We start from the raw sequence: 72089 nt of genomic DNA on the forward strand, positions 1-72089 counted from the left end.
CAAAATAGTGTGTGTTTTGGATTTATCGTCTCATTGGAATCAGTAGTTGAAACAATGATTCCATCCTTTTCTATTTCTTTTAACTTCATAGATTCTAGTTTTTAGTGGTTGAAAACCCCAGTGCAAACCTCATTCCACCAATCTCTTGCAATGTTATGTATTTTTGAATGCATAGATGTGTTTCTAATGATTGAAAGTTCTATAAGTTTTAGTTGTGTGAGGATCTTATAAATGCTAACGCAATCCAAACTAGTTTTAAAATGAGTAGAAGAAGTGTAAAGAGCATAATTTTTTTTAACAATTACAAGTAAATGGTATATTTGCATGTAGAGTTGATGGATGAAAACTATAAATATTTTAATATCATAAGAATATTTACAGGTTGACTTTGTATCCATTCAAATATGTTACAATTTTATATCATGGTATAGAGTTTTTTGTTGTAATTTTTTATAAATTACGACTCTGCCCATTCAAACAAGAAGCATTGGTATTAATGTGCATGATATCTAGTATTGCCCAAGTCATGGTGTCAGGTATTATCATTTCCATGATTTACAATCAAGAATAAAAAGTAAAAACCCTTGATTTCCATTACTAAGCTGGGGATGAAAACCCCTAATTCAAGCATATCTAAAAGCACTTTCAAAGTAGACATGCCTGATGAGATCATTGCAGTTTGAGGAAGATAAAATTGTAGAATTAAAGATAATGTTTTTTATTTTTCAAAATGAATAGATCTAAACTACTATTTTTTGTAAAAAACACTCAACAAGTATTTCTCAATCATTATGTATCCCATAACATATGATGACACAAACTAAGAGAAATCTTGTTAAATAATTATTCCTGCCTTGGAAAATTTCTACATTATTTGAAGGCATATCCTACTACGATTAAGAAGGTATCTTTATAGGAGAAAACATGAACTCTTGAATAGCTTCGATGATAAAGTTATAAATTTAAGAAAATATTATAAGCAAAGTAGCGTTATATTAGCATATATTGGCCAAGGAATTGAAAGTATAGCTTGAACTTACTTAGGGTCGCTTTAACATTTAATTTAGTTTGATTGAAGCTTAGCATATTGTTATAATTTGAGCTTCATAACTTCTAAAGAGAGTATAAGGTGAACAAACTGATGTTTTGGTGTGAAGAGAGGCCCCTGGACACATGCTGAAGATTGTCATTTGAAAAACTTGATACAAACTAGCAAAGAAAGACATTGGAATTCTATAGCTGATAAAGCAGGTAGGACATACTTTTAAAGATAGAGCTTAAGTAGCTACTGTTTTATGTTTTTCATTTTTGCAGGAAGAAAAAATGTCAGAACCTATTGAATTTGATAAGTTGGTTTATTAGATACCACAGTGCATATAGAAATTGCTCATAATTTAAAAAATTAAGTTCAAGCATACAAGACTTAGTGGTTTAATTTTGTTATATAATGAGTTCTTAAGGATAATTATAGTTTCATATAGCTAGCTTTTAAATAATTGTTGACTTCATTTAGGTTTGCAATGGAGTGGAAAGAGTTGCAGGTTGAGGTGGATCAACCACCTCCGTCCCAGTGTCAGAACAGGTCATATATCTACTGATGAAGAAGAACTCATTATCAAACTTCATAAGTTGTTGGTGAATCGGTATGAGGTTTCAATTCATTTACTTGGTTGCCATTGTCTATTCTTGTTGTATTGCTTTATATCATCAGCCAAGCTGAAGGATCACTGTGTATGATTTCTAGACTTACTGAGTGTTTAATCATGGGTGCATAGATGCAGGTGGTCATTGATTGCAGGTAGAATGCCTAAGCGAATAGATAATAAAATAAAGAACTATTGGAATACACATTTGAGCAAGAAACTCAGTGGGAAAGATCCCAAATTCACCAAACTAGGAAATAGGCATCATGTTGGTGCAGCTACACATCTAGAGCTCTCGTCTGATTAGAAGGAACAAGCGTGCAGTGAACCAAAAAAAAAAAAGCACAACCATGGATAACATTATATCCACAAATGAGCTCATGGGTTCAGTAGAGTCCAAAGACTAGTTTGCATGCATTCTCAAAGATTAGACTAGTTTTTCTTATGGAGAAATTGAGAGCTTTCTTGTTGAAATAGATCATGACATATAATGGAATATTTCTCCCAACTGGAAAAGGGAGAATTACATACAACATAATGGATATGAGGAATTTCTAGAACAAGATGCTTCAATTAGTATGGTCAAAGTAACTGATCTGGTGAGTAAGCTACATGCAGCATACAGAAACTATTTGCATGTATCAGGTAGAGTGCTTCATTTCAACCTATTGATTATAATATATTGATTATAAAAAAGACCAATAGAAGCATTGGTTGTTTACAACTGTCGCACTAGATGACTCTTTGCTAGTAAAAATTAATGCAGATTTCTGATTTTTTATACCAAGGTAGCTAGAATGTAGCTGCTACGAGACCCACTGTGACTTTATACTGCTGAAATCATCTAGTTTCTATTGAATTCATCTGTGAAGTAATCTTTCCTATTGCTGGTATCAAAATGAATTGATGGTCATGCTAAGAGTTGGAACCTCAAGGGTTTGCATCCTCAGAATGCACATTGTGGTAAGACTGCTAGATGTGAGGATGTTTTTAAATAAATCTATACCACTACCTTCTATTATCTTGCTAATCACTGGCTCCTTGTGGCAGGTAATGTTTTTAAAGAAATTTGTACTACTACCTTCTATTATGGTTATTAAGATACTCTTATCGTAGGTTATATTGGTAGTAAAACATCTACAACAATCCATATTGGACTCATTTCATTGTGCATACAAGAAAGAGGGAATTTGTAGAAGGTAAGCTTACATATTCTTACATTTTATACTTTGTGAAAAGATCATGAATATTAAAATAGATTTTTTTTGAAATTATAAATTGTCTTGGTAATATAATGATGAAACTTTGTCTCTGGTAAACTATAGAATTGCTATCAATTTTATTCAAGCTAGATTTAAATGACAGAATATTCATGAAATAAAACATACCCATCACTAAGAGTGTGTATGATCCATGCATAGTTCATTTTAAGCGATCCCTATTATTCATAGTATTCTCTATAAGTTATTTCTCTATTTATGAGTTATGCTTATATGGGAAACATCATTTGATTAGTTAAATTATATTCTTACATCTATTTTTTGTCTTTTAGGATATAGGAGAAGGATGAATAATACAAAATGTTTGTTGTTCAATTGGATACTTTCCATCTTTCAAACTACAGGAGGAAGAATATAAGATGTCTCTTTCTTAGTTGAAAGAACTTGATGGAAAATTGCATCTACAAGTTCTCATTCTAGATATTGCATGCTAAAAATAGTATAGCTTTGACATGTTCAAAATGAAACATTTCTATTTAGTTTTTTCCATAGATATATGTAGTCAAACCAAGGAGTTGATCATGTGCTGCAGTGGAAATGCATAATATGAAGGAAATAATGGTCATACCATTTCTATTATATGTTTTCTTGTTTGTGGAGAAACTCCCACATCATTCTATAAGATACAAACATTGGAGATAATTAAATCAATATAACATTTTCTACAAAGTTTGCTTGTTAATACCATTTCATGGTTATGCCATTTCCATTGTACATTGTATGGGTTGTGGAGGAATTGAGCCATCATTTTATAAGATACAAACTTTGAAAATAAGTAAAATTAATATAATAGTTATGAGAAAATTTGGAATGGTGAGAAACAAAATATTGTTAACAATTATAGAAAATATTGTATTATTTTTATTTAAAAACATTGATAGTTGAAAACCACATTTAAATTATTTTTAAAAAATTATTAATTGTTTTTACTATATTTTTTCATATTGTCTTTATAGAGACAATAGTTGAGTTTTAAACATATATCACCTTTTGAGAGACAATAATTAGATTTAAGAAATATTGTCTCTAAGGAGACAAGAAAAATTGTCTTATAGAGACAAAAATATTCATTTTTCATATTGTCTTTACAAGGGAATTTTCTAAGACAATCTATTGAGACACTAGTACTAAGAATTTTTTTTAGATAATATGCAAGTTTTTTCTTCTCTTGAACTAAGACAATTCATACAAAAATTGTCTTGAAATTTGTCTCAATTGCTCCCTTTATGTAATAGTGAACCCCTAGAAAGTGACTTAGATTAAATGTAATTTAATAGTCCACCATTCTGAAACCTACAATAGTCAACCCTAAAGCAGGAAAATGAAACTTTCTAAAGCCTAATATCCTCAAACTCCCAGATCTTGAAAATTGGATCTGGGATTAGGAACAAGGTCAACCCTACCCTACGCTAGGGATGAGGTTGTCCTTGACCTAGGGCAAGGTCAAGTTTTCCCTTGACCTAAAAGGTCATCAATTATATAGAAAGTGAAAGTTCTCAATTTCACACAGGAAGTTGTCAAATATATGCTAGAAATAGAGAGAGAAGCAAAAGAGGGAAAATAGGTAGATCCATGTAAGACCTACTCAAGGCACTTGAGATGACCCCAAGCCACTTACTCAGAGGGATAAATGCTCTGGACGTACTTCCATTTTAAGATGATACAGTTCTATTTTTATATATGATTCCATTCTTATATGCTTCTTGATATATATTTTGTTTCGATATATTATTTCAATTTACTCATAATTATGCTACCTTTGGGGGGTTATGTTGATTCATGTGAAATAATTCTTTACATACATGAGTAATCATATGATCGTAAGGTTATCATAACTATTTGTGATCTCTTTCTATCATTTGCCTCATTTTCCTTAATTATTCCTAAATTATGAAGGGCATAATATAGAAAGAACATATTTTTGATGTCTATAATCCAATCCTTGTTTCACATTACATCTCATCACATTTCATCATATTGCATTACATCACATCACATCACATCACATATATTATTTTTTTTAGATATATTATTTCATTTTACTCACAATTATGCTACATTTGGGGGGTTAAGTTGATTCATGTGAAATAATTCTTAACATATATGAGTAATCTTATGATCGCAGGGTTATCATATCCATTTGTAATATCTCTCTATCATGTTCTGTAGTTCCCTTAATTTTTATTAAAGTATCAAGGGCAAAATATAACAAGAACATATTTTAGATGCATATAATCCAATCCTTGTTTCACATTACATCACATTAGATGACATCACATCACATCACATCACATCACATCACATACATCACGTCACATTACATCATGTCCCTTATGATTACATGGTGGATCCCTTTTCAAGAAACTCCTTTATTATGCTTGATCCTCCATCAGGCAATACAATCTATCTATTTACCTAGTCCATAATAAGTCAAACCTTTCTAGGCTAGTCTAATCATGTTTCCCTTGTCTCTTTTTAGAGTGTTTCTTCTTTATATCTTTTTTTCCCATATTTAATATTGACCTAATTGACTTGGGGACTAGTAGGATCTAATTACAATGGTTTTATCTACTTAACCATTAGCATAAAGTAATATCACTATCTCACTAAAGTGGGTGATGGATTTACAATTCTAAATTATACTCATGTTTAATTGATGCTCAAATAGGTCTTGTTTTAGTGTTATCAAGCTTCATTGTTAATTATTATTGGTCTATCCTTGATTCTTCTTTCCATTTTATAATATTCTTTGATATTATGACCCCTAACCCAAATTTAAAAGTATTTTGTGTGGAATGGGCTGTCATAGTCAGCCTATCCTACAATATTTGTGTTGAAATTTGAATTGGGATTTAGTCTCAATGGTTAAGTTAAAAAAAAATTTATTGTCACCTAATTTTTAGCATTGAGTTTTTAATTACTTCTGAGATGTATTTAATAAACCTACCTTTCTCCATTTGTGTAGTAAAGAATTCATGATAGCCTACAAATATGATCTCAAGCATCCTAAGATAGATTTCAAAAATCTAAGGCATATTTTCAAGGTAATATTATCCATTATAAAAATATTTTCTCTATAATTAAACAACAACAATAGATGCCATTAATCATGTAAGAAGGCCCTTTTAAATATAGATAAATATTAAATCAAATAAATTCCCTTCTAGTGGAAGATGCATTAATCATACCAAGATTAAAGAGTTGAGGAATATTTTTAGATCTAGACATTTGTGAATGGCATCCTTGAATATTCTCTAAAAGTCAAGATCCAACAACCATATTTCAGCTACTCTAAGCATCTTGATAGAAACCATGATAGAAAATCCTTTTGTGAAGGTATAAGAATTTAAATTTTTAGATCTAACCAGTATTATATATTATGACATTTTAAAGTTATAAATATTTCATTTCAATTTCAAGGTTGATTCCTAAACTAGGGTTTGAATATTTGAATAAGGAAAACGCCTCTCTATAAAGTTTTTTTCTCTCTATTTGGTATGCAAGAATAAACATGGTTCTAACTATGGGATGTGATCTAGAAATTATAGGACCTTAGATATAGTCTTCAATAACAATTATTAGAATGTGGAAGGACAAGCTAACTTAGTCATCCTATTCCTAGGAGAAAGTTGACCAAGTCACCATAGTCTCTCCAAATAATTATGACAATAAAGTTTCATGTTGTGAATAATTTATAGACTCTTGTTATAGAACTAGTTTTTCTACCTTTTTTAAGCTACTGCACTAGTACAAAAACAACAATATGTGACTAAAAAAACTACTAAAATTTTGTATATATGTGACTAAAATTAGTCACATGACTAATAGTACTTAATATCGAGTCATTTATAATGCTACTAAATTTACTATTAAATGATTTTAGTCACCTATTTGATCACTGATTTTGATCATCAATGTATTTAGTGGTATATTTAATAGTATATTTAATCACATGTTTAGTCGTATATTTGATAGTTGATATAGTCACATATTTGGTGGTATATTTAGTAGCATATTCAATAGCATATTTAGTCACATATTTGCTAGTGTATTTGGTCATAATAGAGCATGATGGATTCAAACCACCATCCTCCTCCTTGTAAACTAGGTGCTCTTCCATTGAGCTAGCACCCTTTAAAGAATACAAAATGAATTATTATTTGTTTCATTTCATTCTCAATATAGCACCTAAAAAGGTTAAGGACCTATATTTCTTGAAATGGGGGCAACAAGGCAGCATCCAATCAAGATGATAGTTTAAAGGCTCATTTTAATTCAAAAAAAATTTCTTGATTTGTCAAACATAAATCAACAAGAGGAAAAGGGAACTAGGGTAATGGATTTTAAATTTAAAAATCTATTCTTTAACTTTTATTTATTACTAATTCCTATTTCAAAGTTGCTACATCACACAAGCCTAGGCTTGTAGTTTGACTTATTTTTGTCATTGTAAGTTGTTGGGACAAGATTAGATCATTCAAGAATTATGGCTAGTTTGTTTGTCTTTGACAAGGATGTTATTTATAAGAAAATATCCCCAATATATATTAAAATTTAAGGATCATTTACAAAATTAAATTGTAATTCAAGTTTAAAGTATCAATATGCATCTTTTTGCTTCTATCAATATCTCAAATTAGGTTAAACATGTTTATAGTACACCAAGGAAGTTGTCTAAGTAAAGGTATTCTAATGGATTTAAGGGTTCCTAAAAATATAGTTGCACAAGAGGGAAAAGTTGATAAAATTTTCCTCTAAGGGAGAAAACTTATGTACTGGAAAATGACTTTCCCTAGGAGCCACTAAGATAATGTAAAAACTGCACTAGAAATTTTTTGTGATGTTAGAGGGTGTGAAAATTTCAACGTGATGTATTAAATTAAGTTATTCATTTAGCAAAATAATTGTGACCTTTTTTTTCAAATAGAAGTCATTGTAAAAATATTTTTAGTGTGGGTGTATATCTAATAAACCTTGTTGTTTGTGGTAAACTAGCCAAAGGATTAAACAAGCATCCCCTTAAACATGCAATTCCTAGACTCACACTCAATAGTTAAAATCAGTTCAAGTAACCTAAGAATCTTTAGGCAATAACCATCCAAAATGTTGGATAAACATAAATAGCTACTCTTTCACATTTTCATACATCAACATATAAAATATGTCTTTCAATTATTAATCAAGGAAACTAAAACAATTTACTTATGTAGCTCTGGAAGCTAGAACATACAAAGATCTTGATAATTATATATATCACGTGTTCCATTGGATGTCGCTACAAGGGACTAAAGTGCAATAAGTGTGTTGATATCAAAAGAGATGCAACTCTATATATCTTAACCAAATTAAAGAAATTATATAGCCAAAAAGAGCTGGAAAGGTAAATTTTTATTCTTTCATGAAACAACCCTAGAAACTAAGTTGCAAAAAATTTAGTGATGCCCTACTATATACAATTTAAGTGGCAAAAATGTCAAACAAGGAAAAATCATAACTATATGTGCATAGATTCTCATATGTGGTGCTTCTTATGGTTAGAATCTAGTGTGTTGCAAGACTTTTCATGGGCAAATTGTCATGTTCCAAAAATTGCATTACCAATAAAAAAGAATATTGGTGCTTCTACTAATGCAAAGTCCCCAATTACAAATCATAATTACAAATGTAAATCAAGGAGTAAGGAGGAACCCAAAACGGTAGATTGATATACAACAACTTGAATTACCAAGAACACAAAGAATGAATATATAATTAATTACCTTTAGATAAATTGAAGCATCTATTGAGCTCGAGGATACAAATGAGATCAGAGTGGGGATGGTCTTGATTTGACAGTTATTAGATAAATACCATTGGAAGAAAATCACAATACTAACCAAGTGTTTGGATCCTCTTCTTGGAGGGGAAACATATCTCTTTCTTGAGAAAGTAGGTATTTTATTCAATAGAAAACTAGAAATCCAATTCAAATGGACTATATCAGACAATAATAGTACGTAGATAGGCTATATTTATTTCTTGTAGGTAAATCATGAAGATTTTAATGAAGGAATCATTCAAGTACAAGTGAAAGAGACGGCCATCTTGAATTACTATGCATAGGCCTATGATGAGACAATCTTGTAGTCATAACATAGATTAAAGAGATGTTTTAATATTTCAATTCATCTTGAGGTCATACACAAGTGATCTTAAAGTGCTTAGAACATAAAAGTATATTGATTTGTAAATGTTGTAAACTAATACACAATAAGCAAAATCCATTGAAAGATTTAAGCTTAAAATCCAATACAATTTTACTATTTAGACTATTTACCATTGCGAGCTTACCAACAAGAATGAAAATTAAAAATCCTAGTACCTATCAAAATATTTTGTTCCCATTGCATCAAACTCATCTATAAAGATGACACAAGGAGATTTGTCTTTTGCAATCTGAAATGCATCTCAAACAAGCTTGCACCATGTCCAATAAACACCAAAATTGCAAATGTGTAGGCAAGAATTAACATTAGCTACTCTTTCAAAGAAAATGTAGATTGAGGAGTTTTATGTAACTAAAATCCGATGATGAACAAGAAAGAACTTTTTTAAGTAATTCAAATCAATTCATTTGATGAGCTTTAAAATTTTATAAAAATATAAAACATCATTACTTTTGGTTACAATGAGAATCATTACTATAAATCATAGCTCATTGTGAAAAATAAAGCCAAATGCATTCTACTTGACTTCAAGAAACTATGTCATAAAAAGTGCAAACTTTATCTCATTCTATCATGTTTACTTTAAATTCAAACCTTAAAAATGTCCAGTTTATTAGATGTACTTGAGAAATTTTACGGAAAATGCCAACAAACAAAGCTATGTAAAGAAGTGCAACCTATGGAGAAGAGTCACAACCATCAATACAAAACCTAAAGAACATAGAATCTTAGCCAACAAATAGAAGTATCTAAGGCTGTATTAGAAAAAAATGCCATATTCCAACAAACCAAGAATTTAAAAAATTATGCTAAATTAAAATTGTTTGATCTTAGTAAAGTCTTCTTGTAGCGTAGTCTCTGCTCTTTAGTGTATATCCCGGCAATGCTCAGATATTACATACACATATATTGTGATAGATACTTGCATAAAAGCTTTTTGCTTCAATATAAATACATAATTAAGGTGTTTTACTTTATATATTCAGATTGGATATTTTCATTCATTATCTTCAGCTATGGGCTTTTAATGCCTCTAATATCTCCCTCAATATGTTAAAGTCGTTGATTCCATCAGCAACACATTGGAACTAGATTCATTGGATTTGACTCTCAGTAAGGTTTAAACTTGATTGTCAATCCAATTCGCTCCGTGTCACAATTGGTTGTTATGCTAAATGACACTCGATTGTAGGCAAGATTATAATAGAATAACTTAAATTTATTTCGATAAGTATGTTAAAACATAAATAAAGAGAACAATCATAAAGAGAACAGTCATCATTACGACCTGTATATAGCCTCGTTTGGATTTGTATTTCCATGGTTTGAATGCTCGAGTTCATGATTGAATTTTCCCCATGTCTTTGTATGGTATTTGGTCTTTCTGAAGCACATCCCCCACAAGGAGTTGAATGGATTTCAAGGAAACTGTGACATTAACATTTCATAGTAGTAAAACATTAGATAGCATCACAGATACCTCCTAATTTTTCAATTCAAGGATGATAAGAATTAGAGTTATGGTCCTTCAAGGATGAAAGTTGAATTGGTTTTACTTTATCTAGCAAGCTTGAATAATCTGATAAATCTCAATTTATGGTAAAGAATAAAATGATGAAAGGAGAGAAGTATACATAATGGTAGTAAATGATATCATGTTTTCCATAACATTAAATAAATATTGATGGAAAAATTTTAATTGTTATACATAAAATCAATCTATCATATTAATCCTTGTGACAAAATAAATGTATAAATGATTTAGTTAAAACAAAGAAAATTTGTAAACTAGACTAACCATAGTCAAGAATTAAGTTTGTAATTCAAATAGGTTAAATACAGTCATATGGTTCAAATATCAAACATCCACAATATTGAGTAAAGAGGATTTAAAAAAATTATGAACCCATAGTAAGCATCTAAGGATAGAACCAAAGTTTCTTTTTTAACACATATCACCAAATCAGTCCATGTTATATCTGCAGTAAATGAAGGTAAAATCGTTAAGATAAATGAAATACCCCATGTTTAACATAAGCTATATTCTGATTTCTTGACAACAAAGTTATGCAATTCCTCATAGTGGAATGGAGTGCATGGTACAATAGCCATATTCTCCATATGTCCATGAGAGATAAGATGAAGGTGCTTATGTTCTATAGAAACCAAAATTTGATCTTGCCTTGATGGGGAGAATGACACATCTGAAGCTATACAGGATGAGAGTGGCATTAATTTATCAGGAAGGCATCTTATAGAACCCAGTGCCGCTTCCATTGGGTTTTTTCTTTCAAAGGGACCTCTATGGTTTGATCAATTTAGGTTTTAGTGATTCTTATTAGATTTACCAAGAAATTAATAATGTTGGATCTTTTGAACCAAGTTTATATACAAGGCTAGGAGATGATAATATAGATATTAGTATTCAATGAAATTCAATAAAAATATAGTTATTTACATGGTAAACTAAAATGTTGAGCTTTTGATATATGAAAATATAGACCGAAAGAAAAATAGATGCTATATATAGATATTATGAACCTACATATAATAATGTGGATATTATGAACTTGCATTGAATAACCAATTTCTAGAAAAGTTTTGCATTATATGGATATTATGAACCTACATGTAATAATACATTGGATTCTTTTCCCAAGGGTAGTCATAGAAATTGTGATCTGTGCACAAGATTATTTTACAAGATCACATAAAAAAATTCTTACATACCTGTCATGCCTAGCTATGATGCATCTACATTTGAGGTCACAACAAATTGTTTCCATACATTTGGTATTCTCATCTCTAGTGAAGAAAATTCCAAAGAATGTATCAATTATATCAACAATTCCATAAAATGTCTGACCATGATTTCCATAGTTGTAGATATATGGAACATGATAGTTCAATTTTGAGGAGTCATATGCTTGATTGTCATATGTACAAGAACCCAAGAAACGATGTTATGAGTAGCATTAGCTCTGTCATATCAAATAGTTCTTTTCATGATTCATGCATCAAATGGCATGCAATGGATGCCTCAAGACATAGTCCCTCTATCCATAGAAATCTAGGTAAAAGGCCCAAGTTGGATGAATAAAGTTGGAGGAACATTGTAGATGATAGTTTAGAGTTGGAAAGTCTTTTCATTGTATTGGAAAATTATAATGATATATTATGGCCGTCTACTGACAATACTTCTAGTTCTCCAAAGGACACAAGTACTATGTCAACATAACATGAACATGAAGATTGGAGTTCAGGGGACTCTTTGTTAAAGGGTACATAAAGGTGATGCATTGGAACTTTTATTCAATATTTTTCACAACAAAAAGCAAAGACTTTTCCACTCACCATTTTAAGTCATTTAAGTGTCTACAATATTATAAAATTATTAGTTTCTTGCAGGAAGATACTGAAATTCCCCTATTTGCATAGTCTTGAACTAATTAATAAAATCTTTATCCCAAACATTTGTTGCAATATTACAAAATTATCAATTTCTTGTAAGAAGATACATAAATTCCCCTGTTTGTGTAGACTTGAACTCATTAATGGAATCTTTAGCACAAACATTTGCTAAAAGGAGGCTGCTTCCTCTCATGGTCCTAACAATTATGCACCATACGAGTATATTATGCAACATGGAGAAATGTGTTCGCATTGCAAAAGATCTAGTTGTTGCCAATCAACAAAGGTACAAGAATGTAGATCACCATGCCTAAGGAAGTATTGGTATGCAATTAAAGAAGTTGTTGAATGGAGGCTACCTTTATTCATGGAACTGATAGTTATGTAGCATAAGAGTATATTATACAACATGGAAAAATTGACACTAGTATTAACAGTTACTATTGGCAGATATAAACTATATTGATTCTTGCCATTTCTTGTAGAACAATATAATAATCCTAAGAGGGGGGGAGTGGGGGAAGGAGAGCTGAATTAACATTATGCTGAAATCTCTTACCAATTTAATTTGTAGCTAAATCTATTAATAAACATTTTGTCAATGTATCACATTGTTAGCAACTTAACAACAATAATAAAGTAAAAATAATTCAAACAAAAAGTGCACAGGATCAACAATATATGAACTTTTATGCCTATTATTATTTTAAGGTGACCCAAACATCATAATAAAATATAGGAGGAATTTTTAAAGAGATAATGTTCCAATAGTTCTTTCTCTACCATTTTGTACGAAATTCCTTATTTTTTCGTAGGGAAAAGGATGTACATCTTCTAGAAGAAGATTGCCAATTGTGTCAAATATTGCATTAACATAAATAAAATTATGTGCTTTGACTATTGTATATATGACTTATATTTTTGCATTCATATAATATAGATCTTCAAATTTTCAAAGAAGAAAAGTGAAGTCATTTTCAGATTTCCTACAAGAGAATTCTATTGGAAGTGTCGGTGATTAAACTATTCATGACCAAGGGATATATACCTCTTTCCAAATAGAGTCAATGTTCATAATGTGGAAATCAACAAAGGGCATGTTAAATGAAACCCAAAATACACTTAACTCTATAAGCTTTGCTCTTGACTCATTGACCTATTTCAAAATCTGTACCATTAAAATATGTAGCAAACAAAGATGTTAAGATATGAACAGGTAATTACCAAGACAAAAGAGAAAGTAAAAGAAATACAAATACATTAAAACCTTTAGGAATATACCAACTAAAATTCATAATTATGTACTAACTAATCATAGACTAAAAGTCTCTGACATGTCCCTAGAGAAGAAGCTATTGATACTACTCACTATCAAATGCAATAAATAGACTTATCATATTAGTGAAGAATGTGTTTAAATCACCATTGTCTAGTGAATATGATGCTTTTGGTTATAACCCTTCTTTTGCTAATTCTAAAATAGGAGAAGGTGGTTGTGGTGGTGGAACAAAGACAACCCTCAATTTTGTTTGAAAAATATCTTTTCCCAGTTCCTTGTTGAATTGTATAGCAAAGAATTTAACATGCACTAAGCTGAAGCAAAATGCAAAATTTAACTCTCATTCCTTTTCATTATTAGAAGAAAAAATTGTATCATCATGATACCAGAAAGAATTGATCTTGATTAGTAGGATGATCATCATCCAATAACTATTATAGCTTCAATATATAAATAGATAGGACTTAAAAAGTAGAATTGTTGAGATTTGATATATATTATAATGACACTAGAGGAAGTTTATATACCATCTATACGAAATGGAAAAAAGCCACATAATATTTAAATTGATATAGAAGTTAAAGAAAAATAAAACAAAGGTTTTCAACAAAATGAGGAAGTTTTCCTAGAAGACTTGGGAAAGACAAATGTGTTCACTAAAGACCTCATAGGAAAAAATAGAACAAAACTGAGAATATACTTACTATCTACGCAAGATGATCTTTTGATATTAAGGTTGACAAGGAAACCATAAAGGCTCTGATGCTTTGACTTCCATATTCTGACAAATGTAGGAGATAATGGGGAGATAATGGACATTGATAAAAGATGACAATATACGAAGAGTCAAAAAGTGTCTTGGAAAATAACATAAGAATGACTCAATCACTTCATTTCAGTACATAATGGAGAACCCTCCCCAAAATGATAAAAATAGAACTGTTCAAAGGTAATCAAAGTCCCAATTTAAATGCCTTAATAACAAGAGGGTTTAGAAGCTGAATGAAAGCTCTAAGACAGATCAAACACTCAAGTACAATTTGATGAAAAACATGGCTTGCATACTAGGTTTATGAGGTAAGATAAAATATTTTAGAGAGTCACTAATATTTAACCCAGGCATATTTAAGAATGAGACAGAGGATAGAGGACCATGCAAGTATGAAGTTGCTAATGTAGAAGACTAGCCCCAAATGGAAACCATGTGAACACTGAAAGAATAGACATAGAGGAAAATTTGCATCAGGGTAGTTTCCATTAACTAACATTTAAGAAACAATAATTTTATTGTCTAGAGGAGATATTTGAAGAGATCCTCTTATAGATACAGGCTATTAATGACATTATTTACTTGAACAAAACTAGAAATATTTGGATGCTCATCCAAAAAAAATACTTAACGATCAATTCCACTATAATAAAACAAAGAGTTATGTGGAACAAAAAAGATAAGGTTAGTAACTTGTCTGCACAGGCGAACAATTTTTAATTGACATTTCCAAAATTTAGGAAGGGAATTTCCAAAAGATAATTAGTTAACAAACATGATTTGGTTAAAAATTTCACAGTAAGACAGTTATTGGCAATTCTTCTGGTTTTGATGAAAATGGTTCTGGCTTAGAACTGTAGAATTTCAGAGTTAATGGTTAGAACTCCAGAATTTGTAACTCCACTGCCGAATACCAATGTCTGCAGCATCATTGTGGAATTATAACACTTGCCCAAAATTTATTGAGCTATTTAGTTTGGTGCTTGAGCTGCTTGCTCGTCTGCTTGATCTAGCTGGTTTGTCTACTTCACCTTTTTTATGCCAAGTCACATTGCTATGTCACTGTTGAAAATTCAAACATGAGGACTGCTATGAAATGCAATTGTGACGGCTTTAGGAGTTAGAGGACTGCTATGAAATGCAATTGTGACGGCTTTAGGAGTTTTCAGACATTTTTATTATAATGTTGATATTATGTACTAAATTTGATGGTTGATGTTTTACTAAAGATGATTCCTTAACTTTTTCTTTGTGTGATTCCTTAATTGTCTCTTTGATCTTTTATTTTTTTGATCTTAAAACTTTTTATCTTAAAATTTTCTAAACACCAATTTGAAAGAAAGCGTGGAATGAAAAAATTAGACCATTATATATATATATATATATATATATATATATAATTGTCTCTTTGATCTTTTATTTTTGATCTGGTTTTATCCTAAAACCTAGCATGCTACTCTAAACTTGGAAGTTGACTAATATGTCAAGATATATGCAAAATAATTTCTCAATTCCATCAATTTGTTTATAGAACAACAAATCGTGACAACAGGATTGGAAATGATACTGGCATAAACTCATTGGGAAGCTAATAGTTGTTAAAATATTTTAAAACTCAAGTTTGGTGTTTGCACATAAGCAACGTGATTAGTTGCACTAAAAATGGATTTAAAGCCAGACTGTGACATCCAATCTTGAAAAGTTAAAGGGAAGCTCTCAATCAGTTCAATAATTGAAATGAATGAACACATGGATAAAGACAAACCCGTCAATCTCGCTTAGACTTTTGCCAAATATTATAAATGCGACTTGCCTTTCAGCCCCCACTAATATCATTTTTATAAATTCAGAAGGGAACAATTTCCTCTCCAATCTGGCCTCCAGATGTAGGCTACAAGGAATGAAGAACTAATAATCAGTCAGCGTGGGGTCAGTGTTCGGTGGAGATAGGTAACTGCTCACAATTAGTAAACACCATTCCTGATGGCCTTAACTGGTGTGCCTGATTATTTGGATTGGTACTGGTGTGCCTGATTATAAGGATTGTAACAATTCTGGTCTGGGCTGGACAACTAGTCTCTTGTTCAGCACGGGAGCTTCTGAGACGTGGTACGTATTTTACGAATCCTGCAGTTCATTATTGTTGAAGGAGACTTAATTTTTATGAAACTTAAATTCCTGAATCATGCCGCTGCGATCTGCAGAAATTCGCAAGCAACCTGAATTGAGCTGTTCCAAGGGGTTGACGTGGTATTTACTGTTTAGTAAACTGTAGCTGGTAGAAAATGATTGTAAATTCGTCTTTTCATCTCTAGTCTGTAGAAATTTTAACGAAATTTGATCTGAATTGATGCTAAAAAATTTGACATGATATTTTTGACAACAGTTTTGCTCGTTGCACTTCCACACATTTACCTTTATATATCATGCAAGCCCTATTCATATAGAAATTTTCCTTTAATTGGTGAGGCGAGTATTAGAAATTTAGTCCTTAAGCATTTGGTTGAAATATATAGAAACTTGCAAGAACCCCAACCTTAATTGTCACAAAGGTACCATGTGTCATATTTACAATCACAACTTTTGCAGTTAGGATACAACCGCAATGCCCCAACCATTTGTCTCTAGAGATATTTAGATCCTATGTATATACGAACCCAACAAAGTCTGATAATTTGTGTACTGATTGTTAGAAAGTGACAGACCTGAAAAAGTTATTGAGACATATAAAAGGTTAAGTATATTAATCTGAATTGTTGCCAAGGGATATATCTTACCAGACGTTTGCAGGTTGCATCAAGCTACCCTGCCACCCATTTACCTTTACCAATCATGTAAATCTCGTGCATATATGAGCCCACTAGGATGCTAGGTGGTGAACTTGTAAGTAGACGTTTGCAGGTTGCATAAAACTACCATGCCAACCACTTACGTTTCGAAATCATGCAAGTCCCATGCATGTATGGACCCACTAGGATGATAGTGAAGATTGACGCCGAGATTCATTCCAGAATCACGGTTTAAACCACTTGAGTTCTATCGCCCTTGTTCTAGTTTAGAAGTACTTTAAAATAAGAAGTAATCATCTATAATTTCTGATCTTATATTAATGCATGATTATTAGTTTACTTTCCTGGGATAATATTACTTTCCTGAGATAATAGTGTTCAGCAGTTTGAACTACTATAGTTTATTGCTTTGTAATAAATCATGTTGTTCTTGCATATGTTATGTTATGTTGTGCATGAGTCAGTTTGGATTGGTTTTATTTTAGTTTTCTTAGGAATTAGATCTGAAGTCTATGGTTAAATAAACTTTCATTTTGTATTTTTTTTTATCAGCTGTGGATAAATATCTGTGTTTTCTCTGATAAAAATAGAGCCTTTCTTGTTCTGAGTATTATTATTATTTTTTATTGTGTTGCTGTTGTTCTTTAAATCATACATTTGGTATTAGAGCTCAAGGTGTTTGGAAGGTAGTAGCATGGCAAACAATTTGCAAATCCCAGAGTTTGATGGAGTTGATTACTAATATTGGTCAATGAAGATGAAGACTTTTTTGAATGGGAAAGATTATTGGGAGATCATTAAATCCGGATATGAAGAGCCTACAAACTAGAATACTCTCCAACCTAATGAGAGGAGATTGAGGAAAGAAGCTATAGAGAGGAATGCAATGGTATTCTTTCACATTCAGATGACTCTTGAGAAGAGTTTGTTTCCCTAAATTGCTAATGCATAGATAACAAAAGAGGCCTGGAAGACTCTAAAAGATGCTTACGATGGCAATGATCAGATCAAGGTTGTGAAGCTACAAACCTTGAAAAGAAAGTACAAGAACTTGAAGATGAAGGAGACAGAGAATGTCAGAGATTTTTTTGTAAGAGTGAAAGATGTGACTCATAAAATGGCCACTTTGGGTGAACCTATGACTCAAGGGCATGTAATACAGAAGGTATTAAGATCTCTAACCCCAAGATGGAATATTGTAGCAATTGTCATGGAAGAAAGAAATTTTTTTGCTACCATGGAGTATGATGAATTAGTTGGATCTCTCATATCACATGAGGATAGAAAAAGGGACACATCTACTAGTGTTAATGAGAAGACTTTTGCTTCCCAATTGCAAATTTTAGAGAATGATGCTGCTAGCAGAAATAGTAACAACAACAAGGGCTTAGGAAGGGATCAAAATCAGACTTTTTCAAGAGGACCCAGAGGAAGAGGAGGCACTCAAGGAGAAAGAGGTAGAGGTAGGTTTGATAAAAGGAACATCCAATGCTATCATTGCAATAGGTATGGACATTTTGAGAGAGAGTGTAGATTGAAATTAGGTAATAATAATGCAAATTATGCTCAACAAGATGAGAATCCTTCCTTAGGTAATTTATTTTTGTGTTATGGGAAAGGTGAGAGTAATGTCAATGATGTTTGGTATTTGGATTCTGGATGCTCTAACCATATGTGTGGTAACAAGGAAATTTTTTAAAACTTGATGATGTTTACAGATCCAATATTAATCTTGGTAATAACAATACAATGGATGTTGCAGCCAAAGGAGCCATGGATGTTTAGACAAAGGAAAGTATGAAAAGTGTTCAAGATATTTATTATACTCCCAAATTGAAGCATAATTTATTGAGTTTTGGGTAGCTACATGTGAAAAGAACTATAGAGTGGTATTTTAGAACATGAAATGTACTATCTATGATAAGAATTAGAGAAATAAAGTGATTACAGTTATTTCTATGACAAAGAATAGGATGTTTCATTTGAAGTTCAGTGAAAATGACAATTAGCTTGTCAATATGGCCAATGAGGACAAAAGTTGGTTGTGGCATCTCAAGTATGACCATTTGAATTTCAATAGTTTGAAGAATCTAACATCAAATGAATTGGTTCTTGGATTTCCTAAGGTTGAAGAGCATAAACAAATTTGTGAAGGGTGTGCAAAACAGAAGCATGCAAGAGAATAATTTCCAAAAGGAAATGCATGGAGGGCCCAACACCCACTTTAGCTTATTCATTCATAAATTTGTGGTCCAATGCAAACACAAAGCTTGGGTAAGTCATCATATGTCATTACTTTTATTGATGATTAATCACACATGTGTTGGGTGTATTTTTTGAAGACCAAGGATGATGCCTTTGATACATTCAAGAGGTTTAAAGTTCATGTAGAAAATGAGAAAGGGAACACATTCAAATGTTTGAGAATAGGTCATGGAGGAAAGTTTTTCTCAAAAGATTTTTAGAATTTTTATAAGATGAATGGGATCAAAAGAAAAATCACAACTTCACACACACCCCAACATAATGGAGTGGTTGAAAGGAAGACTCGTACTATAGTAGAAATGGCCAAGGGCATGTTACAAACCAAGGGTTTGAACAATTCTTATTAGGTTGATTCAGTTGCTACAACCATATATATTCTCAATAGGAGTCCTAAAAGGTCCCTACACAAGATGACTCCATATAAAGCATGGTATGAGAAAAGGTCTAATGTAAATCCTTTTAAACTTTTTGGATGTTTATCTTATGTTTGTACCCCTCATCAAAATAGGCAAAAGATAGATGCTAAAATTAAGTCATGCATTTTTGTGAGTTATAGTGAGAAAAGGAAGGCTTACATATTATTCAATCCTATTATTAATAAGATTGTTGTTTCAAGAGATGTGCTTTTTGATGAAGGGGGAGTTCATGGTAATAAAAAAAGGCATATTGAAAAGCCAAAATTAGTTTTGGATGATGATGATATTGTTGATAATGATAATGAGCAGCTAGCTAATGGCTCTATTTCAAGATCACCTAGCCCACCAAGAAACCCCTCACCAATCTCAAGACCAAGTCCATCCTCAAGTCCTCCAATAAAGTTAAGAAGATTGAGTAATATCTATGAGAGATGTCAAAATCAAGCACATGAAGAAGATCCAATAGGTGAGATAGTAAATTTTGCATCACTTGCTAAAGCTGATTTTGAGCCATCATGTTTTGAAGATGCATGTGTTAATGAGGTTTAGATGCAAGCAATGAATGAAGAGATGGATTTCATTCATAGGAATGAGACATGGGGGCTTGTAGATCTTCCACATAAGAAGAAGAAGATTGACACAAAATTGGTCTATAAGACCAAATATAATAGTGATGGGAGTGTTGAAGGACACAAGGCAAGATTGGTTTCTAAAGGTATGACATTGATTATGAAGAAAGTTTTGCACCAGTAGTAAGACAAGAAACTATTAGGATGCTAATCTCTCCTGTAGCTCAAAAAAAATGGAGTATTCATCACATGGATGTGAAAAGTTCCTTTTTGAATGGTACTTAAAAGAAGAGGTATATTTGGAATAGCCACAAGGTCTTGAGATTCAAGAATAAGAAGATCATGCGTACAAGTTGGAGAAGGCTTTGCATGGCCTTAATAAAGCACCACATGCATGGTATGCAAGAATTGATGAATATTTTTAGTAGAATGGCTTTCAAAGAAGTAAGAGTGAAACTACACTTTACTGTGAGTTTGTATGTTGATAATTTGCTATATATGGGTAGTAGTTCAAAGATGAAAGATGAATTCAAAGTTGCTATGATGAATAAGTTTGAGATGAAAGATTTAGATCTCATGAAGTATTTTCTTGGAATGGAGGTTTATCAAGGCAAAGATGAAATTTTTCTTTGTCAAGAAAAGTATGCAAAAGATATGTCGAAGAAATTTGATATGGCTGATTGTAAACCTCTTTCCACTCCAATTGCTCATAGAGTTGCATTATATAGAGACGATGGTAGTGAAATTATTGATGAGACATTATATAAGAGCATTGTGGGGAGTTTGATGTTTTTAACTCACACAAGGCCTAATATTGCTTATTTAGTTTCATTGATTTCAATGTATATGACAAATCCATTAGAGGAACATATGAAGATAGCCAAGAGAATTTTGAGGTATGTGAAAAGCATAGTAGATTTTGGCATTCACTATTCTTCTAATTAATTTGAGTTTGTTGGTGTTAGTGATTCAAATTGGGGAGGTAGTTTGGAAGACCGAAAATCTACATTTGGTAATTGTTTTTCTTTTCGTTCTAGTTTAATCACATGGAGTTCAAAGAATCAAAGTATGGTTTCTCTCTCTTCTACAAAAGTGGAATATGTTGCAGTCACTTTAGCTGGTACACAAGCTTTATGGCTTAGAAAGCCTCTTGAAGAAATTGGAGAGATACATGTTTAGCTTACTGTGATCTTTTATGACAATATAAGTGCTATTAAATTGGCCAAGAATCTAGTTCATCATAGACCAAACACTTTGATTTGAAACATCATTTCATCAGAGCTTTGGTAATAAATAAAGTAGTTGAGTTGAAGTACATCAACACAAAGGAGAAAATCACAAACATCTTCACAAAGGTAGTTGCAAAGGATCATTTTTTCACACTTAAAGATCAGATTATGAGCCCTCTCAACATCAAGGGGAAGTATGAAGATTTATGCTGAGATTCACTCTAAAATCACCATTTAAACCACTTTAGTTCCATTTCCCTTGTTCTAGTTTAGAAGCACTTTAAAATAATAAGTCATCACGCATAATTTCTAGTCTTATATTAATGCATGATTATTAGTTTTAACTAATAATTCATGCATAGTTTACTTTCCTGGGATAATAGTGTTTAGTAGTTTGAACTATTGTAGTTTATTGCTTTGTAACAAATCATGTTGTCCTTGCATATGTTATGTTGTGCATGAGTCAATTTGGATTGGTTTTCTTTTAGTTTTCTTAGGAATTAGATCTGAAGTCTATGGTTAAATAAACTTCCATTTTGTAATATTTTTTTTATCAGCTATGAATAAAAGTCTATGTTTTCTCTTATAAAAATAGAGCCTCCCCCATTGTGAGTATTATTATTATTTTTTATTGTGTTGCTACTATTATTTAAATCCGTGAACTTGTAAGCTGATGTTCTATTTCATTTTGTTGTGCATAATTTAAAAATGTAGAATGCACAGCCTACTACCTTTGATGATAATTATATGGTATACATTGATGCTAGGCATTATTATTTTTTTGTAAAGAGGTGTAGTTTATAGTCCAACTAGGGGGAACTCCCTTAAACACAAATTTGAGGCTTTCTACTGCCTTTGTTGAAAAAATGAGTGATGCAATGCTTAAAAGTATTCTACTTTATGAATATGCAAGGAAAATAGTTTAATACCCAAAGTAATAATATACCATAGAGATGTGGATGCATACAAATTGACACCTTGATCACCTGGATACCAATGGCTTGACTATTTTGGTTTAAGGTGAATTTGAAACAATATATTTGAAGACTATATCTTGTTTAGGTATTTGGTTGAGGTTTGTTTCTTTTACAATGCCAAACTAATTGGTCGCAGAAAAAAAAAAAAAAAAAAAAAAAAAAAAAAAAAAAAACCAAAGCTTATTTGGGCGGTAAATGTTTCTATTGTTAGCAAGAAAATTGTTAGGAAATCTACTTTTGCTAAATGACTCATAATCTTGTGGATATCAAATAAGAGGATGCAACATTTTCTTCATGGTTTGAATCCAATAATTCATTCATGGTAAAGTGGTTCAAAAACATATTAATACAATTGATACCTGGCAGGTTACTTTTCAAGCTTGTTAAAAAATTTGTATGTACACATCTTGTCATATGATGCAATGATTATGGTGCATGATGCACGTTACACCTTATTTGAGTCAAATATATTTCATCCAAGATTCCAAGGGATATGACCGAAATCTAGTTAAAAGCTACTATAGGTCAAATAATATCTATATTATCATAAGTTTATCAATGTCATAGTTATTACCATGGTGAAGGAACCAAATAGATTTTAAGCCAAAGAAAGACACTTTTTATTGTAATCCACCACCTTCTTTAATCACTTAGGAGGGTTTATTTTCCTCCTATATGAAATCATTAACTACTATAAATTCTTAGGAAATTATCTGGGTGGCCTAATGTTTCAGCAAGCTAATTCTTAGGAAAAATACTTGTGCTACATAACTCATGATATTGTGGAAGTAAAAAAAGAGGAGGTTGTATTTTCATTATGTTTGAATCCCATTATTTATTCATTCTCTAAAGTGGTTGGAAAGCCTGTTTATACAATTGGAACTTGGAAAAAGACCTCTTAGGATGTTAAAAGATCTACGAGTACACGGCTTATCATTTGATGCATAGATTATGGGGCATTTTGTACCTTGTGACATAATTCAGTTAAATATATTTTTATTTCATCCAAGATATCAAGGGAGAGGTTTCTACATGTACAATTAATGGCTAGCCACTTAATAGCTTGCAAATTAGGTCAAATATTAACTATGTCAAATTAATCATAACTTCATTATTTTTCCACAATCCATCAACTAATAATCTCGAAGCTTTTGAATTTGATTTTTCTGAAAAAAAATTGCATCAATTTTTTTTATAATACTCTATGATTCATCATCAAGATGAAGAAGTGCAAGCAGACAAAATGGTAAAGGGAAAAATTTATGATTATCACAATGAAGGGATAAAATACAAATAAAAGAAAAGAAACATACATTTCATTGTAATCTACCACCTTCCTTAGCCGCTTAAGAGGGTTTCTTTTCTTCCTTTAGGAAATCATCAATCTCTAGAATAATAGGTCTATTGATATATTTGCCATCATAAAAAATATCTTACTAATTCAATAAAAATCAAATAAGTACAGAATAGTTTGGAATTTTTTATTTAGCTCTAGTAGCTTAATGTTAGAGGATAACCATGATATTGTAAGTAGTTTTTTGGCTTCTAAACCTATCAACATTTTGAACTCTAATTAGTTGGTTTTATAATTAAGTACTAACACTTTTCTATAGCTTCAATCAGATATGTATTCTTTTTGCAATTTCAAATACAAAATATTGTCATTTTTTTTTGACTGAAAGAGGGGTAAATTTTTTATTGAATATCAAAGAGAGCTTAACAACACAAGAAACAAAGAGAACTACATAGCTTTATCCTGGTCCACAACTTGATCCAGCATCTAAGATAAATCAAGGGGAAGCATCCTAGGATCAAGAATGTTCCAAGCCAGCCCTTGCTCAGAGGCCCATTTAGCCAGACAATTAGCCACACTATTCCACTCACGAGAGTTATGCATAAAGGACATAGAATCTAGAGAATTGCATAACTAAATTATAGAATATTGTCATAAAGATGATCTAGAACGTGTGATTCTTTGAGAAGCTGTTGAAAATGGAACTTGTTGGCCATTGAGTTGTATTAATGTACATGAATTTTTGGCTGGCCCTCATGTAAACAAATGCTCCTTTTAGTGAAAAAGAAACTTGTATATTGATATATATTCTTTGACTTAATATTATATTATAAAAGTAGGTACAAAGAAGAGATTTAAGGAAAACTTATTTAGTGCTTGTGTAAATTTGAAAAATTTCAGTAGTTACAAGGTGATTTAGATATATATCATGGCTGCAAGTATGCTTTCATTAGGAAGAGGTTGCTGGGAAATTAGAATTAACTTACATACAAAATCTAAGGTAGTTCTATTTATTTGTGACTTGAGATTGATCTTCATCATCTGCTTAATTCGAACTATGCTTTCATTGAGATGTGGAATTGTATTTCCTTCTTTTTCTTAAGGAGGGAGGGACTTGAACTAGATTTAATATAGGTCACAACTTCTCTAAGAAGTAAGAGTAGGTTAGATTCACTAAAGGTGAACCTAAGTAAAGGTTAATTTTGGTCACATTGCTTTTGGGGAGGAGAAATAAAGAGTGAGAATTATTTTTCACTTCTTCCTTGCCAATCCCCTTTATAGAACATGGATGTTTTGGAATTTATCCTTCTTATTTAAGTGGATAGACACATTTTGTGTTCATGTTCCTCAATCTTTTGGATTCTTTAGAAGATAATCCATAGTATGGAATCATAGATTAAGAAATTTAATGTGAAGATTCTAATTACTTATGTTTTTCTTAGGCTTAAGTTACTTGTTCTTGTACTTACCTTTGAACTTCTTAGTTATTGCTTTTGAGGAATCAATTACCAAGCTCTTCTTTTCTAGTAATCACTTGCATCCACTTTAGTCAGATCTTTGAGTAAATCTATTAATATGAGAATCAAGGCTTTTGATGAGTTTTATGAGGGATGGATCTTGAAATCTAAAATTCAATGATTGAGCACCAAGCCCTTCTTCCTCTAAGTGGTATTAGTTGAGCCCCTTGTTGGGAGAAATAAAATGTTGATTTTCTCCAACACATTGTAGAGAGGGGACACATAGGTGGGAAAGCCTTAAATATCTCTTTTAGTGTGCCTTGGTTCCTTGTTCTTGTACTTGTTTTTTATGTTCTTTGTTACTACCTTCAGTTCCTTTCACCCTACCAGGAATATAATTTTCAAAACATATAAGCTCTAGTGGAGAGAGCATGCACATGAAAAGAAGAAAGTAACAAGGAAACATCATTTTCTTCAGTAGTGAGCAGAGGGAGGTGCAAAAAGAGAAATGAAACTTGGAAAAATTATTCATCTAGGGAGTATGATCTTGCTATTTGATTGGTCCAAGAAAGCCAATCTTTCGATACTAAACCTTATCCTTGATAGGATAGGAAAACCTACTCAAATTTATTCTTATTTTCAAATTGGATAGATATTTTGTACTTTTGTTTCTTTATTTTTGAAGTTCTTAGAAGATTATTTGTAATATGGGTTAATATTAAAAAAAAGATATATGTTAATGTTCTAATTTACTAAGTTATTGGTTCGAGTTTGGTTCCAAATTTGGAGTTTACAAATCGGTTCACAATTTCATCAAAATTTTGGATAATAACCTAAAGAAAACCACATATAGAAGAGCTTATAACTTATTTTATTTCTCACTTCTTTTGGAAGAGAAATTTAGGACTTCAAGGGTCTCATTAAGCTTCATCAAGATGACTAGAACCAACTACATCACTATGGGTATGACCTCTCTAGTTGAACATCTAACAAATTCATACAATGTTTCATTACTAGATGTTCTAAGCTTAGTATCAACTACATCTTCCTTGTGAGTTTCACTTAGAAGATATTGTACAATGTTTTGGAAAATGGAGAAAGTGGTGAGAAGCTAATTGATCCATCTCTACAACCTTGGGCAAGAAATACAATACATGACACACTTTCTCTACAACATTTAGAACATCTTTCATTCTCTCAAGTAAAAGAAAGATAATGGGTGATAGATTAGATTGTGTTAGGATAGGATTTTTCACTGATGAACCATGTAGAAAGTCAAAAAACCTAGAAAGAGTTCACGAGGCTGTATCGTTAGCATGATTATTCTCATCCTCTATGAAAATAAGCATGAAGCTGAGTGTGAGATTAACAATTGGGCTAACTTTCTTAGTAGATGGACCCTCCAAAATCAAATTGAATACATAGCTAGATGCTTCCCTGCACTCCCAATCTAGTTTTGAATTATTTTCTTCAAAAAATGGCATAACTAGAGGACCTACATCATTTCCTACTATCCTTGCCACCAAACCCAAGAAGTGCTACCTACCATTGCTAGATTCTACACTTCTTCATCCTCATCTAGATCCTCCTCTTTCTTCAATAATGTTTCCAACAACATCAACACAAGAGAAGGTGGTGCCTACCTAATAAAATAAAAAATAAGGTGCATCCTCCAAATCCTAAAGCATCTCTAATATATGAATCTACTCATCATAGATCATTCTTTAGAACTCTATAGCCTGTAGATCCAAAAAATCCTTACTTTTTATCATCTCTCTGATAGTAATTATAAATATTTCTTGCATATAAGGCCTAGGTTTCCCATAATACATTGATAAGATTGACACAAGGCACTCAAATGCAGCAAGATGCATCCTAACATCAGGTGAATGTGTGACACCACACACCACCATCATGATGTAATCCCTCTCTATATCATTATCAAATTGGTTTAATAAAATTCAAGGTCAATGCAAAGGGCCCTAGTAGTGGCTAATCTAACATACCCACCACAATCCTTGGGAGAATACAAATTCATGCCCTGTATAATGGTGGTAAGGATTGAATTTACCTCATCTTGGGCCAATGCATCTGATATGACCTTATTGTAAACAAATCCTAATATTTATAAGGTTGATTATCTAAGAAGGGTATGTTTGTTAGGATTAACCTCAGACATAAATAATAGTAACATGAAAATATACAATATTAGAAAATAATAGATCACACATAAGAGAACACAAGACACCAAGATTTAATGTGGTTTACCCAATCCTTGAGCTACGTCCACCAACAACAAGTCCAATATTATTATGATCCAGTAATTACAACTTGATTACAATCTATAATCCCTTACAACTTAATACCACCACAAGAACCAATTTTCACGTCACACGATATAAAAATTCCTAACCCTAAGTCATTTATACAAGTTTTTTTTTCTTGCAAAATTAGGGCTAGAATAAGTTGTCCAATAAGAAAAATAGTAGTTGAGGCCTTTTACAATATAAGTTCATTTTTGGCTTTGGGGGTGTTGACCCTTAAAACCCCTGCAGGGGCATTGTCCATTGACCTTGTCTTGGGGGCATTGCCCCCAAACTCCCATCAAAATAATCTAAAGGAAAGCCATATTGAATAAACCTCTTAATCTGATTAAGCTCTATATCACAAAAATCTCCCACTTGGAGATAGATTAGACTCCAAAATAATAACCTCCCACTTGGAGACTAATCAGAGAAATGCTAAACATGTAGCTCCCATTAGAATACCAAACCACCCTAGACTCTATTATTCTTTTATTTTGTTTAGTCTAGAAGACCAACCAAAGCTAACGAGGGGTTCAACTTCTCCCTTGTTACTACCTTGGTAAATTTTGTTCAATCTAGAAGACCAATCAAAGCTAAATAGGAGTTCTACTTCTCCCTTGATACTACCTTGGTAAACATATCTGTTGGATTTTCATCTATATGTATCTTTTCCATCTTTAGTTATCCATCATCCAAAACTAACCGAATGAAATGGTCCTGCAAATGTATGTGTTTTGTCTTTGAATTTAGAGCTAAATTATTTGCACGATGAATTGTACTCTAACTATTTGTAGAAAAATAATTATCCTTCTAAGGGTGTCCCAATTCTTTTAAGAATAACTAAAGCCATATCATCTCCTTAGTTGCCTCTATAGCAGCAACATACTCTGCCTCTATAGTGGATAAAGCATTAACCTTCTATAACCTAGAAACCCAACTCACGGCTGCCCCACCAAAAATAAATACATAACTTGTACTACTCTACTCAATATCAATATCTCTTGCCAAATCAAAGTCCATATATTCTTGTAAATCAGTAGAAGAGTGCCCAAAATATAGACACTTATTAGATGTTCCACTCAAATATATGAGAATCCATTTAACTATATTTTAATGCTCGATTCTTGGATGACTCATATACCTACTAACAACTCCCACTGCATGTGCAATAGCTTTCCTAGTACATACCGTAGTATACATCAAGCTTCCTATAGTTGAGCACAAGGTACCTTAGACATCTTATCCTCCTCTTCTTTTGTCTTGGGACACATCTCCTTAGTCAACTTCAAATGACCAAGTAAAGGTGTCCTGACAACTTTAGCATTCTCCATAGAGAAACATTGCAACACCTTCTTAATATAATTAGCCTAAGATAAAGTCAATTTTTTATTCTTCCTATCTCTATTAATGTTCATACCAAGGATTTCTATTGTTGCCCCCAAATCTTTCATAGCAAATGAATGTGCTAGTTGTTCCTTTAATCCCTTAATGTGATGCATGTTAGACCCAACTACAAGCATATCATCAACATATAAACATAAAATAATGTACAACTATCATCATCCAACCTCTTAAAATAAACATAATGATTTGATGACACCTACTGTATGCAAACTCATGCATAAACTTATCAAATTTCAGATACCATTTTTGACGTTCTTACTTCAAGCCATATAAACTTCCATGAAGAAATGTTGTTTTAACATAAAGTTGCTGCAAATGCAAATCTTCAATAGCCAAAACACTTAAAATGGTGTAGATAGAAGTCATTTTAACAACAAGAGAGAATATCTCATCAAAATCAATGTCTTTTTCTGTGCAAATCATTTTAAAACTAACCTAGGTTAAATATTTTCTTACCTCCGTTCTCTTCTTTCAACCTATAAATCCACTTATTTTGTAAAACTCTTTTACCTACAGGCAACTTGCATAAATCCCAAGTCTTATTTTTCAGCAAAGAGTCTATTTTGTCTTTCATTGTAAGCTTTCATTGAATCTTAGTATCCACTTGCATAACTTCAACATAACATTTAGGTTCACCAGCATCTATTATTAAAATAGAGTACGGAGAAGGAAAAAATATTTTGAGAGGTCTACTTAGCCTTGTTGATCATCTAACATTCGCTGGAGTGTGTGGTATTTGTTGTTGCAGTTGTTGTAGATCATGAGGAATTGTTAGATGTAATGTCCCCTTTCTAGCATTCATAGCTTGATGTTGTTGTTAGCCTATTTCCCCACAGTCCCGTAGGCTAACTAGGACATTAAAGGGGCTTAGAGGCCATTTGGCCTAGACAGTTTCAGTTGCAGGTCTTTCAGAGGGGTTCTGAGGCAACTTTGGGCATACTTAATATTTATAGTAAGTCATCTTGGACATGGCCGAACATTCAGTCACAGTGGTATGTCGATGGTAATTGTTTAAAATCGACAAGAAGATTTATTTATCCTTGATAAGATTTGTTATGCATTGATAAAGCCATTTTATAAAGTTAAATTTAAATATTTAACTTTATTAATGCATAGACTATAGTTTGTGGGAAATATTTAAATTAAAAGAGTTCCCTTTATTTTTATAACACATTGGAGACATAAGGTACATAAAGGGAGTTATGTTTTATCCCACATTGAGAAAACGAAGGATTGAGCTCTTGTGAGAACACTATAAAAGAAATGGAAGAGCTTTTTTTCTTGGTATGCTTGGATGAAGATTAATGTTATGTTGCTGGATATTTGATTATCGGGCTTGGAGGATGAAATCCCTCTTTTCTAGCATTCTCTTCGCTGTTGGAAGACACAGTCAGGAGTATCAAGGGTGTTTTCACTTCAGGAAATACACTGGGTTTCATTTGGGGTGTTTGCATAAAGAAATTTACAAGGGTTTGAGGTGCAGATCTGAAGTTAGTTTTTACTACAATCGGCATGAACAGTATTTTGCTATAGTACGGCATGAACAGTGTTGGTATCAAGTTTACTTGTTTTTCTGGCTGATTAGAAGTTTGGAGGGCTGGCCGACTACATCTACAAAATACTACGGCCACTAATTCCAGGTTTCTTCTGTCAAATTTTGATATTTTGCATAATAATTGTTGAATACAAGTCTGAATAGTTGTTGCAGCCTTTAAGGCAGCTGTAAGTGCACATCTACATTTAAAAATCACCCTTTATTAGCAGATTGAAAGAGTTTCCAGATTTTTCATATACTATTGAATGTGTACCAAGTGTTTGTGAAAATGTTATGATGTGTATTATGCATTTTAATTTCACTTCATAGTTTTTCATAAATCTACTCATTGGAAAGAAATTTATTGAGGAAATCAGCTTTATGAGTTTGCATACAAAGTGTTTGACAATATTCCTTAAGTTAAATTTCTGCAAGTCAAAGTTCAAATCAGGGGAGTTTATTGTAGTGGTATCAGAGCTATAAGTCCTGCCATCCTGTGGAGGTCTTATAGGAAATTTGGAACTAGCGGATAGAGGGGAAAGTGTTTGATGAAATGTCAAAACACTAAAATCAGAGCATTTATGTTTGAGCATGTGACAGGGGCCTTATAATTTCCGCAATACCAGAGCAAGACAAAGTAGGAGTTCAGACCTGCAAAGCAAACAGTCTAGTTCATCCATATAGGGTGGTATAGAATCCAGTCATACAGACACATCGGAGGTATTCTTTGATCAAGATAGCAATATGGGTGTCCGAGATGACAGGAATACAAGATTAGGTGGAGGCGGGAATGCCGGTCCAGAGCCTGGAGAGGAAAGATTCTTATAGTTATTAGAGACCTTGGTACAGGGTCAGCGAGTAGCAGAACAAAAGGCATAGGAACAGAATCAGAGATTAGATCTTATGATGCAAATGATGGCTCGTCAAATGGGGTTGAATGCTAACATGGGTGGAGGAAATAATCAGAATGGTAACAATCAGAATGGAAATGATCAGGATGGGACACATAATGGAGATGAACAAGTTAGGAACAATTTTGGTCATGCACCCCAGCGAGCTAGGACAGTGAGTTCAAGGCCCATGATTCCTACATTTCCTCCTAGAGCTCCAAAGCAGCTCGTACGAGAGCCCCAGATTACTGATATACAAGACCAGTTGAGGAGAGATTGGGAAGCCAGAGGGCTAGATTTTACTGTTGCAATTACCTTTAGGGACTATATGGATGTGCGGATGAAACATATGCCACGTGGACATGACAGGAACTAGAGCTATGAGCTACGGAAGAAAGTAGGGAGACTTGAGTTACCATATTATGATGGCTCAGGAAAGTCTACAGAAAGAGCTTGGGTTCAAAAGCTTGACACATACTTTCAATTGAACCCTATGCGCGAGGAAGAAGCTATTAAGTACACAGCAATTCATCTGGATGGGTTAGCAGACGAGTGGTGGCATCATGGTATGGTCACTATGGGACATGCACACATTACCTCATATGTGGAGTTTACAGAGAGGCTGATTGAACGTTTTGATAGGAAGGATCCAAAACTCCATTTCAAGGAGTTAGCTCAGCTTAAATAGTGGGGCTCATTGGAAACATACATTTCAGAGTTTCAGAAACTTGCAGTGTTAGTAACAGATGTATCTGAACGAAGGATACTAGTTCTATTTATTGATGGGTTAGCTGATCCGTTGAGAGGGTGGATTAAAGCTCTCAACCCTCCCACTTTGCAGGAAGCCATTAAGAAATCTCGTGACATGGATTCCTCTTCATCTTCAAAAAATAAATTCCAGGCAAAGAGTTTCCCTTCAAGGAAAGATAAGGACAAGAAACTTTTCATAAAGAGGTTCAGCCAGCTAAGGAGGAAAGTAAGAGGTTGGACAATGAGACACTTAATGATCTCAGGAAGAAGAAGCTTTGTTTTCATTGCAGGGAGCCTTGGGATTTGTCACATAAGTGTCCATTGAAAGCAAAAGCTAAGCAGATGGAGTAATTTTTAGCCGAAGAGTCAGTAGATGGAGATTCAGAGTAGTCATCTGAATCAGATGGAGATGATGATAGTTCTTCACAGGAGGAAGCACGCGGTGATAGCACGGTAGCTCAGTTGTCAAGTATACAGGAGGCCGTCACTTTCAGAGTTAGGGGAACCTTGGATGGACAAAGAGTTGTGGCACTCATTGATATAGGGGCGACACATAACTTCATTGATGAGAATTTTGTGACACGCAGAGGGCTACATACAGAGGAGCATAGGGTATTTAAGGTGATGGTTGCCGATGGCTTCAAAATTGAATGTACCAAGAAAATCTCTAACTTGCAGCTTCGTTTGGGAGATTATGACATGATAGGAGATTTCTTTGTGGTCAACATTGGTGATCAGGATATGGTGCTTGGGATGAACTGGATCAAGTCTCTGGTAGAGTTCACATTTAACCTTGAGAAAATGGAAATGAGGTTTGAGGCAAATGGTAAGAAGATAGTGCTCAGAGGTTTTTCAGATGGGAGACTTCGAGTGGTGTCACTCAAGCGGATGCAAAGTTTCTTTAGACATGATCAGGTGCAGTGGGCAACAAAGTTTAGAGTAATGCTTAAGATGACAGAGCAGCATAAACTAGAGTATCCACCTGATGTACAAAAAATAATAACCAAACATACTAAGGTTTTTGGTGAGATACCTCCAGGGAGACCCTCAGATAGGGGAATCGAACATGTTATTGAATTAGAGGAAGGGGCTAAGCCAGTTATCATCACACCTTACCGCCATTTGAAGAGATGGTACAGAAGTATAGGGAATCTGTGCATTGATTATAGGGAGCTAAACAAGAAGACAATCAAGAACCGATACCCTACCCCACGCATCGATGAGCTTATTGATGAATTGCATGGTGCATGCTACTTCTCCAAGATTGATTTGAGATCCGGCTACCATCAAATACAGGTTAGAGAGGTGGATGTAAAGAAGACAACTTTTAGATGCCACTATGGACATTTTGAGTTCTTAGTCATGCCCTTTGGGTTGACAAATGCCCCTGCCACTTTCCAGTCTTGTATGAATAGAGTGTTCAGAGATTAGTTGAGGAAGTTTGTGTTGATATTTTTTGATGATATACTGATATATAGCCATACTTGGGAGGAACATTTGAAGCATATTGATACAGTGCTCAATATTCTAGAGAGGGAGTCATTATATGCCAAGATGAGTAAATGTGAGTTTGGGATGACAGAGTTGCTCTATCTAGGGCATATTATTAGTGCAGGAAGTGTTCGGGTTGACCCAGACAAGATCAGGGCCATTCTATATTGGCCACCACCGAGGAACACTTCACAACTCAAGGGATTTCTCGGGCTTGGTGGGTTCTACCGCAAATTTGTGAAGGGATTTTCACAGACAGCAACACCACTTACAGATTTGACACAGAAAGATAGTTTCAAGTGGTCAGAGAGGGCTCAGGATTGTTTTGACAGGTTTAAGGAGCTGATGAGTACATGTCCTATTTTAGCCATTCCAGATTTCACCAGGCCCTTTGAGCTGCAGTGTGATGCCTCGGGAGAGGGCATAGGAGCTGTTCTCATGCAAGACAAACATCCCATCACATATGAGAGTAGAAAATTACGAGGTGTGGAGAGAACCTACAGCATCTACGACAAAGAGATGCTAGCAATCATGAACGCGCTAGCTAAGTTCAGGCAGTACTTAGTGGGAAGCTGATTCATAGTAAAAACAGATCATAATAGCTTGAAACATTTCCTTGGACAGAAGGACCTTAATGACAGGCAACAAAAATGGGTGAGTAAATTACAAGCCTATGATTTTGACATAGCCTATGTCAAAGGGAAGAAAAATATTGTTGCAGATGCTTTATCTAGAAGGCCTCATTTGCTTGTTGTTGGGATAGTCATGGATGATTGGAGAGAGATGATCTTGGTAGAATATGCTAAGGATAGTTGGGCATCTAGCATAATTGAGGGAGCTATTCAAGATAGTCGATACACTATCGTAAATGATCTGATCATCTAGAAGGAAAGGATTTATTTAGTACCCGGGTCTGCTATGAAGCAGAATATTTTGAGGGCATTTCATGATTCACCAATGGTAGGACATCCCAAATTCTTTAATACATATCGGCAGGTGAGAGAGTGCTTCACTTGGAAAGGACTCAAACCAGAGGTGCTTCAGTTTGTTAGGGAATGCCCTGTGTGTCAGCAGAACAAACAGGAACATTCTTTTCCAAGTGGTTTACTACAGCCCCTACCCATACCAGAGAAGAAGTGGGATAGCATTTCCATGGATTTTATCACAGGCCTCCCCAAGGCACAGGGTTGGGATTGTATCTTTGTTGTGGTAGACAGATTGATGAAATTTGCACATTTCTTTGCAATTTTGTCTACATATTCAGCAGCACAAACAACAGAACTTATTTTTCGAGAGGTATTCAGACTACATGGGATACCACGAAGCATAGTCAGTGACAGAGATAATAGATTTATGAGCCACTTTTGGCAGGAGTTGTTCAAGTTATGTGGAATAGAGCTCACTCCGAGTACCAGCTACCATCCCCAAACTGATGGGCAGATAGAGATAGTGAACAAATGGGTTGAGGGGTACCTTCGAAACTACATTGCAGGAGAGCAGAAGGCTTGGGTGAAGTGGCTACATCTAGGGGAGTACTGCTATAATACCTCTTTCCATATGTCTATTCAAATGTCCCCTTTTATGGCACTGTACGGGTATGATGCTCCTAATTTTTTGGATTTGTTATTTGGGGACAGCAGGGTGTCTAAGGCCAAGGATACTTTGCAGGAGTGTCAGGACATTATGCGATCCTTGAAGGAAAATTTGCAAAAGGCACAAAATCAGCAGAAGCAATATGCTGATCAGCACAGGGTTGAGAGGTCTTTTGAGGTGGGAGATATGGTGTACCTCATGTTACAGCCGTATAGATAGTCCTCTCTCAAGAAGAGTGGAGCAGAAAAATTGAAACCATGCTACTATGGACCGTTCAAAGTAATCAGGAGAGTGGGCGAAGTAGCTTATGAGTTGGAGTTGCCTGCAGATAGTACAGTGCATAATGTGTTCCATGTGTCACGCCTTAAGAAGGCATTGGGTCACAATGTGGTGCCTTCAGTAGTATTGCCACCTCTTGATGATGAGGGGAAGCTTATCTTGGTTCCCGATGCCATACTTGACTCCAGGGAGAGGGTGCTTCATAGGAGGACTATCAGGGAGTATCTAGTGAAGTGGAGGAACCTACCTGTTGAGGATGCTACTTGGGAAAATGAGCAGATATTGCAGCATCCAGAGTTGAAATTGCTTGAGGACAAGCAATTTTGGGAAGGGTGGACTGTAATGTCCCCTTTCTAGCATTCATAGCATGATGTTGTTGTTAGCCTATTTCCCCACAGTCCCGTAGGCTAACTAGGACATTAAAGGGGCTTAGAGGCCATTTGGCCTAGACGGTTTCAGTTGCAGGTCTTTCTGAGGGGTTTTGAGGCAACTTTGGGCATACTTACTATTTATAGTAAGTCATCTTGGACATGGCCAGACATTCAATCATAGTGGTATGTCGATGGTAATTGTTTAAAATCGACAAGAAGATTTATTTATCATTGATAAGATTTGTTATGCATTGATAAAGCCATTTTATAAAGTTAAATTTAAATATTTAACTTTATTAATGCATAGACTATAGTTTGTGGGAAATATTTAAATTAAAAGAGTTCCCTTTATTTTTATAACACATTGGAGACATAAGGTACATAAAGGGAGTGATGTTTTATCCCACATTGAGAAAACGAAGGATTGAGCTCTTGTGAGAACACTATAAAAGAAATGGAAGAGTTTTTTTTTTGGTATGCTTGGATGAAGATTAATGTTATGTTGCTGGATATTTGATTATCGGGCTTGGAGGACGAAATCCCTCTTTGCTAGCATTCTCTTTGCTGTTGGAAGACACAGTCAGGAGGATCAAGGGTGTTTTCACTTCAGGAAACACACTGGGTTTCATTTGGGGCGTTTGCATAAAGAAATTTACAAGGGTTTGAGGTGCAGATCTGAAGTTAGTTTTTGCTACAGTTGGCATGAACAGCATTTTGCTAAGTTTTTGCTACAGTTGGCATGAACAGTATTTTGCTATAGTACGGCGTGAACAGTGTTGGTATCAAGTTTACTTGTTTTTTCAGCTGATTAGAAGTTTGGAGGGCTGGCCGACTACATCTACAAAATACTACAGCCACTAATTCCAAGTTTCTTCTGTCAAATTTTGATATTTTACATAATAATTGTTGAATACAAGTCTGAATAGTTGTTTCAGCCTTTAAGGCAGCTGTAAGTGCACATCTACATTTAAAAATCACCCTTTATTAGCAGATTGAAAGAGTTTCTAGATTTTTCATATACTATTGAATGTGTACCAAGTGTTTGTGAAAATGTTATGATGTGTATTATGCATTTTAATGTCACTTCATAGTTGTTCGTAAATCTACTCATTGGAAAGCAATTTATTGAGGAAATCAGCTTTATGAGTTTGCATACAAAGTGTTTGACAATATTCCTTAAGTTAAATTTCTACAAGTCAAAGTTCAAATCAGGGGAGGATATTACATTAGAAAATTAGCTTTTGGAGTACCATCCAACACTACATAATCATCTTCTTTCTTCTCATGTTGCTGCAATAGATCTTTTTACAACACTTCCTCATTGAATTTGACATCCCTACTTCTTACAATTTTATGAGTTTCAAAACCCCCAAGCCTATAACCAAATTCATTAATATTATATCAACAAATACACATTTCTTTGACTTAGCTTCCAACTTGGTTATATTTTTTAGAATATATATGAGCAAATACTTCACAACTGAAGGTTTTGAGAAAAGAATAACTCACCTTCATACCAGTCCATGCTTACTTTAGAATACCACAACCCAAAGGATTAGAGGGGCCTCTATTTATCAAATATATAATAGTATTGATAGCTTTCACCCATGTGTTTAAGGGCAACCTTGCATGAAACCTCATGCTTCTTGCATGCTCCATTATAGTCCTGCTCATGTGTTCAACCACTCCATTTTCCTATGGAGTCCTTGGAATAATCTTTTGTCTATGAATACCCTTAGCGGAGCAATAATCTTCAAATTCATGACTACAATACTCACCACCATTATTAGATTTGAGACATTTTAATTTCTTTTTACTCTCATTTTTTACCAAGCATTTTCATTTCTTAAAAGTTTAAAATACATCAAATTTCTATCTAAGGAAATAAACCCATACTTTTCTTGTTGCATAGTCATTAAATGTAACATAATAATAAGAGCTAGCAAGGGAAGATACCTAAGTCGGTCCACATACATTTGTATGCACAAGCTCTAATTTCTCACTTTTATTTTCCTTCCCACTCCTCACAAAACTCACTCTCTTTTGTTTTCCATACGCAAATTTTACGAAAATCCATATTGATATATTTCAAAACTAGTAAAAATTGCTTGGAATGAATTACTTTCATACTTTTCTTTCTCATGTGCCTAGGTCTATTGTGCCACAATGTTGTATCAGAATCTACAACAACTATTTGTTCTCCCTACTCAACTGCAACAACTATTCTTGAACATTCATTTTTCTCTAAAACAATCAAAGTAGAAGGAACAATATGACCTATACAAAGATATAAGGTGCCTACTTTCACACCTTTTGCTACTACAAGGGAACGTTTTGAAACCTTTCAATTTTTATTATTAAAAATAACTGCACAACCCTCGTCACCAAGTTGCCTTGCTAAAACTAAATTCTTATTCAGCATTGGAACATGTCTTACCTCATGTAGTAGCCAATGATTCCTATTCTACAACTTAATCTTTACTTTTCCCTTTCCAACAATTTGACAAGGTTCATTATCCCCCAAATGAACAAGCCCAAAATTCCCTTGGACATATTCAATAAAATAACCTCTATGAGGTGTAGCATGAAATGAAGCACCAGAATCTAAAACTTGTGAATCATCAATACTTTTTAAAGAAAGAAGCAAAGCATCCTCTTTAGATTTGTTGCTTACCACATTTTCCTTGTTCCATTCTAGTTTATCTCCTTCACTATTCTTGTGAGTCCAACAATATTTCTTCTTATGCCCTATTTCATGACAGTACCAACAACCTCTTGGTCCTCAAGATTGAGACCTCTTCCCCTTTGACTTTCCTCTTGATTTCTAATGATTTCTGGAATTATTTCCTCTCTCAGTCGTTCAATCTCTACTTTGTGCATTCAAAGTACTTCCTAATGTAGATCCATCTGAGGTTTTCCTATGAGTTTTCTCTCTCAAAATAACACCAATCACATTATCATATTTTAGGGTATTAGATACAAAAACATAATTACTTACAGCCATTACCAAGCCATTCTAGCTTTCGGGCAAAGAACACAAAATCAAGAGAGCCCTAATTTCTTCATCAAAACTAATACCCATAAAAAATAACTGACTAGTAATAGTATTAAACTCATTTAAATTATCTGCAATAGATCTACCTTCTGTCATTTACATATTAATTAAATGTTTCATGAGAAATACCTTATTTGAAATCAAGGGCTTTTCATACAATTTCGCTAAGGTTTCCATCATCTTCATTGTTGTAATGTTAAATGTCACTGATGGCGCTGAGCATAATAAAATGCTTCCAAGTGCCTTTCTATCTAAAATCTCACATTCCTCATTTTTCTTAGTTCATTGGTTCATAGTTTTTCCTTCCATCAACTTCCAAAAATCCTTCTAATATAGATAGTCCTCCATTTGCATCTTCTATAACAAAAAATTCTTCCCATTAAACTTGTCAACCCTTAGCTTAGCCTTATCTTCCATCACTCCCACTCAAGCATGAGACTCCCACTTAATTGTGAGACCTTCCTATAGAGGATCACTAAAAAATATGACAATGTTCTGGCTAAAAAAACAAAAAAAATGATGACTTGTTGGCTCTAATATCACTTCTTAGGATTAACCTTAGCCAAAAATAATAGTTACATGCAAATATAAATAATACCTAAAATAATAGATTGCACATAAGAGAACATAAGACACAAAGATTTAACTTGGTTCACCTAATCCCTAGGCTACATCCACCAATAGCAAGTCCAATATTATTATGATCCAGTAATTGCAACCTAATTACAATCCATAATCCATTACGGCTCAATAGTGTTGCAAGAACCAATTTTTACATCACAAATTATGAAAATCGCTAATCTTAAGCCTTTTTATACTAGGGATCACACTTGGGGTACTGCCCCTTGACCCCATCTTGGGGGCACTAGCCTCAAACTCCTGTAGAAATAATCTGGAGGGAAACTATGCCCAATAAACCTCTGAGGCTGATTAGGCTCCATATCGGAACAATGTTAAGGGTTAAGATTATCTAGAAGAATCTAGGAAAGAGGCTTCCTAGAGCCTTCCATAGTACAGTCCAGATTAGATGTAGAACATTCTAAAATATAGAATACTCTAGAAAAGGAGTTTCTAGATTTTGGTATTACATGTATAAATATGTGATGTGCACATACAAGCTCTACACTTTTAGAAGACATTTGAAGGTTTGATGTATGTAAGAAAGATAGATTAATATATTGTTGAACTTGCTTATCAGTTATAAATCTCTACTTTTGGCTCTGTTTTGCCCTACTTTCTACATTACAATAGTTATTACTTTGGTTTTTATGTTGTTTATTACCTATTTTAACATGGTATCAAAAAACATTAGGCTCAACTAGAAATAGATTTCTGTGTGGTTCAGCTGGCGATACGTTTAGAGGTTAAGCTAGAGATTCAACTATAAATTATCTAGAGAGATTTGGTGCAGAAAATACATTGCTAAAAGTGGTTTTTTTGCAAGGCTTATTTTTTTTGCTAACATGGGCTCTTGAAATGAAGTTTAGCCTATATTTGATGGAAGTGGTTTTGTAGATTGGAAGATTGTAGTCAAGAATTCTTTGAGTGAAAAGGCCTTATGGAGGATAGTGAATAAGGATATTGGAGAACCCCAAACTAATAAAGAAAAAAAGATTTGGAGATGCAAGTTGGAGCAAGGTAGAGGTATTATTGGTAAAGCTTTAAACCCCAATCTCAATAGAAGGTTTGTTGATATTGATGATCCAATAATGATATGGGATAATTTAGAAAAATATTATAAATATGTTGATATTGCTAGCACATTTAACATTAAGGAAAAATTGGTCAACTTGGATCCATCCCATTTCAAAAAAATTACTAATTATTTCAATGAAGTTACTTCTTTAAATGCTCAACTAAAGAAAATAAGTGCTAGATATGCAAAGAAAGATTTTCAGTTGATTGTAATGGTTGAAAGTAAGCTCCCCCATCCATACAATGTATTTAAGGAATCAAGGAAAAGGATTATTCAGCTAAATACTAATACTCCACAATAAACTTTTGATCAATTTTGTAAGTTTGTTATAGATGAAGAAGCCCAACTTATTTAAAAAGAAGGGTATATTAAGAAATTCATGCATATGCAGCTAGAAGTAAGTTTTTTATAAATGATGGAAAGAAGAATTGGAGATGATATAATAAATTTCAAAATAATGAGAGTTCAAAAATTTTTTTTATAGAAATGATGGTGTAGAGAAACAAGGTGGAAGAAAACTCATTATTTGTAGGTATTGTGGTGGTGAAAATCACATGGAGAAACTTAGTCTAAAAAAGAAGGACAATGAAAGGTAGCAAAACAAGCCCAAGAAAGGAAATTTTAAGGATGGCACGAAGGATAGATATAGCTTTGTAGCCATCTCCCAAAATAGAGAAGATAAAATAAGGAGGTAACTACTACACCTGAAGTAAAATCTAATGTTAAGGGTGAGAAATTTTCTTTAGATTCTATTAAAGAATGAATATTAGATTTAGGTGCATCTATTCATATGGCTCGAGAGATCTTTTCTTACTAATTTTTTTATGAAGGAAAGAATTCATATCAAGAAATTATTATTGGCAATAAAATGATACTGCTAGTTATAGGTATAGGAACTGTTAATGTAACAAATGGATCTTTGAAAAATGTTTTATTGGCTTGAAGGATTAGGGGTGAATCTAATTTCAATGTAAAAAATAGTTCAAGATGGATATGAGTTTGTTGTTATTTCTGATCAAATCATTGTTAGAGATTAAAATAACCCAACCAATATAATTTCCATTGGTAGAATTGATCATGAAGAAAGTCTTTTGAAATTTGTGGGATTTGCTGATGAAGATTTTAAACACCATCATGCTTATATTGCTCAAGATGATTATATGTCAAAACCTTCGCATGCTAGACTTGGACATACCAATTATAGGAAATCATAAGATATGGTTAGAATGGATATGGTTAGAGGGTTAACAAAAATCTCACCATCTGAAGGAGTTTGTGAAGGATGTGTGTTAGGGAAACATCACCGAGATCCTATTGATTTAGGTAAAGCATGGAGATCCAATCATCCATTACAACTCATTCATAGTGATTTATGTGAACCAACCTATCCTTCACTTTTAGGTACTAGGTATCTCCTCATTTTTATTGATTATTATAGTAGGAGAGTATGGGTTTATTTCATTGAAACAAAGAATGAGGTACTTCAAGTTTTTCAAAAATTTAAGGCTATAGTTGAGAATCAGTGTGGGAAAATAATTAAATGCATAAGAGTAGATAATGGGTGTCAATATTGTAACTATGCATTTGAGTCATTTTGTAAGAATTGTGGAATTAAATTGAAAAAAATGGTACCATATACTCTTTAGAAAAATGGGGTGGTTAAAAGAATGAATAGAACTCTTCTAGAAATGGCTCGTTGTATGTTACATTTTAAAAGTTTACATAATAAATTTTGGAGTTTGGTTGTCTCTTCTATTGTATATATTGTGAGTAGAGTTCCAACCAAAGCCCTCACAAATATCACCCCTGAAGAAGCTTGGAGTGGTAGAAAACCCCACATTGGTTATTTTAAAGCATTTGGGTGTATTACTTGGGCACATATCCTTGAGAAAAAGAGGAAAAGGTTAGAACCAAATACTCGCAAGTGTTTTTTTATGGGTTATAGTGAAGAATCAAAGGCTTATAGGTTATATGATTTGACAAAAAAGAAGGTATTTGTTAGTAGAGATATAAAGCTTGATGAGCATTCACAACTTACAACAAAAATTACTTCTCCTATTCTAGAAAAAAGTGAAGACTGTATTGATGAGGATGACATATGCATAGTTGATACAAATGAAACTACTAATATTTTTGATCAGTCATTATTTGCAGGTAGTGACAATGAAGAAGATGTTTCTCTCGCTAGACAAAACATAAAAAGTGTTGAATAAATCTATAGGCAAGGCTTAAAAATCTAAGGAAGGAATGGTTATGCTCTCATATCAAAAGCATTACATGAAAATGATCAAAAATCCTATGAGGAAGCTTCAGGGAAGAAATAATGGGAGCAAGCCATGAAAGAAGAACATAATGCATTAATGGAAAATAAAACTTGGGAAATTGTACCTAAACCCAAGGTAAGAATGTTATTGGTTGCAAGTGGGCTTACAAAACAAAATTTAGATCAAATGGTGATATAGAAAAATTCAAGGCTAGATTGGTTTCTAAACGATTTAATAAAAAAGAGGGTGTTGATTATGAAGAAACATTTGTCCTATCATTAGAATGAATGCATATAGAATTATTTTATCTTTGACTGTAAGTCTTGGGTGGCATCTTCATCAAATAGATGTAAAAAATGCTTTCGGTTTTATAGATCAGCAACATCCTAATCATGTTTGCAGAATAAATAAGTCACTTTATGGACTTAAGCAAGCACCAAGAGCACGGAATGAGAAGATTGATATGTATTTTCAGCTTCATTGATTTAAAAAATGTAAATCAGTTCCAAATCTTTATGTGAATAAGGTGAAAGATGACATCATCATTATTGCAATTTATGTAGATGAGTTACTCATTGTTGGACTAAATATTAGTTTAATGAATGATTTTAAATTAGCTCTCAAATGGGCATTGTACATGACTGATTTGGGTGAGCTAACTTATTTTCTTGGCTTGTAAATTAGTAGGTTTCATGATGGGTCATTCATCTCTCAAACAAAATATGTTTTGGATCTTTTAAAGAAATTTAAAATGTTTGATTGCAAGCTAGTCCCTACTCATTTCCAATCTAGAGTCAAGCTTACTAAGGAATGCACCTCCAAGAAAATAGGTTCTACTCTATATTGACAACTTGTTGGTAGCTAGGTTTATCTAACTCATTCTAGACTAGACATTTTTTTTGTAGTCAATATGTTATCTTAATTTATGTAGGAACCTAAAGAAAGTCATGTGATGGCTGCCAAGAGAATTTTGTGGTATGTTTGTGGAAAAATGTACTATGACATACATTACAATTATAAGTCCCCAATTTCTTTGCTTGGCTTTACAGATTCAAACTGGGGCAGTGATATTGATGATAGAAAATCTACTAGAGGTTATATTTTTCAGCTTGGCTCAAATAGAATCACATGGAGCAGCAAAAAACAAGCCACTACATCACTATCTTCTTCTGAAGTAGAATATAGAGCAGCAAAAAAAAGTGGAAAAAGAAGTAGTTTGGCTTCAACATCTTTTATGTGAGCTTGGCTTTGGACAAAGTTCAGCTACTACTTTGTATTGTGATAATAAAAGTGCTATACAAGTTGCAAGCAATCCTAATTTTCATGGTAAAATAAAGCACATTGAAATTCATGTTCACTATATTAGGGATCTTCTTCAATAAAATATTGTTAATCTTCAAGTTTTTCCAAGTGAAAATCAAACTACAGATATATTTACTAAGAGTATGCTTGAGGCTAAATTTCTCAAGCTACATAGCATGCTCGATATGATTGAGGTGAACATTAAGGGGGAATAGTCATATAATGTTCCCCTCTTCCCCTCTCTTTTGTATTTTTTTTTGTAGCTAATCTTAAGGGGGGATGTTAAGGGTTAAGATTGTCTAGAAGAATCCAGAGAAGAGGCTTCCTAGAGGCTTCCATTGTATAGTCCAGATTAAATGTAGAACATTCTAGGATATAGAATAAACTAGAAAAAGAGTTTCTAGATTTTGGTATTACAAGTATAAATATGTGATGTGCGCATGAAAACTCTACATTGTTAGAAGATATTTGAAGGTATGATGTATGTGACTAAGGTATATTAATATATTGTTGTCTAAATCAGTTATATATCTCTATTTTTTGGTTCTGTCTTTTCCTACTTTCTACATTACAATAGTTATTACTTTTTTTTTTATGTTGCTTATAACCTATTTTAATAGAGTAGGTGATGAACCCTTCATATTAGTGAGGACCACCTTTATTAGATGAAACCACTCTTTATGTCTAAGTTTGATGTCCACAATCTTAGCAATTACCTGAGTAGAAGTGGGATTGCCATCTCTAGTCGAAGATAGGGTTTACAAAATGAATTATTTGATTTGGGTCTTGAAAATGACTTCCAAAAATCTCCTTCCTTGAACAAGCTTATCTTTTCTATGAGCTTCCCTAGCATTGAAATAATTTTTCAAAATAAACCTCGCAAGCCTCCATCTTTCTAGAGGATTTTCATTTTTGGAAATCTCTAAGACAAGGATATTAAAAAGGCTTCAATATTTTGGTCTTGAAATTGTTCTTAATTTTTCTAAGTAGTAATGCCTTCCCCTACAACTAAATTTGGGTGACCTCTAGAGATAATCTAAATTGTCTATTTTTTAACCCCCTATAGCCCCTTTATTTCCTATCAAAATTTTAGATCTAGAGTATTCTATCTCCTATTTCTATGCTATTAAATTGTGGGATAGAAAATCTAAGGAGCATAAAACATTAATAACAGTATTGGGTCCTTATCAGTATTAGAACTTGGGTTTATATTGATCCACCAATCAAGGTATTATCATGAGGCCTCGTCCATTTTGTTAGAGAGATAAAAATGATTATAGATGTTTCTTTTCCCTTAACTGAAGCTATGAAAAGAAGGCCTACTGCAAGATGAGCATTGCAAAATGGCCATCATTGCATAATTTTTATTTCTTAGCCTTTTCCACTTCAAACTTCATTTTTTTTTTTTTCACATTTTTTTTGTTCCTAACATGACTTTAATTTTTTGCATATGTCACTCTTTCTTATCTAAATATGTTTTAAATAATGTATTATATAATTTTTTTTATACCTACCATGAGTTCCAAATAATAATGATCTCTAATATCCTCTTAATACTACTCACTTTTTTAGTTGTTTTTATTTTAGGTGACTAATTACTAGCAACTAAATATTCAATCACTCATTTAGTCATTTATTTGGTAACTTATTTAGTCATTTCTACTTGGCTGATCTGATGATTTTACCTAGTGACAAAATTTGTCACTTATTTAGTCACCTATAGTTATAAATTGTGAAGAAATAATGGAATGTGATTAGGTTTAGTCACTCAACTAAAAATTTTAGTGATGTGACAAATTTTTTTAGTCACATAGTCACATATTTTCCAAAATGTACTAGTGATATGTTCTAAAATCCATTTTTTATCATTAACACTTGCATTGTCCAATTAAAAGTTCATTAGTAGCCTTATTATAGTAGAGAAATATTGTACTCAATCACCACATAAGAAAAGTGGGCCATCTTCCCTCTAATGTACCAAAGAGGACATATACTAATTATAACAAGTTCTCTAACAACCCCCATCACATTATTATATCCAATTCTCCCCTCTATTAATTATCTTTTCTATTAATGATTGACCTTACCATACAACAATAAAGGCTTATAAAAAACCTCTTTAGTTTTAATTACACCCAAAAATGAAAACAATAAATTATTTGACAATAATGACTTATGTGTCATATTTCCTCATCCATTTTATTCCATGAAAAAACTACTCAAATTCCTTAGTAAATTTGTACTAGCTATCATTTAATAGTTTCCAAAGATACAATGATTGTAATAATTGGGACTCAACAATCTTCTACGTGTGATAATTGTTTGGTATGTCAAACTCAAATCTAAATTTGAACATGATATAAAAGGGCATGCAAACAACCAAAATGAAGTAGAAGAATCTCTAAAGTAGACACATCAAATTAGATTTCCACCTCTAAATTTTGTGGAAATTTGAAAACAAACATGTGAAAAACCTATTTTAGCCGTTAATAAAAAAGAATTGTAAGCCAAGAGCCTACAACATAATGGTAACTTGCGAGCCTCTCATGTGGGAGGTCTTGGGTTTAAACTTACTTAAGTTTGACACTTAATAATAATTAATTTCAATACATAAAAATAATTAATCTAGGCTTCAACCATTTTCTTTTAAATAATAATTGTAACTTATATCTAGCAAAACTATCAAAATAGAAATCAAATTTCTAAAATACTTCTCATATAGTAAAGTTTTTCAAATTAAATTTCAACCTCTAAAATTCGTAAAAGTATGAAGAATTGCCCCTTTTAGACACATCTAGAATCTTCAAGAATTCAAAATCCACATTTTTTTCATCAATGGATCAATGAACAAAGAATATACACATTTTATTAAAAAAATTATCCCATTGGGCCAAGTAGATCTCAAATTTATAGAGATTTTGTGGATTCTTGCACCTTAAGTCTCAAGACCAAATTGGATCAAAAATTACAACCTCTCACTAATCACAAAAAACTCAAGCTTTCAGAACATCTCCATAAAAGAATTTTTTTCTACAAACACCAAGGAAATGAAAAAAAAATCAATGAGGTTCATGTGAAAAGATAACATCATAAACTAAATACATTGATCTCATCAACACATAGGTCAAACTTTAGTCTCGATAACATTTTCTCATAACAAATACATGTGGGCAAAGTTATTTAAATCAATAAAAAAAGTGACATGTTTCTAGTGTGAGATTAAAGTACCAAAATATTTACTAAATAAGGATATTATATGAACTTATTTTCTCCCACTTCATACAAATACAAAACCTATGTTCTAAAATATCTTGGAAACAACTTTGGGTTAATATTGTATTAAAAAATCAACCAGTGAATTGAGTCCTAAGTTAAACAAGGGGTTCCAATTTCCTTAGTATGAAGTACATCATGTTGTGGATAAATTAGCTTGTTCTTTGAAGATAGAATTTCTTACTACAAAGGAATGCAACCAAAGAGCTCATTTCTATCACCATTATTCTTTTCCCATCCAAATCAAATAATGTCATTGAATTTTAAGTCCATTCTAGCATAATATAGTTTTCTATTTAATCTTCTAAATAAGAGTACTTGATGGATCTAGAAAATATGAGAACATGGTAGTCATTACCATTAAGATAGATGAAAACAAATCAATTAGAAATGATGTGGTTTATTACTAAACATCCAAGTATTTTAGCTTACCTAATATGATATTTTCTATATCTTTATATAGACTAAAAATTGAAACACCAATCCGAAACTTGTATAGAAGAGGTTCTAGTTTCATTATCTCTAATACCATGTTGATATATTAAAGCACTTCAACTAAAAGAAAAACCTTTACAAGAGAAACATAAGAATATACCATTTAATATAATACATGAATCTGAATGAGTTAGCTATCAAAATATAGAATACCATTTATATAAACTAGTGATAAATACATGATGAATGTGGTGACCATGTTATCAATGCATGCAACCATAAGGATAACTAACAAAAGAAAGAAAAATAATTCATTTCCCTAAGTTTTCTTAAGTATTTTGAGATGATATAAAAAAGGACAACAACAACAGAGGCTAAAGTAAGAAAAGACTTTGAAATCTTAGTAGCACATGAATCTTCTAAAAATAATATAATATTCTGGGGGAAATAATATGTCCACCAGGAAGATGATGATTTAAAAGGACCATAAGAAAAACTAAATAACTTTTATCCAAAGGTAAGATAATATTTTCAATGAAAACAAATGCACTCATAATCAATCAATTCCTACATTAAATATCTAGGTAAGATACCCAAGAGGTATCATTGTAGATAACTCTTTTTTATTATTGTTATTAATTGACTACTATTTTTAAAAATATATTTAATATAATATTATGTTATATGAATAATAAAATATCATCTACAAGAGTTTTACATAGATATATGAGAATATGAGCAATAGAGGTATAGGAAAAAATAGTACCATCTTTATCTACATGTAGAAAATGACTCGAGATTTACCAATTGGTTCCATGTTGGTTTAAACACAAGAGGTATAAAGAGAGACAAACCACTCACCAAATAGTGACAACATGCACTAAATCTTTAAGAGGGTTAAAGAAGGACATCCAAGGAAAAATAAAGGAGGAAGAAGAGGTGAAAATACTATGGCCAAGATTTGGTTTTAGGAATAAAATCCTTCTAACAAAAGAATAAAAATAAATAACAATGAAATGCTAGTACAAGGGTAAATCTTAAGCTTATATTTTACCAAAGGTTTATACCCTAGAGAGATGATCATAAATTTAAAAGAAAAATTTGCCAATGAGACCCAATTTAGAGAAAACAATCTCATTATCTATTACTTCATGGCCCAAAACCTCCTTGGGATAGGTAGAGCAACAAGGAAAAGGCACACGATTACATAAGGAAGCAATTTTTGTAGCAAGTAAGCACATGCAATTTAATGAGAGTTGAGGCATAAAAAGGAACCACTAGTGTTGATAATATCCTTTCAAGCTTTTTCTTGGAAAAATAAATACTTGGTAGGAGTAGCCACAACCTCAACCAAAACATAGGATGATAACCATATAGAACACCCAATAATAACAAAAAGACTAGAGAACCCTATAGAAGAAACTCCTTCATTACACATAAAAGTAGGCATAGGTACAACCTCCAAGCTTTGGAAAAATTAAAGAGTCAATGAGTATAAAAGGGGAATTTGAAATATATCATAGTATTAGGTATGATCCCTTTCAAAAAAATATATTACAATATTTCTATGCATTATATGTATTAAAATTATATACCATAACATGTAATCATATTAATAATGGTAATAATGATTATACATTCTATCAAAGATTACCAACTCATAAAAAACTTTTAAAAAATTCCCTTTTCATGTCTAAAGTATGATAATCATCTTCAAACACTATTTAGATTATAATCTTGAAACACCATTATTTTCAAGTACACTAGCAACAAGAATTATATTTAATATTTTTATTCAAAATTTTAATTTTAAACAAAATTGCTCAAAATTAAAATACTCTAATTTATATTAGTATTAATAAATAATTCTAAAGTTGCTTTTTTATTTTGTATAATATAAAGAAAAAATAGTAAACAATAAGAACATTTGTTTAATATTTTGTATCATAAATATATGATTAATTTTTATATGATATCTATAAATTCATTTGACCAACATTATTAAAAGATATATTAAACCAAAAAACCTAGGAAACTATTTTTTTTTATTGATTATAATAATATAAGATAATAAAACACCTGTTAAGATAGCTTATCAATTACTTTCAACCTTGTACAAAATATTAACATAGGGGTTACATAGAAGTATGATTTACAATATATCAAAATACAAAAAGAAAACTATTGATTGCCTGAAAATTGTTGCCTCTATGCCAATTCTTTCTTTTACATCATTACCTTCGTATCTCCTAGGAGTTTAGCAAATGAGTTTTCAACTTAGATGATAGTAGAAATATTTAGGAATATGAATTTCCAAAGAGATTTCCTAAGAGAACTACCTTTAAAAATGTTTTCATTTTTATCATAAATGTTAAGTGTAGGGAGTGACCAATTGATACTTTTCGAATATTAAACCATGGTGCACAATCAGGCCCAAAAATTCTGGAAGCTTTTCTACAAAAGGAACAGATGTTAATGTCACCATCTAGTTTTTTAACAACTAATTTATGCAGGAAAAAGAGTCATATGAAACATGACTTCTTGGGTTCTTTAGGTCTGCAGCACATGCCAACAAGGTTCTTACTCAATTGATTAGGTTCACAGTTCAACCCACTAAACTATTAAACTAACCACAAGGAAAAATTGTGTCATTTTTAAGATTGAAAAAAATTGACTCTAAATTAATGAATCACTTATTAGATAGAGTAGTAAAGTTAAAAATTTGGTAAATTTTAATATAATTTGATTAATTTATTATAAATTTGATTAATTTTTATAAATTTATAAATTATACTTTTACATTAAAAATCTAATTTTTGATTTAGATAAAAAATATTTTTAATAGAAAAATTATAATTTATAATTAAATATAAATATAGCATACCATTATAACTAATTAAGTTGTATTTAAAGTATTAATATTTTATTTAAACTAAAAAAATATTATTCATAAAATATAATCACAAAAAAGAAAAATATTTTATTAAAATAATTGTATGTAACACATTATTAATCTAATAGTTTTACATAACAAAATATTTTTACATTTAATAGGTTTCTCAAAATCAAAATCAGACCCAAACAAATTTATAAGTCGGTGAAATTCAAGTAAAATAAATTTTCAAATTTTAAAAATTAAAAATCTCATGAATAAATATTACAAAAATTGAAAGTTAAAGTTAAAATGAAAAATAGTGGCTGAGGTAGAAAAAACTAATAATTAATTAAGTACAACTGATTGCAATAGTATAACCTATAGAGAATACAATAAGAAACTAAATAATGTTTTTGATTAATTATAAATTTAATAATGTTTTTAATTACGTTAGTGGGAAGACCCCATTCAGTGGGAAGAGGGCCCTGATTCCAATGATTCCAATAACAACAAAGATAAGATTTAGAAACAACAATATAATCGCTGCTTTGAACCATCATAGCCCCAAAAAAGCAAAATTATGACAGCTATTTACTATTTAATAATTAAATGAAAATAATTACATAATGTCTTGCGGTTTTAAATATTATTTAAAAATAACTGTTAAACAACCTTGCGGTCGGCTGCACAAGCATACCGACGTGTGATGTAGCTAGATTGCTATATAAACCACTGGAAGGCAAACTGCTATGTAATTCCAAAGTGTTCACAGCAACAATGACGATGCTGAACTTGATCAATGTGTCCGCTTTCTTTGTTGTCCTCATATTCTTCAACGGTGTCTCGGGTACCAATTTTACACCATCAATATGCAGTTCTAAGCTTTTTACTTCAATTTTTTTAGACCACATGAAGCATTTGTGATATATGCAGGATTGTCAGAAATGGAAGATTCACGCTCCATGGTGGTGTCCAATGTGACAAATGACACTGTGAATTTAATCTACACAAACCGTAGGCTACTGAGTCGTGTGGGTAAGTCAAATCCTTGAAATACCTTATGTATTTTTTCATAGTTAGGAATTTGATGGGTATAATTAAATTTGCAGGTCGATTCGCGGAGAAACTGATTCCGGCTTGCGAGAAAAACATAGTAGTTAATCAAAGCCCAACTCTCCGATGCCAAACCAAATACCATGATACACAGTGGAAGTAGTGAATGTGTGCAGCACAGGCTGCTCCATTGCACAAATACATCTGGCCTGCGGATCCTTCACCTCTGCGATATTGATTGACCCAAAAAATTTCAAGCGTTTGAGTAGCAACGACTGCCTTTTTAACAATGGGAATCCAATAAAGGCGGGAGGCTCCGTGTCCTTCGTTTATGCACAAACTTCTAAATATCCCATGACAGTCTCTTCTGTTAAATGCGTGCCATGACTAGAAAGCACTTTCTGTCATATTGTATGCCTGAGGCCCTAACTACTGATGAATAGTGGCTTCGGAGTATTAAATAACTGTGTAGAGAACAGATCTATTTACTGTTTCTACAATGCATATTTCTAATTGCTTGTTCCGTTGGTTTGTCTTTGGAACAGTTATATACTATGCAACTTATTGTGTTTATTTACCAGTTTTGTTTGTGTTTAAAACTGCTCTATGCTATTGAAATCATTATGTTGATGTTCAATATCATTTAAACTGGAGATAATTGTTTTGCTCTTGTAATGCATATATCGGACTCGGGGATTCATGGATGTTTTAGTGGAATAATATATTAGAGAAGCGGAAACATTGTTTATTTGTCCCGCCCAGATAGAATTTTTGCCTGTGAACACATTTAATATTGATTGTACTCGAAAATTTAGAATAAATGCTCATTTGCATTCCTGTTTGCATGAATTCAGAAAATTAGGGTTTGTGTATATTTGATTAGGTGTTCATTATATTTTGGTTTTTGTGGATGAAGGACAATGTGCACGTACTTGTTATACAAGGATGCAGCTCTCCTCTCTACAAACCGTACAGTTCACATTTTTGTCGTAATTAAATTTTATTTAATCTCTATATTATTTAAGTAAAAGTATCTATGTTATTTAAGTAAAAGTATCTATGTTAATATATTTGTTGCACCTATTTGACAATGCATTAAAAGCAGATGTTGAGATATTTTGAAGAGAAATTGCCAATCAATAACAGGGAGGGAAAGATAGTATTGAATTTAGGAATCAAAATACTATATTTCCCTTTGATGTTATTTGTTGAATTAAGTGTTAAATTCTTTACTGATAAATGCTAAATTAATAATGTTAGGGTCCAATGTGGCATGGAGTCATCACTCGATCAATATACATAGCATTGTAGGCTATTGCATTTTGTTGTTGGAAGGTGTTTGTAGAAACAATGAGGATGCTTTCAGCATGCAACAAATGATCATTGTATCCATCCTTTGTCTTATGTATATTTTTCACCAATAGCCTAATCCTCGAGATATTGGTGATGGAAAACATGTCTTGCAAAGTTAAGAGAGTTGAGTAAGCCATTAATCATGACCGGAAAATAATTGAGATAGAAAACAGTCCATATTATGTTGCTACAGAAACTATGAAGTCTTATTGTTATCACAATTAAGAAATAAAACGAGATGCTCCAAGGATTAGGGTTCTGAAAGTATTACTATGATGTGAGCTTCATGAAGGATCACTACTCTATATTCCTAGTTGGATCTACTTTGTAGAGATTGATACAGGGGTCATAGAATTAAAAACTTACATTTTCTATCATTTAGGTAAAATTGTACATTAATATTTGATTTACTTTCACAAGTCATTTGATGGATATAGAGATGATCCCACTTAATTTTACTGAATAACAATGAACTAAAATAAAAATAAATAAAATTACAATTGGAGTAGGAGAATAACTCATTACATATCCTATATCATTCATTACCTACATTGGTCTCAAGATGGTTGAGGATAAAGGTTTACATAAGGTATGGAACAAATGTGAATCAATGAACAATACTAAATGTTGGAAGGGCATATCCCATTAATTGGACAATAAAAAGTATAACTGGGATTGTAATAGACATTTTAAATTTTTTTGGCTTAATTAATTACCCATATCTACCATTAAGCATATCAAGTTATGGACAAACTAGAAACTTGACGTGTTAATTCTCATCATGCTATTCGGTGGGAAATAAATAAACATTTCATAAAAATTTAATTTTAAATATGATGGTACCTAGACATTCAAAATCACAATTACCGTTGATGTGACCCTTCTCAAAATCTTATTTATAGACAATGACAACTTGGTGAATTAGTTAACAAACAATTAAAATATTTATCTTCCTTAAATATTAACCATTTAACCAAAGTAAACAACAATCACAAAAGAATGCACATAGACAATTACACCAATTATGTTGACTAGGGAAACCCTTAATTAGAGGGAAAATCCTAGTGGGAATGATACTTACAAGATGATGTACTCATATAAATACTCCTTATTAGAGGATGGACCCTGTTAGGAGTCTATTACAATATTTAGCACATATGAGTCCCTAATAGGAGACTTTGAAACCCTATTAGGAGATTCCAACCCTATTAGGAATTGTGTCAACCTTGTTAGGAGTTGTAGTATAATGTATGCAAGATGACCTCACTGCCCAAACATGCAATTTCAACTACAAGAACAACTCACTACTCAAACATGTAATTTAATATTATATTCTTCTTTCCTTTGTTTTGTCAATTGAACCAACCACTGTTAGACCTTGTAGACTAGGTCATAAACCTCAGATCCAAATATCAAGCCTTGAATCACTCAGCAAAACCTCGGCAATGAAGTTTCCTTTACTTTTGCTCTACTCTACTCAACTTTTGCATTATGTTCTCTTAGCTACTTACAATCACTTAGCATCAATACAATTCTATATTTCAAGATAAAGGAAAATGTTCTTCCTTTATACCGAGTCCATAAAATAATTTTTTAAGTTGGTTGTTAGACCTTGTCAGTAAATCATTATAGGACCACATTAAGAACATGTTACACTTAGCGATAACATTAATCTTTCCCCTTGCAACTTGAATAATTTTTTGTACACACAATATTATGATGAGCACACTTAACCATGTCATCATCAACATGTCTTCTTCATATCCTCAACCTCAATTCTTAGAATAACAACTCTACTAAGAGATATAACAAGTTTACCAAAATATTCCTCTATAAACTCCATCTCAAAAAAACATCATCAAAACATTCATAACTTCTTCCAAACTTATCATTTCTTCATCTACTATTAAATACATATACTAGATACTTAGAACTATCCCCCATAAATTTGGATAGTGAGAAAACTCAACTAGCCATCTGTACTAACTTGATCTTTGTACTATTCTTCTTTTAGATACCACAAAAAACTGCTAAGTTGACATTAATGACAAACTCAGTCACGAATGTAACATATCATCATAGTAACATATCTACAATACTCCCCCATAGGAATATCATGAACATGCATGCTTCCAACAATCTCCCCCTTTGACACTGATGCCAACATAGTTGAAAAACATCTACTTCAAAAATACCAACTATAAAAGATTATTAATAAATCATAGAATCATTCTCCGCATTTATATACCTCAATGTGCTTTCTATCAAACTATCATTCCATGCTATACTTTTCTTGCTCAAGTCTTCTCCTTATGATGTTCTTCCTCATGATCTTTTCACATGATGTTTTTCATGCCAAACTTCTCCACCATTGACATCAATGTCAAATGTTTTAGTAGTCATCAAACTTTGCAACAATTGATTCTTACTAGCTCAAGTCTCCAAAGACACTGTTCAAATCAACATCCAAAAAGGAGTCCTAGATGATTCGGTCCATTATAGATACTCCCTTATATAGGAAGCATCAGCATTTAGTCTAGACAAAAATAGTGCTCTATTAAACTAGACTGATGCACTCTTGCATATTCTATTCTAAAGTAGGAAGGGTATAACCCCTAGCATACCTCACAAATACTAAAAAGACTCTTTGGGAAGAGGCTTAATGAATATATTTGAAATTTTCTCTTTAGTTCTCACATACTCCAATCTAATTTCCTTTTCTGCGACTTTCTCTCTCAACATATGATAATTGATAGAAATGTGTTTGGTCTTCGAATGCAACATTGGATTCTTAGACATATTTATTGTGCTTGTGTTGTCACAATGTATGACAACTAGTTCACTAATTTCTATCCTTATATCCTTCAACATCTGCTTCATCCAAATAACTTGATTAGAATTTTTTGTTCCTGCAACATATTCTACTTCTTTCATACTTGTTGATGTACAATCCTGCTTCTTGCTTAGCCAAGAAACCAATCTTCCTCAAAGAATGAAGGCTCCACCACTGGTGCTTTTTCTATCATCCATACTACCTTCCCAATCACCATTAGTATAAGCACATAAAGTGAAATAATTAGATCTATCATAGCACAATCTAGACTTAGACATTCCTTTCAGATATCTAAATATTCTTTTCACTATTGCATAATGTGCTTCTTTGGGATCAGCTTGGAATCTTGCAACAATTCCAACTACATTTTCTATAGTCGGCCTTGTGTGATTCAGATATTGCAATCCTCTGATCATATATATGTACTTCATTTTCTCAATAGTAGGTGTCTTATCTATTGTAGATAACTTGTGTCCAGTTACCATAGGTGTTGTGATTAGTTTACATGTTTCCAAACCAAACCTTTTTAGTAAATCCTTCAAATACTTAGTCTAAGAAATAAAAATTTCTTCTTTATCCTGCAGAAATTTTTGTAGTCCTAGAAAATATTTAATTTCTCCTATCATACTCATTTCAAATTCCTTTTTCATCTCTTTAGAAAATTTGTCACCTTCATCATCATTTCCTCCAAATATGATATCATCAACAAATATTACAAAATCATTAAACCACAATCAATTTCTTTCCAATACAAATTACTATTTGCCATACCTTTGCTTTGTCAAATGCTTGTCCAACCTTGCATGCTAGGTTCCAGGTACTTGCTTCATGTAATGTCCCATTTTTTTGGAGGAGTTAATTATAAAGTTATCAATTATATATATATATATATATATATATATATATATATATATATATATATATATATATATATATATATATATATAGTACAAGGTAACTTTATATATTAAATAAAAAATCTTCTAGAGGTTGCTGGAAGAAGCAGAGAAAAAGTTAAAAAGGAGGCCGACCTATCGAGGGAAAAAGAATAAATAGGCATTGAGGGCTCATTGCTTATCATGGAGATTTATTATTGATATTTTTTAATGTGCGTTGTGGAGCCTAGGGTTTCTGCAAGTATTCACAATTGGCCATTGAGAATGAAAACTCTCAATTGGTACGCAATTTTGAGGGTGTGAAAGATCACTTGAATTATTGCAGCTATGGGAAGGATATTTTAGTCCTTTTAGTTGTGCTCAATTGTTGTTTTGGAGTTGCACTTTCATCATATCATCTTCAACATTCAGTCTCCACCATTTGATCAATCCAGGTTTTTCATTTCAATCTGTAGTTGTAACAAGTTCTCAATTGTATATAGCCACTTAGGGTTTCTCTATAATGTGCCATGTCATAATGTTTTGGTGCTGAAAATTGCCGTATCATTTGTAAAAAAAATTGGTTTTCATTGAATGAATACATTGGCACTATTATTTCTTTCATTCAGCAATATACTTTCAATAGTGTATTAAATTTAAGGTTTTTTTAGTGGCCTTTTGGTAAGGGTCATTATAGAATAGGAAGTGGTTGTGCATCTCTATGGATTTTATTACAGGCTTGCCCAAGGCCCAAGGGAATGATTGTATCTATGTGGGGGTGGATAGGCTGACAAAATATGCTCACTTCTTCCCTATCGCTACTACATACTCAACAACTCATGTGGCAAAGGTCTTCTTCAGGGAGAATTTTAGATTACACGGTTTGCCTCGAAGCATTGTGATTGATAGGGACAACTGCTTCGTGAGTCACTTTTGGCAGGAGATATTTCAGTTGTGTAGCACTAAGCTTACACCTAGTGCCAATTATCACCCATAGATTGATGGTCAAACATAGATTGTAAACAAATGGGTGGAAGGGTATTTAAGGAATTATGTGGCAGATCAATTGTGAGCTTGGGTCAGATGGATATATCTCTATGAGTATTGTTACAATACTACATGTCATATGACTATACAAATGACACCCTTCATGGCACTTTATGGTTATAAGGCACGTAGTTTCTTAGATTTGTTGTTGGGAGATAGTCGAGTACCCTATGTAGGTGAACTATTACAGGAAAGTAAGGATATAGTTGCTACTCTCAGAGACAACATTGCTAGAGCTCAGAACCAGCAAAAGTAGTATGCAGACAAAATGAGGACTGAGCGTATTTTTTGAGGTAAATGATATGGTTTACCTCATGTTGCAGCCATATAAGCAGTCCACTCTCAAGAAGAGTGGTGTAGAGAAACTCAAGCCATGCTATTATGGACCATTTAGGATCATCAAACAAGTTGGTGAGGTGGCTTATGAGTTGGAGCTTCCCATAGATAGTAGAGTGCATAATGTGTTTCATGTATCATGCCTCAAAAAGGTGTTGGGTCAAAATGTGATGCCTTCTACAGTATTACCTCCCTTGGATGATGAGGGGAAATTGATCTTAGTGACAAAATCCATTCTGGATAGTAGAGAGAACTAGCTTCGCAGGAGAGTAATCAGAGAGTATCTAGTTAAGTGGAAAGATTTACTTGTTGAAGATGCTACTTGGGAGGGAGAAGTGATTTTGCAGCATCCAACATTAAGATTGCTTGAGGCCAAGCAATTTTAGGCCTAGAGTGGGCCCCTAACAGAAGGTGACATAGGTCTATCCATGTGGTTTGTCGCTACCACATGTCCAAGGTCCTCATTAGTGAGGCTATCTTGGGGTTGCCCCCTTAACGTGGGGAGGTTCCATTTACTAATAGTTCAGGCTTTTGGTGCAATGGTTACTAACTTGGTATCAGAGCCGAAGGTCTTGAGGTTGAGACTCGCGAAGCGTGGTGGGCTATGATGTCCCTAGAGTGGGCCCCTAATGGAAGGTGACGTAGGTCTGTCCATGCAGTTTGTCGCTACCATGTGTCCAGGATCCTTGCTAGCAAGGCTATCCTAGGGTTGCCCCCTTAATGCGGGGAGGTGCCATTTCCTAATAGTCTAGGCTTTTGGTGCAACAGTTACTAACTTTCAAGCCATACAATGCTTTCTTCAGTTTACATTCTTTGTCCTTATCATCTCTCAAAGGACAACCTTTAGGCTACTCAATGTACACTTCTTCAAGTTCTCCATTTAAAAATGTTGACTTGACATCCATCTGATACACTTTGAATTTCTTTTGTGCTACATAGGCTAAGAATAATCTTACTACTATTCTAGCCACTAGAGCATAGGTCTCATCATAGTCTATTCCTTCTTGCTATGAGTAACATTTACATACCAATCTTTACTTGTTCCTTACAACTTCACCTTGCTTATTCATCTTGTTCCTGAATACCCATTTAGTTCTTATTATATTTTTTTCTACTAGTTTGGGGACCAATTCTCATGTCTCATTCTTTACTATTTGATCCAATTCCTCTTTCATAGCTTGTTTCCAATAATCATCTTTACATGCCTCATTAGTATTCTTAAGATCAACTTGAGATATCAAACATAGTTCTTCATTGACTCTTCTTATTGTCATCACACCTTTATCTCTTCTTTCAATGATAAACTTGGATGGGTGATTATTTATCATATTCTTTCTTAAAGGATATGGTATTCTACTTTTGGCTCTATTGAAGGTTTCGAGCTCTATTTCTACCTTGGCTCTCATTCTACAAATAATTATTAGTCTCAAGAAATACTTCATCATTTCTTGGCTTAGTAACAGTATCATCATCTGAATCTTAATTAACTATTCTCTCTTGTATCCTAAATTACTCAACAATTCTCACATTTTCACCTTCCATAATAGTCTTAGTTCTTAGATTGTAACATTTATACACCTTTCTTTTCAATGAATAACCAAAAAACATATCTTCTTCACTTCTAGCATCAAATTTACCAATATTATCATCCTCACTACCAAATTTTTTGAAATACTTAACTGTAGGTGAGTGACCAAACCACAATTAATAAGGGGTCTTCTTTGTGTCTTTCCTGACTTGCACTCTATTCATAGTTTAAACTATTGTATTCACAACTTCTCTACAAAACATCTTGGATACATCTTTCCCAGCTAACATAGCTCTTGTTGGTTTTATAATTGACCTATTCCTTCTTTTTGTAATGTCATTTTGTTCAAGGGTTCTTGGAGTTGATAACTATCTTTTGATTCCATTTACTTCATAAAATATGTTAAACTCATTTGAAGTCAATTCTCCTCCTCTATCTGATCTTAAACATTTAATCATCATACCAGATTCATTCTCAACTCTATTCTTGAATATCTTGAACCTATCAAATGCCTCAAAATTCTCTTTAAGAAATGCAACCCACATCATTCTATAAAAGTCATCAACTAGAATTATAAAATACCTTTCACCATATAATCCTTTAGATTTCATAGGACCACTGAGATCTATGTTGGGAAAAGAAGCCTTGCTATGCTTTGCCAATACACAATCCTTGCAAATTGTGATAGTAGGCTTGACAATCATAGGTAGATCTCTAACTGCAAATATACTAGTAGTCTTCACAATACTGCCAAAGTTTATATGACAAAATCTCTTATGTCATAACCAACTGTCATCTACTTTTACAACCAAAGATGTCATTTTAGTAGGATTCAATTGAAATACATTACCTCTAGATTTGGTTCCTACTCCAATTACCTTTCCATCTTTGTCTTTGATCATGCATGTCTTCTCTGTTAACTACAACTGATAATTTTTGTCTACTGGTTGTCCAAACTATCAACAAAATATACATCCTCAGTATTAGTTTTACCATCAAGAGTTATAGATCTAATAACTTTAACTTGGTATGCTGCATTGTTTCCAACTCTGACAATGTCTCCATTCTAACTTTTGAAGTCAAAAAACTTTTTCATATCACCAATCATATGATGTGAACAACCACTATCAATTATCCAATTAGATTTCTTTTCAACTTGTGACACCAAAGCTACTTTCTTTGGATTTTCTTCTTTAAGTGCCAAAAATCCTATTTCATCATCACTAGCACTTACTGCGTGTTCATCAGAATCACTTGAACTTCATTTGCATACAAATACTCTTTGTCTTTTCTAGGTATTTGTAATTTCCTTTATATTTTCTCTCTCTTTCAGGGCACTTAGATGCATAATGGCCATATTCATCACAAGTTCATAATTTAAAGATTTTCTTACCTCCTTTTTTTCTTCTTACCAGAAGGGCTACTCCTTCAATCTTTCTATCCTCCTCAAATCTGCTAATGCTAAAAAAATATCCTCTAGCACTTGGGCTCATTAAAAAAATAGTTCAAATATTCAAGGCACTGAAAGCTATTTTAGTTCTAGTCAATTCTCTAGACTATCTAAGCTCATTCTCAACTACTTCAAGACTTCCAAGCAATGTCTCCTTTGTGAGATCTTTGTACAAGATATCAACAATTATATCATTGGAACTATTGGTTTAAATGGTGGTGTTAAGCTCTTCAATATCTTCCATATAACCTTATCATCTTCTTTGATTCCTCCTTAAGATCTAATACTTGAAGAGATCTCTAATATCCCACCTACATATGTTCTTACAGATTCATCTTCCATCATCTTAGCATCTTGAAATACACAAATCCAACTTTGTAACCTCAACTTCTTATAATGTTCATCTCCTTCAAAACTATTTTCCAAAGCTTTCCAAATCAAATGAGAAGTAGCAAGTGACTTTACTTGATTGTATTCAATTTCAAGAAGTGCAGTCAATAATGCTTCTCTAGCTCTCATGTCACACATAAAAAGATCTCTTTCTACCTTGGTACAAGTTTCCAAATTATTTTTACCAATGATTATCTTTTTTTTTTTTATCAAGATCCAATATCCTGCGCCTATACACAGTAGATTTGCCTTCATCTTTTCTTTCCAGCTGTCATAATTTGTTTCATCGAACTTCAGACTTTTTTTCTTGAACATGCTCACCATGGATCTTCAAAAGTTGTTAAACTTTATCTTCAAGGACCTAATTCTCTGATAGCAATTATTAGAAAGGACAAGATTTTCATTACACCAAAATATTGAATTATTGATGCTCGATACAACCAATAGTCTTATAGAACCACAGGAGGTGGTTAAGCCATGCCACAAATCCTGTGAAGGATACTAGCCCGCTACCAACACCAACCTCCCTTTATCTCACACTTCATAACATCTACAATCAATTATGAGTTCCTTTCTATAATTATCCTCAAATGAAGGTAGCAAAGGTTAGGCCCCATAAAAGTTCAATGGAATTTTCTTGATTTCTAGTTTCCATCTCTTATTTACCTAGAAAGCAACACATTCTTCACTAGCGGCTCCATTATAATTAAGCTTAACCCATGAGAATTCATTTCCTTTCTACATAGTTTATCTTCTTACTTCTGTTTTGTTATTATCAAAATTGTGGGAACCATGAGGTAACCCCAAAGCTTAAGAAATATAAAAGTCCCTCATGGGTAAGAGATAATCTAAATTTTTTCATCTCCATCATCTCAAATTTTCTTATAGCAACAAGAGTAGGAAAATAAAAATTAACTTTGAAGTTCCTTCTTCTTCCTAAAAAAATCTATTATTTCTTCTTTTCTATAGAATCCAACATATGTGTGGGCAATTAACTTCCACATCTATGAAATTATTAGGTTCTGATATGACAGAATGATAAAAATCTTCAAATTTAGCATGAAGAACTAGATAGTGTTAAACTTTCAAATGAATATATATCAAACCTCTACCATGAAAGATGAATGAATTAATATTGGTTTAATTTCCTAAACCTCCTTTAATATAAAATACACCTATTAACCATTTTGAAACCCACTTTTGGTAAGGATATATATAAGAAAGATTTTCCCATGTAGGGATGTCCACCAAAAAAATGGAATAAGGCAAGGGCTCGACACAATTTTTGACCTAGAATTATCCCCACTATTCCTTATTATCTTTAAATAAGCTTAGTTGAAGGTGAAAACCCCCAAAGTGTTCTTTGACTAGAAGAAGTCATCCTCCACTATATGAATAGGTATTTTGTATCTATTCACAATAATAATCATAATAGTGGGAGTCCTTGAAAAAATGTTCCCCTTGAATAACTATTATCATCATAGTCCTTTTCCATATAAGTTTGAGTGAAATAGTTGTACACCCATTGTACCCTTTTTTCTTCCTTAGATATTTACTAATTATTATTATTGGCAAGAGAACCAATAATTTTATTTTTTTCATTTTTGGAGGTCAATTTATGGGAGGAGGTATTTATGCCCCCCTCAATCAACCAAAGTATTCTCAATATTTTTTTCTAGAAAATTCCTCCATTTTATTATTTTCAGTCTATTTATTTCACCAATCCTCCTCCTGCATATGAGAAATAAGGAACATATTACCTTTGGCCATGATAAGTTAAATTAGTTCTAGTTTTTGTTTGATGTCACTTTAATTTTTTAAGACGTCTCCAAATGAAAATTTTCTCCAATGCTTCACCCCTTTTCCAAGTTTTTCTAGTTTACTCATGAGTTGAAATATAGTCAACCCCCTTACAGGGATATTCAACTATCTAGTAATATAATATGTAAACTTTGTATTATTTTTCCACATAATATAATAGTAGAAATGCAATGTACTAGACAAGGGACTAACTAGCTAGTCAAAGAGCACAATGACTTGATATGAGATAGTTTTAGGCAAAGTCTCGAGAGAGGTGTTCACTCCCATACCCCATTTTGTAGAGACCAAAGATCTTCCCAGCCTCACTTGAATGAAGGACTTTCCCTTACTATTATTAGACCATGTCAATGGTTAACACTATGTTCTATATTCATCATTTTATTATTTCTTCAAAACTCAAAAATATTATTCATACTATCAGTGTAGTCAAATTGACCTCTCAACTTCTTAGAGGGATATAATGGGAAGTTAAAATCCCCTATTATTATATACAAAGTATTCCATTTAATCTCTTTTATCTTAGAGATATCACTCTAACTATAAATAGGGATCTCCCTAAAATTGGTAGCTTAGATGTTTATCAAATATTATAAAATACCATTCATATTTAAAAGAAATATTAGGAAATTACTTGAAGGGGATACAAATAACCATGGTTTTAAAAACAATATTCCATAATGTAGTGATCCCTCCCAACAACTCATCTACTTTCTTGTAGAAAATATTCACTCCTGACCAAAATGTTAATCTCAGTTTCTAAGTGTGTGTATGTGTGTGTGTGCATGTGTGCGCATGCATCTGCATGCGCATGTGATATTAACAACTATAATTAACACAATGTGAACCTTCAGATCTAATATTAACTATTTCTCAAAAAAAATATTTTTAGGATTGTTTGGTCTTTGAATATTCCATGATTTTTTAAAACTTATTACTTCTTTGGGTAGCTTTCAAAGTTAGCTAACTTCCATTGAAAATTTTCTTGTCTATTTTTTTCCCTAGAAATCATTTCTATTGGTTTTCAACACTTACTTTAGACCCTACATCTACCATTTTATTTCCACATGTTTTCCTTTTAGGTTGTTCCTCACCCCTTTCTAGAAGAGTCAATGGGATAGGGAAGAGTTACATCCTTTTTGTAAGTCCCTTGGTCTATTATGTTGTAGGGTGTATTCCTCATTTATTCTCACATCCATTCTCATGATGTCTCCAAATGAACCATCACCATGTCTCTCCCTTTCATACTGTTGCCCAGTTTTCAATCATCTTCCTTTAAGCTATAAGTTATAGTCAAGTTGATGTTCATTTTGATGTCTATATCTAGAATGCCTCTAGGATGACCTCTCTTCTCATCATTCCCTTGAGCTAACCTAATTTGGGAAATCATCCATGAAATGCACTAGTTAAAAGGCTAGGTGGTTAGGTTTTGGAGGGTTTACTCATGTGTTACCCTTATGAGAAGAAGGTTTGGATACTTTACTAATTCATCATTCCTTATTCTTAATCATGTTGAAGGTGAAGATCCATGCTATGTTACAATTTTCATGGAAGACAGCATAGGTGATCAAACTTAGAATGTAGAGAAATCAATTTGTATCAGCAACCTATGTGGATGGGCAGAAAAGTCAATCAATAGAAAGAATGTATGCCATTGGTTAGTTGAAAAGTCAACTACTTACCTATTAGTTAGGCCCCCTTTCTTTTGGTTTTAAGCAACGATTTGTGGCTTAAGATAGAAGAGTTATGATGATACACCATATGATACCCTAATCATAAGATCAAGAAAGGAATGAAATAGAGATATGATACTATGATGGTCGTGAGATTAAGAATCTTTAATTTCAGAGTTAAGATGCTACGTGGAACTGTAAGCTCATATGATTGTAGAATCATAAGCAAAGAAATGTTAAAGTTGAGTAGGGCCAAGCGCATAAGCACATATCATAAAGTCTTATGATGTTACAAATTAAAGGCTAGCAAAGGTTCGTAAAGGCAAGTGTTGAGTATCTCAATCTTATGATATACAATGTAGTCGTAGCATCACAGGTGTGTATTTTCAAGTTTTAAATCTTATGATCATCCTATTTTCATGTCATTGTGCCTCATATTAAAAGGTCTTCTGATGTTACAAGATAGTGGCCAGTGTATGAGCACAAGGGCTAAAAAGGGGACTCTCGACCATAAAAGAGCAAGGGTATCATAAGATAGTAAGTAGAAAGGTTAAATTGAGTGGGGCTAGATGCATAAACATAAAGAATTGAGCACATGTCAAAAGGTCTTCCAAATTTATGAAAGGCAGTGGATCATGATATGATGGCGGAAAATTTCCAAGCTTATGATATGACAAAGGGTTTTGAGTTTCATGGCAATCATCAGATCTTAATTGATCAACACTTGGTGTTTCCCCAATTTTTGAAGATGTTTGAAAAATAACCAATGTGGGAAAATGAGAATTCAAAATGTAGAATAAGTGGGCCCACACTATAAAAGTGAACAAGAGAATTAAGGTCATCTAATTTCAGCTATTAGATTTTAAAGGATTAACAACACTCACTTTCCCACTTTTCAAAGATACATGAAGGATAACAATTGTGGAAAAGCGAGTGCAAGACACGTGTACAGAGGGACCCATGAAGGAAATCACAAAGGAAACATAAAGAGGTCTAATATGTTTTAATTGTGATCATTGTTTTGAGATCCATGATGAGAATTCAAACCTACAATGACCAGTGAGATACAAATTATATGAATTTGGCATCTTAAGTAGAATATGGAAGAAATGAAGAATTTTATAGTGTTTTTTCAAAGCCACGTGAAGAAAAATAGTCATTGTGTGTTTCTAGAAGCATCATGGAGTGAGGATCATCAATGTAAAATATTCCATGTGTCTATATCATGTTGCAGATTAGATATTTTCATGTTTTATTTTTTTTCTCTTCCTATTATGTGACTGTTTCTCTACTAGAACTAAGGGATGACCAAAAATTATAAATGTAATCTCTTCTAATAATGCAAAGATCAGAAAACTTGATGGTGATTTAGCTCTGTAATTCAATTTACCTAATTTTCTTTTCATGTTTTGTTTCCCATAGACTAGTTCTACATTGAGAGTTGAAGGATGATTACATGTGATTATGTGATCACCTTGTGGATTCCATTTCACCTTGGTATTTATAGTATAAGTTATTCTATTTAATTTTTCACATATGGTTTTGCTTCTCCTCTTGTTTATTTCATGACATGTTAGAAATAGTTTCATTGGGAATTGAAGAATAAATGTGATTGGATCTATTAGTAACTTATTAGATCCCATTTCATTCAAGTCTAATAGTTAAAGAAATTCTATTTTTCCTTATGCGTATCTCTTCTTCCTTTACTCTTTTGCATTTAGATAATGAATCTACATTTAGAATAGGAGTAAGAGTCAGAAAATCTCAAGATAACCTACTATAGTCATTCCATTGGGTGTGATAGGTTCTCCTAGCCCATTTTGCCTAAATTGTTTGTGTCTACAAAAAAATTGGTTAGTCTTTATTGCTCTTAGGTTAAGAGCTTATTCTATCAAAATTGCTGATCTAAGAAGGACATATTCATTGCACATCATTGCAAGTCCTAAGGGAGCTATGCCTTGTAATTTAGAGGGCAGTGATAAAACACATACAATGACCCATTTGTTGGTAACATCCTTTTGTCTCTCCAAAACATTGGGTATTAAAAGAGCCAAATTATAAAATCTAATAGGAGATGAAACTATTAACCAACAAAAAAATTGTATAAATGAGTTATGATGACTGTGTCTCCTAGGAGTTTAGCAAATGAGTTTTCATCAACTTTGAAGGTAGCGTAAATGTTAAGGAATATGAATTTCCAAAGAGATTTCTTAAGAGAACCACCTTTAAAAATGTCTTCATTTCTATCATAAATGTTAAGCACAAGGAGTTACCAGTTAACACATTTAGAATATTAACCCATTGTGCAAAATCAGGCCGGAGAATTTCTCAAGCTTCTGTACACAAGGAACAAATGTTAATCTCACCATCTAGTTTTTTAACAAGTAATTTATGCAGGAAAAGGAGTCATAAGACACATGACTTCTTGGGTTCTATAGGTTTGCACAAATGCCAGCAAGGTCCTTACTCTATTTGATTAGGTTCACGGTTCAACCCACTAAACTATTAAATTAACTACTTCATAGCTGTAATGGCCTCTAGGAAAGATTGTCACTTTTAAGAACGAAAAAGATTGACTCTAAATTAATGAATCACAATTATTAAATAAGAAATTAAATGATACTTTTAATTAAATATAAATTTAATAATGTTATTAAATAAGTCAGTGGGAACAGGTCCCGGATTCCAATACCAACAAAGAGAAGATTTAGGAACAACAATATAACCGCTGCTTTGAACCATCATAGCCCAAAACAGGCAAAATTAAATGACAGCTATTTACTATTTACAGGCAATATTATTTGAAGATAATTATAAAACAGCCTTGCGGTCGGCTGCATAAGCATACCGACGTGGGATGTGGCTAGATTGCTATATAAACCACTGAAAGGCAAATTGTAAAGTAAATCCAAAGCGTTCGCAGCAACAACGACGATGCTGAACTTGATCAATGTTTCCGCCTTGTTTGCTCTCCTCATATTCTTCAACGGAGTCTCCGCGGGTATATATATCATACCGTCAATATGCAGTTCTAAGCGTTTTAGAAATCATTATATAATAACAACAATAATAGCTTTTACTTCAATTTTTTTTTTAAAACAGCATATCGCATAACGCATTTGTGATATGTGCAGGCTTGTCAGAAATGGAAGATTCACACTCCGTGGGTGCGTCCAACGTGACAAATGACATTGTGAATTTAAGCTACACAAACCGTAGGCTGTTGGGTCGTCTGGGTAAGTCAAGTCCTTAAAGTACCTTATGTATTTTTTCATAGTTTGGAATTTGATGCGCATTGTCAAATTTGCAGGTGGATTCGCTGAGAAAACGGGACAAGCTTGTTTGAAAGAAGACATAGCAGTGAATCAAAGCCCTGAATCTCCAACGCCAAACGGACTGCCATCATACACAGTGGAAGTAGTGAATGTGTGCAGAACAGGCTGCTCCATTTCAGAAATACATCTCGCCTGCGGATCCTTCACCTCTGCGATAGAGATTGACCCAAAATTGTTCAAGCGTTTGAGTATCAACGACTGCCTTGTTAACAATGGGAATCCAATAAAGGCTGGAGGTTCTGTGTCCTTTGTTTATGCACAAACTTCTAAATTTCCCATGACAGTATCTTCTGTTAAATGCGTGCCATGACTAGCCAGCATTTGTATGCCTGAGGTCCTAACTGATTATTAATGGCTTCGGACTATTAAATAAATTTGTAGGGAACAGATTTATTTACTGTTTTTACAATGCATATCTATAATTACTGGTTCCGTCTTCTTTTTCCACTTTGGTTTGTCTTTGGAACAGTTATATACTATGGAATTTGTTGTGTTTATTTTCCAGTTATGTCTGCGCTTGGAACTGTTATATGCTATTGAGTTCATTATGGTTATGTTGAATATCATTTAAACTGTAGATAATCGATTTGATCTTTTAATGCTTATATGAGACTCTTATTTTTCATGCATGTTTTAGTGGAATATCATATTAACAAAGAGGAGAAATTAGTTATTAGTGCTTCTCAGATAAGTTGCATGTCTCTGAACGCATTAATATTGATTGTACTCGAAAATTTAGATTAAATGCTCAGTTGCATGAATTCAGAAAATTAGGGTTTAGGGTTTGTGTATATTTCAGGATTAGGCTGCCATTATATTGGTTTGTGAGGACCAAAGACGATTTGCAATTACCTGATATACAATAGCTATGACATTTTTTTCATAATTAAATTTTATTTAATCTCTATGTTAATTAATTGAAGTAAAAGTATCTAGGTTAATATATGTTTTGCACGTAATTGACAATGCGTTTAAAGGCACGTGTTGAGATATTTTGAGGAGGAAATGGCAATCAATAATAGGGAGGGAATGATCGCATTGACTTTGGGAATGCAAATACCGTGTTTCCCATCGATCTTGCTGAATTAATAGTGTTAAATTCTTGACTGACAAATGCTAGATTAATAATATGTTAGGGTGTGATGTGGCATGTAGCCATCACTCGATTAATATACATAGCAGGCAACAAATGATTGTTGTCTCCACCCCGTGTCTTCTGCATATTTTTCACCAATAGTCTGATGCTTGAGATATGAGGGAAGATGTAAAGAACCAGTTCTAGACTAACTGTGCCACATCATCATCATCAACCGGATAATTTGCGCAAAGGAAACCAATAACATAAAAGTGGAAACAAAATCAAACCATTCGTTACATAAGATTAATAATATATCATTAATTTGATATCAACAATTCTTTTACATACATTCATGTCATGTCATACATCATTACAGATTTGTTGATTCAGCATTTCAACAGTTACATATAATTCACAAATTGCTGATCCAACTTACAGTATTACATTTTTTTTTTTTTTTTTTTAATAAGCATCAACTTATAGCTAAACATAAATGAGTTACAATGTTGTAAATAAGTACATCTCAAATGATGAGCTGGGCAATCAAACTGAGATGACTTTCCAATGAGCTCTCCAGTGGTTCCAATCTCCAAAAGCTGTAGGACGTCTCCCACCTGCTTCCCGAGACGAAAGTGTGGCCCAGGCGCTTTAACCTCGCCAACCACGGAGTGAAGTACTCCCCCTGGATTCTTCCTAACATGAAGAATTCCCTGACCCTGGCACGAGAAGCCTAGCTTCCTAGAACAGGATGGATCAGATGTATCTGGTGTGACCGTGTAACATTTCTACATTGCAACCATGTGCCTAGTACTCTAAACATAGAATGTAGCTGGGAAATAAATAACTACATATCTACACATATGCAGTAAATGAATACCAAATAGGCATAACCATGAGTCACATATGCAATATTTGGAAAAATAAATTGGCATGGCCAAGCACTTTCAAAACCCAGAATTACTTGTAGAAGAAACAAAAGCAACATGCAACCATTCTACAACACTGGCAAATAGGGAAACTAAACATGAAGATATCCACCTATCTATCCCATAATCGCTACATTACACCCAAACATGAGGGGATATACGCTTTTATCAAAAAGAGTTGTAACAACAGATTTATAATTCATTATTAGCCAATCACGAATCAACTGAAATGAAAATACTTCAGACTTTGTACAGTTCAGCCAAAATTAGTACATGTTCACAGTATTCAACCCTACTTTAGATTTCGCCATTATATAATAATGGTAATCCTGTATATGCATATAAGCATTCAGTGTAACTGCATTTACATAGTTTAGACAAGCAAACACCCCAAAACTCAGTTTGAAAGCTCCCACGATCTCTAAATGATATAGCAGAATACTCATTCTCGCAAAAATTAATGGGTTGCCAATCTAATCATAATATTATTGTTGCAATGGTGATATAATAGTTTGAGATACCAAGGAAATCACTTTGAGTAATGACAACTCGAAGTCATTAAGGTTATGAGGGATAGGGTATACCAGTTCAGTTATCTACTCACTGATCCACAGGAGATAACAGTTTACTCCAGTTCCACTTTTCTTAAGTCAAAATAAATCCAATGCCATCAAATTTAAGATAACATACAGAACCGCCATAAAATTCCGATGTGGTCTTCAAGACCCAAAACTAGAATATGTTTAGGTGGGATTCTTCATAGTTAAAGATAAACTCATGACAAGATAGCAATTTTACAGCCATTCCTTATCTCCTATGATGCTTTAAGCATTAACATTTACCAGTTAGCAACAGTATGTTTTACACTATATCACTAATGGCAACAACTCAGCACCAAAGAACAAGATATACCAAATGTTTAATAAGGTATCACAACATGTTTTTAAGATACAACCATGAAGTTTTTACCATATCAGTATTAACTTAACGTGTAAAGGATAACAGTATTAATGTGTCCAATAATTACGGTTCCAGCATGAGTACAGTATTAATATTCAGCCAAAGTAACATTTTTGGAAAGGTTACAGCTAAACATTTAACAGTTCTGGCTCCAGCACAACGAATAAGTGTAACAAAAAAAAACAAAAAAAAACATTTAATAGCACAATGTAATAGCAAAACGTTCAACAGTGCAATGAACAAGTGTAATAGCAAAATCGTTTAATAGTTCCAGCTTAACGTAATAGCAAACATTTTTAAGGTTAAAAAAAATCAATTTAGGGCCAACAATA

At 32.8% G+C, this 72089-nt stretch overlaps 2 pseudogenes; one reads left to right on the forward strand and one right to left on the reverse strand.

The window, feature by feature from the left end:
- Window positions 1–16742: 16742 nt before the first annotated feature.
- Window positions 16743–52013, reverse strand: LOC149534356 (importin subunit beta-1-like; annotated as a pseudogene).
- Window positions 52014–68392: 16379 nt separating this feature from the next.
- On the forward strand, window positions 68393–69103 carry LOC149534357 (TPD1 protein homolog 1 pseudogene; annotated as a pseudogene).
- The last annotated feature ends 2986 nt before the right edge of the window (window positions 69104–72089 follow it).

The sequence above is a fragment of the Cupressus sempervirens genome, chromosome 10 (genome assembly GCF_028749045.1).
Source record: "Cupressus sempervirens isolate cs-2001-9-10 chromosome 10, ASM2874904v1, whole genome shotgun sequence".
In the NCBI taxonomy this organism is placed as follows: Eukaryota; Viridiplantae; Streptophyta; class Pinopsida; order Cupressales; family Cupressaceae; genus Cupressus; species Cupressus sempervirens.